Below are 72,089 nucleotides of genomic sequence, written 5' to 3'. Positions count from 1 at the left end.
CTGGGATGTGGCATCTTACTTGCAGGTAAGGTAACCTCACTTACTGCCACATATATATGCGTCTAAGTGCTTTCATCCATATGAGACTCTATTGTTATTATTGACATTCTGTGTTTCTTTCTCCATTAATCCTACATAGATGACAACAGAGTACAGGTTGTTCATAGTCATGATGGGCAACATGTTCAGATGAGTAGATAAAATATATTCTGCATAGTGAAACGTGTGTTGAGTCCATTGTGAAATTTTTTTTGTTAAAGAATCTGCTATAAACACATCGCAGCCACATTCTCCTGCAGCGTGTATACATCATGGACTAAAAGTATCATTCCAAATTTCAATGGTTTAGGCCATCAATTCCTATATATCTGTGTGCAAGGATAGAATTGGACAATGTGCATTATTTTTAGTTTGTTTAGTTGAGCTTTAGTTTTATATATTTAGATTATACTTACAGCTGAAGTGTTGCTGAATCACATAATAATCGTCCGTTTCTGCAAGAAGCTCCTATATGTCAGGAGACAGAACATTTCTTTTTTTTAAAAAAAAGTAGTAATAAAAATGATATTAATAAAAAAGAACATAGAAAATATTTAGCATAATATATAAATCATATCCAGCCAGGGTACCACTGACACAGGCGGGATGGATACCATCTACATGTCGGAGCAGAAATCGACATTCGGCAGATCAGGCAATGTTTTTCCAGTCTTCAAATGTCCAGTTTTGGTGAGCCTGTGCTGCTGTAGTCCATAGTTTCCTGCCCTTATAATGAGGTTCCCATTAAACAACGTAAATGAAAATCTTAAAACACAAAAAGGTGTCACATGTAAAATAGACAGTCCCAACATCTCCTGACTTTATGATTTATTTAAGGCTAAAACGAGTAATATTTTAGAGAGATAACGAAAGTTATATCTAATAAAAGGGATATTTGTAAAGTGTTAGGAGTAGGGATGTGACAGTACACTTTTGCACGGCGCTCGCCCTTCTAGTTTGCGGAGGTGTCTTCAAAGACCGTAAAACAGACATGCAAATTGCACTTTGTAGAGCACTGAACAGGCCATATAATCGGACAAGTGCAAAACCAAAGTGGTATTTGGTGTGCTCCGGCACACAATGTGACTGAGGTCCAGTGTGTGTAAGAGATGGGTACACTGTGGAATATGAGTTTCTATTAGATGGCATGAAATGAATGTAACTAATTAGGAGCGTCTGCATAGCAGAACAGCAATCAGTACAGACTTCATGTATATTGGTGTCATTTATCTGCAACTGCTGATAATCTGATTATCCTTTAATCCATACTTGCCAACTCTCCCAAATGTCCGGGAGACTCTCAAAATTTGGGTCGGTCTCACGGACTACCGGGAGAGCAAGTCTCCTGCATCCCGCAACTGCCTAGCATAAATGGCGCGTTTTGCTGTGATCCGCGTCATTTTAACCCCAGCATTTCCGTCGCAGGGGCGGGGCCAAAATGACGTGTTTGGCCCCCTCCCGTCCTCTAGTCACACCCCTCTCCCGGACTACACTTGCTGAAAGTAGGCAAGTATGCTGTAATCTGTGATGTAAGTGCATTACAACATTGATGTTTTGTTAAACTGCATTATTACAGGTGTAATACGCAGCTTACTGTGTTTTCCCCTCTAAGATCCACATTATTTTCTGGGTAGAAAATATACTGAAAAGTTAATGTCCTCTGAATATTTTTATAAATACTCCCATCCTCTCGCTGGTCAATTTCTTGCCCATTTGTTTTCCAATTCTTGGTCCCTGTCCTGATATAATGACATTTATTAAAGATTGGGGGGTACATAGGGGGAGGCAAACTGGGGCAGCTGTCACAGGCAGCAATATTTAGGGGGGAATAGAACAAAAATTATTATTATTTTCAAAATGCCAACTTTCTTGGTGCAGATATAAAATATAAATGGTATTTACTTTAGTAGCTCTAATAATCTAATAATGCTTAAAATGAAAATATTTGTCTTTTATAATGTACACAAATCATATATAAATGTTTATGGTAGATGTCTTTCTTAACATTAATGAATTAATTTAACACAGGGAACCGCAGTTGGGGGCAGACTATTCTGTAGCAGGTGAAATGGGTGTCGGATGGTTTGTGAAAATGTGAGTTAGATAAATATACTATATTTTAGTTTCCAGCCATCACCTCTTGATTTACAATGGGCAAATTGGAGGTTCGGTGGCACAAATGCAGCTCTGGAACCACAGTGGTTTTTGCAGCCGCAGTCTCAATTAATGTTATAGGTTTGCAGGGCAGAACGGTCACATTTATAGAGGAAATGACATCTGCACACAACGGGGAGGCGTTTGGTGGAGTCAGGGCACAAGAACAACTTTACTGTATATTGCCTACGTGTGCTCGCCCATTCCCCACCCTGTTCACTCCCCTAAATCGGTGGCTGTAGTAAGTGTCTTTGCACTCAGAGGTGACTTGGACGTGGCTGCGTTCTATTGCGTACCGTCCGGATCTGGGCAAGCACAGGGTATTTTCTGCTGACGATAGCACCCATGACTCAAACCTAAGGTGTGCATTGAATGAGGCTCCTGATTGGACCTGAATCACAGCTATCAATTTAGATGCTTCATTTTTATCCACATTACTGACCATAGGAGATGGAATACCCTGGACAACTGCATTCCTCTGTACTGAAAACAGTCTTCCTTCCCAAGCTTCACTTCCAGAACCCAAGTCCCCTGGAATCTGCCATAATCCACAGACTAGACTAGCTTTAGAGAGTCGCAGACATATGCTCACATTGAAACAGTGTAATAGTCACAAACAGTCTGGGGTATCTGCAGTATGCATGACCAGTATCCTTGAAGAAGAGGGGCAAGTGTGGCATTTGGAGGAGGGATTTGAAATGTAAATGGTGTCGTAAAATGATCACAAGGGAAAACACATGATTTTCATTTTTCCTATTTTGCCATCTCTTTTTGGCTATTAAAAGTATTTACCACTTTGAAATTTTTACACATTTTACTTTCTAACATCATAGAATCATAATGGATTTATCCCAGAATCCCTCCCACTGATAAAAACATAACAGTCCACAATGCCGAAACAAAATAGCTAAACATTTTTCTTAAGTAATTACAAATATAAAACAGACAACGATTGCTTGTTCATTTTGCCCAAGTAAACCCTGCTGTAATTAGTTGTCTTCAGAGGTCAGATAAGTAATTGGATCCCACCTGTGTACAATTAGTGTTTCACATAATCTGAAAATAAACACACGTGTCTGTGAGAGGTCCTACAGTTGGTCAAAGCTTCATCATGAAGTTCAAAGAAAATTCAAATATAACATGTTAATGATCAGCACTCGTCAGAAGAAGGTTATAATGAGATTTCCAAACTGTTTACCATCCCCCAGAGCACTATCACATCCATCATAAAGAAATTAAGATAATGTGGCACAACTGTGAATTTGTCTAGAACAAAACTGAATATCCCTCCGAGAAGGGTACTTGTCAGGGTACCCACCAAGAGGAGCCTGGCAGCTCTGTCAGTTTAGCTTTCCATTGCAGAGATGATAGAAACTATCCATAGGACAACAGTAGCCTGGCTACATGAAATCTTACCTAGAATTTGTCTGAAAGCATGGGGAAGATCTTTATACCAAGTGGAGAAAGATTATCTGTCCTGATGAGACCAAGATTGAACGTTTGGCTTCAATGCTAGGCAGAAATCTAACGCAGCACGTGATTCCAAAAGAATGATCTCTACATTGAATCATGCTGGTGGTATAATGTTATGGAATTTTTCCTCTGCATCAAGAACTGGAAAACTTGATAAAATCGAGGGCAAAATGAGTGGACTAAGATGTAGCCAAATCTTGCAGGAAAACCTGCTGCAGTCAACAGCAGGTCAGTGAGCCGAAGCGTACAGCAAATGCCACATTGGAGTGGCTTAAATACCGAGCAAATCATTGTTCCAGAGTATCCCGGTCAAAGCTAAGTCACATTCCCAATCTGTGGAATGGTTTGAAAATTTCCCACCAAGGGTCCTCTTGTAACCGAAAATGGCAAAGCAGAATTGGCGAAAATTGCAGTTTCTTGGTGTGCAAAGCAGGTAGAAGATTGCCCAAATATACTCACGGCTTTAATTCCTGCTAAATGAGTTTCTACCAAGTATAAAAATAAGGGTGTGAATATATATGTAACCAGTCATTTTTTTGCAATTATTTAAACTAAAGCTTTAGAGACGTATTTTATATTTGTCAAATGTCTTTAGATCGGTGTTAAGAATTACCATATAAATTAATTTAGATTATATAATATAAGAGAAGAAAATAAAATGAAATGGGAAGAGTGGGGGAGGGGGTGAACACTTTTATATAACACTGTATATAACAGACACACATGGATGGTATATATGGATCCTGATTAGTATAATTTACAAACAACATTATAAAATAAATATACAATTTTCACTCTGCATCTTTTGAACAATGTTTCATGATTTGGGGGGATTTCGATCATCTGTAATAACTCCCCAATGAAGAGCAATTACCGGCACAGACTTGCTAAAGCTCCTAGCAATAAAACGAGTTCGAAATGTTCTTGTTCCACCTCAACTCTCATAGCGCATTGATTTCTGGCCGCAGGAAACGTATAAATGATGTGACAGTAAAAGCTACTTAAATAGAGAAGGTTGGTTCTCCCAGGTTTTGTAAGTTACTCAGTATTGTTTAATCGGAAACATATGAAAAAGGGTCGACGCTTGATGTTCCCCTTTGGAAAGTAGCATGGATGAAAGAAAACACCTCTTGTCTGGTCAACCACGTTATTAAGTACAGTCTATCGTTATACAGCGATCTACATTACAATGAAAGCATTGGCTAAACATACACTAGGAGGTCTTGATGAAGTTTGATTTCACATGATTGCCCTTTTGTGCATATAATTTACATATAAAACTGTTCTCTCTGTACTGTTAGCCATTATGATATCATGGGAAAAATGGGGAAGGGATGACAGGAAAAACCACTCCGCACAAGTTAGTACCCTACCTCACTAATGAGTATATATTGTTATGTGAGGGGGTGCTAAGGTCATATATATGAACATATAATCCAAAAAGAAAGGGAAAAAAAGGGTGATGACCTAAACAAGCACTCCAGGTACATACAAATAATCAATTAATACATATTGTTTTTATTGGTATGCATTAAAAATGGTACATATAGATACACCACACAGATAAAAAAGCGAAATATAAAAAGAATGTAGTGTTGAAAAGTATAGAATTAAAAATGAATGGACCCTGGGATGGAGCCGATCAGAATCCGTATAACATTCCCAAAGGGAAAGTCACTGATATAGGATCTCTTGTGGGAGTATACACAACACAAATAGAGTGGTAAACGATGTGCACATTCTGCATGGTAACAGTGTGTCACTTGTATAGCACTTGATATTTTGTGTTGTGTTTAGTGTGAGCTATAGATGGCAGTATTGCCTAATTTGTTCCTCAATTGATCCAATAATGAGTTATCCTTCAGAGTGCCGTGCACCTTAATACATACTAGAGATTCTTTAAACACGAGCCCTGTGTAGTATAGGAATTGGCAAGTATATAGTAGCTTGTGTTCTCAGACATATGCGCCTACTTAGGCTATGACTCTAGATGTTACTCAGTGACTCGTGTATAACGGATGATCTCTATAGTACTGGTCTTCTAAAGGGCCACTTTAGTGTATTTATTCCTGTATTGACATAGGTTGCTGTCACCAAATTCATACATCAAGAGTCATCTAGATATTTGTTAGAAACTGACATAATGGTTGAGGTAAGTATAGTAGAATTACATAAAATGAAAAAAACCAAAATAAATATAAACTAGTGAGTAGCATGATTGAATGTCACAATCATATGTGTATATTCATTTCTATCAAAATTATATCCACTGTGAAAAAATGTGAGTATCGATTATGGAAAAAAATGTTAAAACAAACTACGTGTTAGTTGTTATTTTATATTTATTTCCTATATTATATATCTTTCTTAAATTATTTATTTGTATTTTTTAATTTTTTAAAATTTTTATACTTTTTTATATATATCTTTTCTCTCATCTCCTATATTTTTTGCTTTTTGGAATTGTTATTCATTTATTTATTTCTCACTTCTTATTTTTTTTTATTTTTTTTTTATATTGTTTATTTTCTGTTGTTTATCATTTATTATTTTTCATATTTTATTTTCTGTTTTTTATTTTTTTATTATATTATTTTTTTAGTATTATTTTATATTTTTGTATTTTTTTTATATTTTTCCATTTATTTATTTATTTTCTTACTTTTTTATATTCTTTATTCTTTTAGATTTTTATAGATTTTTATTCTCCATTTATTTTCCCATATATTATTTTTATGTTACTAATTTATGATTATTAGTGTATTTGATATATCCATCTAATAGAATTAATCAAATGTAAAGTGTGAATATAGATATCTCAGATGTGCATGTGAACCTGAATATCTAATAATTATGTATAAAGCCTTGTGTGTAATATAATAAGGCAAATGTGCAAAAAAATGGGAAACAGTTATATTAGATACTATGACCCACTAAAGTGTATAAATATATCCAAGTTGATTAAGGACCAATACTATTGGTCAGGTGAAAAAAAGGGAACAAATAAATACAAAAACAAATATAAAGAGTGAGAATATATATATATATATATATATATATATATATATATATATGTATATTAGGGTCTGTGCTAGAGTAAGTAGGTTTCTATGATGGAATTAGTCGTCAAATTCAAGTGACCATGGGTACATTACCAATGTACTATCGCAAATTGCCCTCAGGTGATTCATATATATCACAAAGAGTCCAATAGTGAGTATATGGCAGAGATATTCAATATGGGATATATAAAGAAGAATAATAATAAACAAATGAAAAAGCAAACAGAAAAACAAAAATAACAAAATTATTAGTATTAGAACGAATATAAACCGGACCTAAATTGTGATAGATCGTTGATACAACAAATATCATGAACTTGAAATAGGCCATTAGGATATTATGACTTGTTCTCATTATTCGGTAAGTATGTTATTGTTATTGTAATCAAAAAGTATGTTCTCAAGATGAAATTCAGTATCCATTATGAAATGAATATGTTACCTCATAAGATTCAGATGCATTAGTAGTGGCATTGCTTGCTCCTACAGAAAACTAGCATAACTAGTATTCTCATTTAGGCCAAATGGCATTATAGAATTCAATAGGAAAATCCATCGGCTTTCCCTCTGTAGGAGCTGTTTGATAACATCACCCCCTCTGATACCCATCTTAATTTGTTCGATCCCAAAAGCTTTCGTGTCATGGGGATTTTCTCCATGTTTATGGAGGAAGTGGCGTGCCACTGATGTCAGTTGTTTAAATGTATCTTTATCTGTGGGTGCATTCCTGATTGAACCAATGTGTTCTAATAGTCTGTTTTTTAACATTCTGCTAGTCGTGCCTACGTAGATCAAATTACAAGGACATGTAAGAACGTATATCATACATTTGGTAGTGCAGTTAATAAACTGTTCAATTTGATGTTTATTCCCATATCTGTCAGAAATGTCTCTGGTTCTTTCCATATAAGAGCATGCCTTACACTGACCACATTTATGGGATCCTTTAACTGATAGAATTAGGGTACCTATCAAAAAGTGACTTCTCACCAATTTGTCACCTAGATTAGGTGATCTACGCCAGCTAAAATCAGGTCTTGGCCCCAAATTTTTAGACAAATCCATATCTGATAGGAGAATAGGCCAATGTTATGGTACAATGTTTTGTATCTCCTTCCATTCATGGCAAAAGTTGCCTACAATTCTAATTTTCTTGTCATTCTTGGGTTTGATCTTACCATACATCAATTTACTCCTATCTTTAATATTAGCCTGATTAAAGGCTCTTTTAATGAGTCTCTTACTGTAGCTTCGTTGCACAAGTCTCATACTTAATTCTACAGATCTTTGCTTAAAATCAGAGGGGTTGGAGCAATTGCGTTTTAGTCTCAAAAATTCTCCCTTGGGTATGTTGTTTATTACAGGTGGGAAATGGGAACTTTCACTATGTAATATACTGTTGGTCGCTGTTTTCTTGCGGAATAGGTCGGTAACAATTCTACCATCTGGCATTTTCCTGATAGTCAGGTCTAAGAAATTGACATGCTTCTGGTGCATTTCATATGTTAGATGTAAGTTGTTTGGGTTGTTGTTAAGAGTTTCTACGAACTCTACAAACATTTCTTGCTTGCCATTCCACATAATAAGTATGTCGTCGATATAGCGCATCCAAACAGTTATATTATCAGTATATCTGTTCAGTTGGTCACAGAAAACTGTCTCCCTCTCCCACCTGCCCAAGTAGAGATTGGCAAAAGTGGGGGCACAAGCCGCCCCCATTGCCGTCCCTTGTACCTGTAGGTAAAATCTGTTGTCAAAAACAAAAAAGTTTCTCTTCAGTATAAATTCAAGGAGTTCGATCAAAAAGAGGCTAAATGTGGGGTTGTCATTGGCCTGTAAGAAGAACTTGACAGCATCAATACCCACTTAATGTTGGATGCTGGTATAAAGTGACTCTACATCAATTGTGATGAGCCAAACATCTTGTTCCAAGGTGATACCATCTAAAAGCTTAAGGATGTCTGTAGTGTCTCTTACGTAAGAGGGTAAGGAAGTGACATAATCACGCAAATGTAACTCAATGAAAATGCTTGCTTGTTTGGTCAAGCCTCCTATACCCGAAAGAATTGGTCTTCCGGGTGGTTTAATGCCATTTTTATGAATTTTAGGCAATAAGTATATTGTTGGTATTTTAGGATTGTCAATGCTTAAAAATTCAAATTCTGATTTCAAAATCACTCCACTTACAAAAGCTCTTTTGATCATTCGATCATATATAGATTTGAAATCATTCAGAGGATTAGAAAAGAGTAATTTGTAGCATTGTTTATCTCCTAGTTGTTTCTGCATTTCTTCCTTATACAAAGTAATAGGCCAAATCACTACATTCCCACCCTTATCAGATGGTTTGATAACAACATCTTGCCAAGATTGAATCTCTTGAATGGCTCGTCTTTCATCTCTTCTCAAATTGTCCCATTTTCTATTTCTATTCTTCATGGATTTGAGTTTTAAGGTATCTAGATCGCGTGATACCATATTCTCAAAAACTTTTATTTGTGGACTAATATTGTCATGGGGACAAAAAGTGGATCTTTTTTTACATGTAGGTCTAAAGGTTTGGCTAGATGTAATTTCCCTGCCAGTTTGTTCCTCTAAGAGATATTCTAAAGCAGACAAAGCTGTGTTATCTTCCTCCTCCAGATTCACATCCCTTGTTGGTATTACCGGATTTATACTAGTATCCACTTCTTCTGAAATAGATATTGGGATACTGAAAAATCTATCAGTATCTTCTCTGGTACCCACGGAGGCATTTGCACTGGTTTCTTGCAAATTAATAGGCTCATTTTTACTAAAGAATTTATTCAAACGTAGTTTCCTTGTGAAGAGGTGGAGGTCTTTTTCCCATCTAAAGCGATCAAAATTGTTCACTGGTGAGAACGTTAGACCATAACTTAATAATCTTATATAATCCCCAATTGTAAAGCGCTACGGAATATGTTGGCGCTATATAAATAACTGATGATGATGATGATGATGATGATGTGACTCATTTAAAATTCTATCTGACAAGTTGATTATCCGTAGGGAATCATTTATTTGCCCCTGTATTTTCTGTTGTATTGATAATTGTCCTTCCAGGGAGTTCGTGAGCGGTCGCTTAGATTTCTTGTGTCCCCTCCTAATACGTTTGTTCCACCGGTTTCCTCCCCTAGAGGTCTCTGAGTTTCCCCTAAAAAAGTATTCTTGTTGGTATTTCTCCTGGTTCTAGATTGAGTTCTCCTCCTATTGAAAGGGTTATCATTATCATTATCTGAAGATTCTAATTCTGATGATTCAGGACTAATGGATATATTTCGTCCTGTTTTGGCAGTGGGATAATGTTTCCATTTAAAGATGCGACCATTCGCATAATTTCTTTGATCGCGATTAAATTTGGATTTTTTTCCTTTCAATAAGGTTATCCTCAAGTCGATTCAAATCCTGTTTGTATCTTTCATATGTCTTCTGAAATAAGTCTGTTGTTTCATATTCTTTCAATTTAAGACTAAGTTGTTCAATATCTCGTGAATATGATTCTAATAGAAGATTGTCATGCTTTAAAATAATTTGCATTAATTCCTTAGAGCATTTAAGAAGAGCCATTTCCCATTCTGACTTTAATTCCTTAGTGGCTAACTCATATGTCGGGAATATCTTAGGTCTCAAGCCACGTGGAGTGATCATTTCTTTTATATAATTTTCAGTGGTGGTTATATTCCACCATGTTTTACTTTGTTTATGCATTAGTGTTTTTAATTGGTTTAGATCTTCCAACCAGGGATCGTTATTAGAGCTGGTGTTAGCTATATCTTGATCAGAGAAAATGGATCCCAAATTGTCTTTCCACTTATCACACCTTTTGCTGAGATCTGCTCTTAAGTTAAACATTGCTATTATTAAGTTATACAGGTAAAGGTGGATTACTCGTAACTTGAGAACAAGAATTGGGAAGATACTTTAAAGAGGTGGATCACCTGTTAGGTAGGGGTATAACAACAGATGAAGCAGTAGGTTAAAGCCTAATTCGTATATCAACCCAAAAGTTGGTCAGTGGCTATTTGCTGTCTTTATAGGTGATCAGTGTTGTCAGATAGAGAGTGAGGTATCTTATATCGTATGAGGATTGGTCGCCCAAAGTATTACAGTATACCCATGTATAGGTTTCTTGTATAATAATACAAGTGGTATATCAAAAAATTATTAGTCAAGGATTAAGTATAACAGACTAAGGGCTAGATTTACTAAGCTGCGGGTTTGAAAAAGTGGGGATGTTGCCTATAGCAACCAATCAGATTCTAGCTGTCATTTTGTAGAAAGTACTAAATAAATGAAAGCTAGAATCTGATTGGTTGCTATAGGCAACATCCCCACTTTTTCAAACCCGCAGCTTAGTAAATCTAGCCCTAAGTCTTTATTCACTATATAAGTTATCACATCTGAGCAGGAGCTAGAGTCTGAGTATAGACACTCAGTAGAACATATGATATCATGGGAAAAATGGGAAGGGATGACAGGAAAAACCGCTCCGCACAAGATAGTACCCTACCTCACTAATGAGTATATATTGTTATGTGAGTGCCTGTTAGCCATTATGCAATGTGTTATTTTGTTATTATAATTATAACCGGGCTTGTTCATCAAAGGGTTTTCAGCTGACAGGAGTTGAACCCAGTGCGGTTTTCTGCTGCTGCAGCCCATGCATTTCCAGGCTCTACGCGCTTTGCAGTCAGACATGCCCCTCTGCCTACCACCGCTATAACACATTGGTTATTTGAGTTACTGACGCCTCCCTGTCAGCTTGAACCATTGCGCACCGTTCTCTGTAAACTCCAGAGGGGATCAGCACTTTCTGAGATGATCAAACCACCCGGTCTGGCATCAACAATCATTCCACGATCAAATTCACTTGGATCACTTTTCTTCCCCATTTTGGTGTTTGGTCTGAACAACAACTGAACCTTTTCAGCCTGTCTGCATGCTTTTATGATTGTGTTGCTGCCACATGATTGGCTGATTAGATATTTGCATTAACGAGCAGGTACACAGGTGCTTCTTGGCCTTTTGGCTAAGAGTAGGTGTACATGCCCATGGATGCAGTGGGGCTTAAAGACACCCCCTGTAGGCGATGGGCCGTCACCTGGTCCTCTGGCCAAGAGGCCGGCTGCCTGGAGCCCGAGTTGCTACATGCCCAAAAATGCATTGTGGAGAGAGAGGCACCTGTGCACAGAGTAAGGCCCTCTGCACCTTTAATTTTCAGGCAGCACCATTTTTTTTGCCCTAGCCTGTTGGCCGAGTGCAAGCATCATTTTTATATTTCCGTCCAAAAGGCTGGGGCCTTATGGCACTTATTTATTTATTTATTTATTACACTTGGTACCAAGCACTCTTTTGATTATGTGTCTTTGTTTTTGCCACATTTGGTAGGGGTTTGGGTATAGGATCTTATGGGCGACCCTCTTTCCCCAAGTCATCTGAGGCTCCCTCCTTTTGGAGGGAGCCTTTTATGTCGGTGATATAAAGGAGCTTCAGCAAAGGAGGGACTGAAGATCTCCCTTTTTTTCCCTCTCTGGGGCCTTTTGTGATTCTGAGTCATGTACCTCGGAAATAAAAAAAAATAATAATTAAAAAAAGAGTAGGGTGGTATTGGTTCACATTATGAGAAGGGGTCTCCATGCTCATTGCCCCCCCCCCCCCATTTGCTCTAGTGGGAGCCTGCTTCTAGCTGTAGCGCTGGTTAATGATTGGGGAGAGGAACTTCTTTAAAGGAATGTATATCTATATATTTAATTAGACATTGTAACAATAAATGACAGTATGAAAGAAACAGTACTAGACTCTGGTTCAAAAGGTTTAATGCAAACTCCTGAAGATGGTATGGATCTTCTGTGCGAGCTCCTGCAGATGGTATGGATCTTCTGTGTGAGCTCCTGCAGATGGTATGGATCTCCTGTGTGAGCTCCTGCAGATGGTATGGATCTCCTGTGCGAGCTCCTGCAGATGGTATGGATCTCCTGTGCGAGCTCCTGCAGATGGTATGGATCTCCTGTGCGAGCTCCTGCAGATGGTATGGATCTCCTGTGTGAGCTCCTGCATATGGTATGGATCTCCTGTGTGAGCTCCTGCAGATGGTATGGATCTCCTGTGCGAGCTCCTGCAGATGGTATGGATCTCCTGTGCGAGCTCCTGCAGATGGTATGGATCTCCTGTGCGAGCTCCTGCAGATGGTATGGATCTCCTGTGCGAGCTCCTGCAGATGGTATGGATCTCCTGTGCGAGCTTCTGCAGATGGTATGGATCTCCTGTGCGAGCTCCTGCAGATGGTATGGATCTCCTATGCTGGTGCAGATGTTTTAGAGGGAGGTGCAGAAAGTATAGGGTGCTGGGTCTTCTACCTGGTTGGTCTGACTCACAGGTCCAGTTCTTACCTTAGTCATCTGATACGGTGTAGATGTCCTGCTGCACGGAAGCAGTGACCAACAGGAGAGGTCGTCACTCTCTGTAGAGATCCATACGTCCCAGCTGGAGCTGGAACGAATGGGTCTCTACAGAGAGCGACAACCTTTCCTGTTGGTCACTGCCTCCTTGCAGCAGGACATCTACACCGTATGGACTGGGGGACAAGGAGTAGACCAACCAGGTAGAGGAGCCTGCACCCTTTCTGCTGATGGGACAAGCTATTATATGGGAACTGGGCCCTCAACCTTGATAGCAAGGTAGGGCCTCAGGATAAGCTCCATAGTCTCCATCATCCCTCTTGTGCAGCTCCTGCAGTTGGTGGTAACGGGCGCGTATGTCTGCAGGAGCACATAGAAGAGCAGGAGCAGAATGCCAGACAGGAGCAGCAGCTTGCAGGACCAGCGCATGAGATTGCATATGATGTTAAATAGCAATCTGAAAGAGAAACTATGTTATAGCGATGAACAGTTGCAATCATTTTGAAATAATAATAGGAGAATAATTTACCTCAGTCCTGCAATGCTGCTCCTTTTCTGCTCTTTACGTTTTACAACACTTTTCATCTGCAGTTGCCGCTCCTAAAGGAAAATCAGTGGTGGGATTATGAGGAGTACGACACAAGATCAGCCACTGAAGTTAGGGAAGTCAGAGTTGGCCGGCCATGCTACGATATTGACCATTTGGTCCCATATTGCAGCAAGTTGCCCCAAAATGAACAGCACATTATTTGCTAATAATCCAATTGAAATCAACTAGTTAAATATCCTGCATGGTTAGGTGTGTCTGGTCATCACCCAACTGTACTAACAGACCCTAGTGTAAGCCAGAGGTAAACTGGCTGCTTGGCCAGAGTGCCTGGATCTTGGCCACAATTTTGTTGATGGTGGTCTTGCTGCAATGTACGCCCAGCTTAGAGAGCTTACAGCCTGTAGGGAAAAGAAAGAGAAGTCCTTCCTTATGGTAATGACTGTAACCACCAGGTATCATGCTAATCACTGCCATTGCTGGCCTCCTGCTCCACATCAATGCACTATACTAGTGAGAGCTCTGGTGTGGTGCAGGAGACCTGGTGAGGTAGGGTCAGAGCACGTATGTTATTAGCACACTGAGCGTCTTAGCTATCTGTCCCTCTCCTGGGATGGGAACCTTTCTTTCTGATAGAAGATGTTTAGTAGTAACAAAAGATGACCTGTGACAGAGGTGGCAGGTACAAATGTCTTACTGCTGACAGTAAATATGATCTTACTTTATATAACATAGAGGAAGGGGCTGATGACATGGACTCACCAGTTCAGCCTTCACAATCTCTGCAGGATCTTCCGCAGCCTCCTCCACAGGTTTCACCCTGAAGAGCCAGAAAATATTATTATTTAAACTTATGTCTTCTATTCACAAGAGTTACTGACACAGTCCATGGTCATAGTTCCTATCTGGAGGTTTCTCTTATACGATTTTTTTAATGTAGGATGAGCAACAATTTAACAGTATATAATAGATATTTCTGGAGTTATTAGAAAATTACAGACAGAGCCTGAATGCAATTAATAGAACAGTATGGACAGAGCCTGTCTGGAGTCACCAGTACAGGACTTAAAGACTTCCTGATATTTCTATTGCAGTATGGACAGCACTGATTATATACACAAATGTTCCTCTTTAGAACCGTATAGAATGTATGTGTACATGGAATAAACCATATAGATACTAACAGAGAAGGTGCTTCTGGCTGCGGCTGCCACTCCCGCAGGTTTCTGTTGATAATCTAGGGAAAGAGACACAGAGTGAAATAAATTATACACAACAAATCTTTAGGACAAGTTCCATGGGACTCGGATAAGCCGACCACAGTCTGTCCCCGCAGGTTTTTACCAGGTTACTATACATTTTATAGCAGAATGAGAGAAAATAATTTAATGGAAAAATTAACAAATTGGTCTTAATAAAAAAAAAAATATTTTGATTTGGTCTAGAAATTTGTCTTGAAGAGTTCATTTAGCAGCAACTTATATAGAACATGAAACAAGAACCCACTCTGATATTATGCAGGATTACAACCATAGAAATATCACTCTGGTCAGACATCCAGTATGATCTCTATATCTGACATATCAGATACTGGAACGTGGACCTATTGTGGGACAACCAATCCAGACTATGAAAAACGTTTCGCCGCTGATTACACAAAAACTTTAAGCGACAAGTCCCTGTCTGTGCTGTGACGCCCCGTCCTCCTTTATGCTTTATAATTTTTGCTGGTTTTCAGCAACTTGTTGTCACTGACTAATCCTAGTTTCCCCATTGGCCAAACTTAACTAAACGTATCCCGTGTTTTAGGTGGGTAATCACTGTCACCACCAAGCTCCATCACCAGCCTACCAGGAGCCGCTTACACTTCTCTGGGGGGTGTAGCTGCTGCAGCACCTCTTTGCTGGTTGCTAAAACCTTCTGACCATTTACTTTGGATTGGTACTGCCGGGAAGATGAACGCAGGTAGACAGGAGATGGAATAAATGGTAAGTTGTTGGTCCCAGGACACAGCTGGATTTTATAGATGGAGCAGAATATCTCTCACCCAGACTGACATTATTTTGTCCCTGATGTCTAGCACCATCTACACTGGGCCCCCCAGATCTCTACTGGACCACTGGGTGAGTGGAATCCATAAGTGTTATACACAGAGGTGGATGTGGGGGTGTATATGGTGGTATCGCCATATCGCCACTTCTCCTACTGTTTATACATAAATACATTACACATTTACATGTCTGTACACTTTACACTGGGCACACATGTAATAAACACAATAAAATATTTCCGGCAGCAAAGCACCTGCTCCTCAATCCCGCCCGGCTATCAGTTACTACATACATGAGTCCATGTTATTTACTAGTCACACAGCTGTGTCATGTTCTCTCTGCGCCTATGAACTGAGTGCCGTGTAAAATGTACCCTCAGCTCTGAAGTGACGGCACCACGGGTACTGTAAGCAAAGCCACCACCTGAGCGCCACCTCTTTATAGTAACTGTTATACTGTACCTCCTGCTCGGTGGCCAGCAGCCGCAGCCTGGTGAGCCTACTCTTCAGGAGATCATTTACCCTCATGTAGCTGCTGAGCTGCAATAGAGAGAGAATTACATTTAGATCTCAGTATATGAATACGTAGTGCACACCATATTGTATATTTGTGTAACACATTGTGTAGTGCCGTCTCCTCGCACAAAGGGGCTTATTTGCAGGGTACGGTTATGTTACTGCGCCGCTGTGTCCAAGTTTCTAGGAATCTTTCATTTGTAGATCTTATCTTACATTACAGTAATAAAGTGTGTGGACAAAGCTTCAGTTTTGGTCTTATGGGACACTTGCGAGGAGAGAGTGCACCACGGCTGTGACTATCATCACATTGGAATATTAAGTGATATAATGATGGACTGACCAGGCTTGATAGCAGCTCCTCCCGTGCCTCCAGTATATCACATTTTCTTTCCTGTTCAGGGGATAATGCAGGTATAAGGTCAGTTTTAGAGTGAGAGAGAGAAATAAGAGAGAGAGAGTGACAGAGGGTGAGAGAGAGAGAGAGAGACAGAGAGGGAGAGAGAGACAGATAAATGTATGTCACACTTTCTGTACTTTTATTTTTCAGTACAGACAGTGGGCATCACATTATTAATCCCGTCTATAATGTGAATAGTAGGAAACTGAATCTGTACCGTGAGTCAGTTTCCAGCCATTCGCATGGTGAGGGATATTAACCTTTTAGTGTCCCACTGCCACGCGGATGTCGGAGCAGGAACTGATGTGAACGTACACATGAAGATATAGCGTGGGATCATGCACAATGACATGTCACACACATGGTTCATAGTATCACAATGGCCATATTCCAATCATACCTCCCAGATGTCCTGATTTCGGCGGGACAGTCACGAATTGACGCCACTGTGCCGCCATTCCACCAGTCGGCACGTTTATCCCCAGACAAGTTGGGAGGTACGCAGCAATTTTAGGAGTTTGTTAGAGGAGGGGAATTGGAGACAGCCTAATGCTTCAGAAGCGCTTAGCACGGCCCCAGAGACCGTCACACGCCCCTCAGCCTGGCATGACCACTCCGTGTTGTGATTACCGCTGTACGTTTATGTTTGTATGTATACAAATGGTTATAGATAGTTGTCATACCAACTGCTGCTTGATCCACAGTTCTTCTGCCTCCACTTGCTTGCTCTCCCTCAGTTGTTTCCACAGGGTCTCAAGCTCATCATTATTCGACCTGGATAGACAAGTAGAGAATACATTCTTATTTACCTGCTTATTTAATGTACACCAATGCCAGACAAACAGCCAGGCATACTCCGATCTGTGAGCAACAGGAAAAGGGATCCGTGGCTACAAATAACTATCAGTTACAGGTTGTGAGTGTGACAACTACGGGGGGAGGGCCCTTGACAATACCACTAGAACTTTGGAAAAAAAAATCCCACCCCGACCATAATAAGGGATTTCCTGTTTCAGCCGTTACAGGCATCACAGGACGCACCAGATTGGGTGAGTGCAGGTACGTTTCATTTTTTTCTTTTATTATAATATAATATTAGCTTTTTGTGGCGTTATCCTTTAATGTCTGCTGATAATACAAATGTTTCCCCTTTGCGATAAGATGATAGCAGGGTTCAGAAACAGCACGTAATAGAAATCATCTCTGTAAAGAGCGAATGATGGAATATTTACATTTAAATAGTCACATTCAATGCATTTTAAAATGTGCAACATAAAATAAAACAAATATTTAAAATTACATACAGGAAAGGAGAATCTACACTGGGCAGTGGGCTATATATTATTATCGGGGAGAGGACAGGTCACTGCCTCCTACAACTTCCACAAAATCATCTCATGAAATACTCTGTGCTGCTGGGGCACCTGCTCATTCCACTATATAACTCTCAGTCTGTGGCTTCCTGCTGCCTCCATTCCCATCTACACATCATGTCACTGCCCTTGTCACATGCAGCCCTGTCCCAGAGCCGTAACTAGGGTGGTGCGGGCAGTGCCGTCGCCCCGGGCGCAAGCCCAAGAGGGCGCAGCAGCCGCCCGCTACCTTCCCCTCCCCGCCGGCATAGTAAAAAAAAAAAATTTGCGGCAGTGTTAATAAAGAAAAAAAAAAAAAAAAGAAAAAAAAAAGGGTCACCTGATCTCGCGGCGGCTCCCTTTCTTTAGTACTTTAAAATCTGTAATCCCCATGATGTCCCTTACCCAGTGGCATGACTTGGCAGACACATACACTATTAACAGTCACCCGTCTGCCTTAACGGCCATCATCTGACACAGTACTTTGTCAGAAGAAATGATAATAAAATATTGGTGTGGCATCAGAACAGCTGATTTAATTCCTCCTCACAACAGGACTTGTAAGTTATCTGTGCCCAGTGCTGCATACCTCAGATTCCTCCGGCACAGCTCTTATCTATCAGACAGTAGCTGAGAGCAAGGGGGAGCTCGGGAGCACGTAACGAGGAAGGCAGCGGAGTGTCTGACCTCCTAAAGGTAGGGACCTTTCACCTCAGAGCTTACTTCCCATGTCCAGATGCTGGTATCTTTCTGCATTGCGTCCTAGTCTCTTTTTAATGCATTATATCATTTGACACATTATAGTTTTGAAGTGAAACAAAGTCTAAAATATAATATTGATTTGTTAGAATAATTGCCAATTGTATTGTCTTGCATTCTTTGTATCTCAGAATAGCAGTTTAAACTGCCAGTAAAATGTATTATGTTTGCCTTATTGCCTTACTTTTGTTCATATTTTAGTTTGTCTTTTACAAATAGTCCAGGCTAGCATTTCCATTATCTTATACATTTCTGCACAATCAGTGTTTTTACATGTATGAATACATGCCTCTAACTTGGGGGTTAATTCCTCTATCACACACATTAGCAAATTTCCAGTACCAAGGAGAAAACAGTCTTTAGAACTTTTAAAACACATCAGCAAATTTCCAACACCAAGGTGAGAATAGCAATAACAAGTACTGACAAATATACACATGTAAGGTTGAACGCAAGAGTTGTCAAACCTTGTATACAACTTCTCCAGACCTCTATATATGTGTCCAAATATTCTATAACCCATAGCAACCAGTGTTTTCCTTTCACTTTGTGAACTTTCCTAGACAGTTATATAATCTGATTTATATGGATTACAGCACATATACTCAATTTTCTTTAATAATGCCTGATTGCAAATACATACGAGACTGTCATAACCACTGCCTGTAGTTGGAGCAAGAGATACGGCAGAAAAACAAGTAATTTTGAGATGCACAGAGCTTGATTTAGATGTGGATGGGTGCACTTGAGTTTTACACCCCTTCCCCACCCCTTCTACAGGCTTTTACTTACCCGCAGTGGAACGTATCTTCCACTGACAGGAAGTTCGGCATTTGGAACGCAAACTTGCGTTCCAAATGCCGAACTTCCTGTTGGTGAAACGCACATGCGTTCCACTGCGGGTAAGTGAATGAAAGATCTCTCTCTTTCTCTCTCTCTCTTTATCTCTTTATCTCTCTCTCTCTCTCTCTCTTTTTTCTTTAAGGTACTTTAAATGCCACATGCTGCAACCCCTAAAAGAAACTGTCTATTAAGTCACTCAGGCAACAACAGTTACAAAGTACTTTTGTTGTACTACATAAATGCCAGGCATTACAAAGAGTGAACACATAAAAAAAAAAAGTGGATGCGTTACCCATAGCAACAAGATTATAGCTATTTTCTAACACGTACTAAATAAATGATAGTTATAATCTGAGGGGAGGTGTTTCTCTCTCTCCCGTAAATTAATGACACTTAATGGAACAAACACCTTCTTTAGGAATATTTATTAAATGCTAGTTATTTAAATTAGATTTTATTGTTCTCTATTGCCCAAAGCACCTTTTTACATATCTCAGTGTTTTGAGGGGCAAGGAAGACAAACGGTTGTTAAGTTATTTGAATCTCACCACTGTATGTGTGTGTGTGTGTGTGTGTGTATATATATATATATATATATATATATATATATATATATACACACACATCATGCATTTGCAAATATGTGTAACAGAATTATTTCAGTAAAGTGCTAGCCACACCCCCCACTTTAAGTTGGCCACACCCATGTGGCAAATGCCACTCCCACTTAGATGGGGGGCGCCGGTGCCCTGTCTCGCCCAGGGCACTAAAATGTCTAGTTACGGCACTGCCCTGTCCTCACTAACACATCACTCATCTCCTGATATACTCTGTGCTGCTGGGGCACCTGCTCATTCCACTATACAACTCTCAGTCTGTGGCTTCCTGCTGCCTCCATTACCCATCCACACATCATGTCACTGCCCCTGTCACATGCAGCCGTCCTCACTAACACATCACTCATCTCCTGATATACTCTGTGCTGTGCTCTAAACATTAACAGGTTCTCTCATACTTGTCACATGCACCTTCACAATTATACCTCACCTCATAACTCCTGTAAACAGCGTCCAAATGACAGACCTATCAAAAACACTGCTATGTGTTTGACTTCCTCGCTCTCTCTGAGCTGCCTCTCTGCACTGTCCCTGGGCAGTGTGGTCACTCACTATGATGTCAAGTGCGTGATGTCACAGTGCGTGATGTCACCAGGGCATGTTGAAAGAGGCAGACCTGATAAAATAAGGACACTGCTGTGGCAGATTATAATGGGGGGTGTTTAGGAGCTGCCCATCCAAGCTCAGTTGTGTAAGAAGGACCTTGGAGTGTGGAGCTCAGCCCATGTTCCAATAAACATGGGGATATGTTCTTAATGTGGGCAGCACGGTGGCTTAGTGGTTAGCACTTCTGCCTCACAGTTCTGGGGTCCAATGGGGCAGGGACTGATGTGAATGAGTTCTCTGTACATTGCTGCGGAATCAGTGGCGCTATATAAATAAATGGTGATGATGATGATGAATGTTCATTGTTGAATATATGGAATATATATCATAGGTGAAGGGGTTGCTGTATTTCCTGATGACAATGAAGGTTCAGGAAGGGCCCACAGTACATATGAAATTCAGAGTGAGACACATGGAGTGGGGTGACGTTATCTCCACCCAGAGCCCACAGGGTTTAATCCACCACATTAGAGAACTCTATATGGGCCCATCTCCATAGGGAAAGGACAACTATGGCCTTACCCAATGCAGTTCCTGGTTATGTAGGACAGTCCCCACCAGAGTCATGGCTGGGTAGATAGGGTGGGTCAGTAAGTTTTATGATGAGGAAAGCAGAAGGAATGATTATCAATGATTGGGGAGCGGGGATGTCTGACAATAAACATCATTTACAAACTGCAGACTATGTGGGGTGTAATACATTTCCATTTGTCCCCCTTCACATAAGAACACTCCTACACTACGCCATTTATTCCGGGTTTTGGAACTGCCCCAATAAAGGCACTTTTTCAGGTATACAGATTCACCTGTGTATGGTGGAGAGAGAAACATCCAAACTTGTAACACTTTACTACATCCCCCCTTATTAATTTCCACTACTTTTACATCCTTCTAATATCCTGCTCTGTTATCCTTCTATATAATGTCAGACATTGCTGATTTTTCTACCTCGCTTCTAGCAGACCCGGGGGCAGCTTGATGCTGGATTTCATTCCTTCTGGCAGAGGCAGCTTACTGGGGAAAACAGATGCTTATTAATGATAATAATCATGAAAACGTGTTCTCACCATTAATGTAAATGGCCCTGGTTGGGAACTGAACTCATGAGCCCAGTGCTGACCCACCGCGCTGACCCGCTATCAGCCATCTCTTAAAGTATCGGATACACTACGGACATTTATTTACCAGAACACATCAGTAATGGGATGGAAATGCTGTACTCCGCCTAGTTTACATTTTTATGAATGTCACATTCACATGCAGATAAGAGTATCTCATAGGTGTTTGGGGGATGTACTGTGTATTAAACTGCATACCATTGATTTAACTTAACAGCTAAAACCTTATCTATAATATAATCACACTGACAACAACTTGATTTTGGTAAAAAAACAGGTCCCAGTTTTTTAAATAATAAAAGTATGGTGGCGGCGGGAGCAATCAGCCCGGGCTTACAAGGACGTGCCCCCATAAAGCAGGACGAGGGGTCCCCCACACAAAGGGACCAAGAGCCAGGGTGATTTGAAGGGGTAGTGACATGCGGCCAATCAGCGATACCATCGTGTGAATTAGCCGCTGATTCATCATCATCATCATCATCATCATCTATTTATATAGCGCCATTGATTTCGCAGCGCTGTACAGAGAACTCATTCACATCAGTCCCTGCCCCATTGGAGCTTACAGTCTAAATTTCTTAAGACACACACAGAGACTAGGGACAATTTTGATAGCAGCCAATTAACCTACTAGTATCTTTTTGGAGTATGGGAGGAAACCGGAGCACCCGGAGGAAACCCACGCAAACATGGGGAGAACATACAAACTTCTCACAGATAAGGCCATGGTCAGGAATTGAACTCATGACCCCAGCGCTGTGAGGCAGAAGTGCTAACCACTGAGCCACCGTGCTGCCCACAACTGATTGTAACATCTCCACATTACTTCAGTCTTAGAAGACAATACATTACATTGTCAATTAATTAGGTTTTCTTCTGTTACCAGGTGACCAAACAAACTCCGGTAGCAGCCCCATCACGGTAGTCCCATTTTCTCTTTGGACCTCTGTCTCTCAAGCTGACCGCGTTAGCCTGCATAGCTGTCCAGGAAGATGAGGGGGTCGGGCGAGTGGAGAGTGTCGCAGGCCCCCCTGCAAAACCACAACAAACAGAATCAGGTAATTACCCTTATTGTGTACAATATAGAATATAACACCACTAGACTTGTGTATATTCCTGTACCATTGTTAACTCTCTACCCTTGTTTTCTTTTCCAGGATTAAATGGATAACTCCAAATCAATTTGGTTTAAGATATTTTATTCACTTTTTCTTAGATGCGGAGCCACCACCCAGTGTGAGTGACCAGTCAGAGGAGCAGGAGGAGGAGCTGTGAGAGATCCCGCCCTCCTCACCGCCTGCTGGTCCTGCACATTGTCCATCTGTGCGGTCACTGGAAGCCATAGATAAATGGGACCAGATCACCAAAGAGCTCCTAATAACCATCAATCGCAGCCTTCGGTAGACGAAGCACCAGGAAGGAGTGCCAATTAACACGGAGAAGAAGGGCCTGATGGAGAGCATTTTGAACGCTATAAATGGGGTTGGCCAATCCCTGCAGCCATACTGAATCGGCTGCTCGCCGTGGTTCCCCACATGTGACCCCAGTGAGCCTGAGCCTAAGGAAGCAGAGGACTCAGGACCTGGCTCTGCTCCTACAGCCCCCAGAGCTTGGGAGGCACCGAGACAGGTGCGGGGTCCCTGAGGGGATAAGGCACAGATAGCTGAAATAACAGCAACATATTGCAAAAAATATATAAAAAATTATAAACTGCAAAACCTGGATGTGTTTCACTCTCTTAACCATAACCTCCTAATGACATATACAAGCTTACTTAACTTATCTAATAATATAGACACTGAGACATATGAAAGTGGCTAAAGAAGGTCCCAGTTTATTAATTTTTAAATAAATGGTGGTGAAAGTGAACTGTGAGGCAGCTAAATCAAACTGATATTTGGAACCAAGCGTGGATGGCTGACGGCCTACTCCACGTAACCGGGACACATCCTAAACTGCCTGGCCAACGCTAATTCTGACGCAAGAGTGACTAAACCCAATATCGACTACGCAATGGGCGCCCTCAGATGTGGACCAAGGGATCCTCATCAAAAAGGACCGCGTCACGTTCCTCGATGGGGGTAGCAACTGTGGTCAAACAGCAATAATGTGGTGGTCGAGTACTGATGGGAATCCTTCCCTTACCTTGTCCTCCAGACACGAGTCAGGTTCTTTTCTGTTCGGATATCTGGTGGTCAGGAGATAAATACTTCAATGAAAGGGACAAGGATTGGTCAAACAACTTGGGTTTATTGAGAATGCAGTAAGGATAGTTTCGGTAAGACACCGCGCCAATGACCCCTTCAGCTCAATAGTAATGACAAAATAATGCGTCTGATCAGCATAGAGCACAATAGCATTTAACATATAACATACACCTGGTGAGTATAAGGCAGAATAACGATAACATCTTCAAAGCACATTGTCTAATAAGGCACACTGGTAATCACAGTTACTACATTCACGTTAACAATATCTGACTGGTGATGATGCAAAATCTATCAATAATAACCCATCAAGACTCTTACGGTCACTAGAGGGCTATTTATTATTCAGGTGTTTGGGGTACCGTGCTATTCCCTATGGGTCAGGCGCCCCACTTTTAGCATCTACTGCTGAGTTAACTTGAATTGCAGCGGTACCACTAACACTGAATATCACACCTTCAATATTAATAAATCAATTCTTAGGTAAATCACATAACATTAACATCATCTAAAACATTTGGTACACCAATATTATCCCCGGTAACGTTACCATATTTTCCACTGAGTCCTGGGCTGACCTGTACACACAAATTTGGTAGTGTTCCAATGTCCTGCAGAGGTTTCCATCAAGGGTTAAGTATTATAGTAGAAAGCAGGGCTGTTGCTCATTTCAGCCACAAGATGGCGCTGTTCTCTCAACAGTCAATGAATCTCTATCAGCACATGTGCTCTGCAACAGGGCAGGTGTCTAGATATCAGCACACACACAGGATATAGCTGAAACGACCGTCTTAATTGTTCCCTGCAGCCTGTGTAAAGGTATGATCTGGGGGAAAAGCTCTCACAATCCTTCCTTGTACAAGAATGCAATGTCAGTTTTGGATAGATTCTCTCATCACTCTTCCCTCTGACACTGGGATGTGTGCAGTACACTGCAGGCTAGGGTTTTAACTTGAGACGGTTCTGCAGTTAGTGGAGACTGTCTTTGGCACCCCGCTGCGTGTCCCCAGCTGTTCTCCTTCCGCTTTGCTGGCAATGTCACAGTTCTGGCAGCAGCTCACTCTTGTCTCTGCTCGGCTGCACGTCCTCGCCCTTGTTCCTTCTACCATGCTGCTCTCTTCTTCTCCTCCTTCCTGCACATCCTCTTCCTGTTACTCCCTCAGCCAATCAGGGCCTTCATCCTCCTCCTGTAATTTGGGGCACAAGTTTTCAGGAGCACAATTAACCCCTTGTATCCCTGCATTTTAAAAGCGTTTATGCACTCCTCTGTGCTGTTCAACAGGGCTTTGGGGTACCACAATAACACTGTAACGATCAGCCACTGCCCACAGTGACTTCCTACCAAATGTGCCTGCTCTGTGGCGTGGGGAAGAACCAGATTAAAACTCATACGCCACGGAAGCAGGGAGGTCTATAAAGGGCATGGCTGGGTGGGATCTTGAGCAGTGAATGAGAAAGGGCATGTGACATGCTAGGACTTATATAGACAGATCTCCAGGTACTCCCCTTCCTTCCTCATTGGTCGGCCTGGGATGTGGCATCTTACTTGCAGGTAAGGTAACCTCACTTACTGCCACATATATATGCGTCTAAGTGCTTTCATCCATATGAGACTCTATTGTTATTATTGACATTCTGTGTTTCTTTCTCCATTAATCCTACATAGATGACAACAGAGTACAGGTTGTTCATAGTCATGATGGGCAACATGTTCAGATGAGTAGATAAAATATATTCTGCATAGTGAAACGTGTGTTGAGTCCATTGTGAAATTTTTTTTGTTAAAGAATCTGCTATAAACACATCGCAGCCACATTCTCCTGCAGCGTGTATACATCATGGACTAAAAGTATCATTCCAAATTTCAATGGTTTAGGCCATCAATTCCTATATATCTGTGTGCAAGGATAGAATTGGACAATGTGCATTATTTTTAGTTTGTTTAGTTGAGCTTTAGTTTTATATATTTAGATTATACTTACAGCTGAAGTGTTGCTGAATCACATAATAATTGTCCGTTTCTGCAAGAAGCTCCTATATGTCAGGAGACAGAACATTTCTTTTTTTTAAAAAAAAGTAGTAATAAAAATGATATTAATAAAAAAGAACATAGAAAATATTTAGCATAATATATAAATCATATCCAGCCAGGGTACCACTGACACAGGCGGGATGGATACCATCTACATGTCGGAGCAGAAATCGACATTCGGCAGATCAGGCAATGTTTTTCCAGTCTTCAAATGTCCAGTTTTGGTGAGCCTGTGCTGCTGTAGTCCATAGTTTCCTGCCCTTATAATGAGGTTCCCATTAAACAACGTAAATGAAAATCTTAAAACACAAAAAGGTGTCACATGTAAAATAGACAGTCCCAACATCTCCTGACTTTATGATTACACTGTGGAATATGAGTTTCTATTAGATGGCATGAAATGAATGTAACTAATTAGGAGCGTCTGCATAGCAGAACAGCAATCAGTACAGACTTCATGTATATTGGTGTCATTTATCTGCAACTGCTGATAATCTGATTATCCTTTAATCCATACTTGCCAACTCTCCCAAATGTCCGGGAGACTCTCAAAATTTGGGTCGGTCTCACGGACTACCGGGAGAGCAAGTCTCCTGCATCCCGCAACTGCCTAGCATAAATGGCGCGTTTTGCTGTGAATCGCGTCATTTTAACCCCAGCATTTCAGTCGCAGGGGCGGGGCCAAAATGACGTGTTTGGCCCCCTCCCGTCCTCTAGTCACACCCCTCTCCCGGACTACACTTGCTGAAAGTAGGCAAGTATGCTGTAATCTGTGATGTAAGTGCATTACAACATTGATGTTTTGTTAAACTGCATTATTACAGGTGTAATACGCAGCTTACTGTGTTTTCCCCTCTAAGATCCACATTATTTTCTGGGTAGAAAATATACTGAAAAGTTAATGTCCTCTGAATATTTTTATAAATACTCCCATCCTCTCGCTGGTCAATTTCTTGCCCATTTGTTTTCCAATTCTTGGTCCCTGTCCTGATATAATGACATTTATTAAAGATTGGGGGGTACATAGGGGGAGGCAAACTGGGGCAGCTGTCACAGGCAGCAATATTTAGGGGGCAATAGAACAAAAATTATTATTATTTTCAAAATGCCAACTTTCTTGGTGCAGATATAAAATATAAATGGTATTTACTTTAGTAGCTCTAATAATCTAATAATGCTTAAAATGAAAATATTTGTCTTTTATAATGTACACAAATCATATATAAATGTTTATGGTAGATGTCTTTCTTAACATTAATGAATTAATTTAACACAGGGAACCGCAGTTGGGGGCAGACTATTCTGTAGCAGGTGAAATGGGTGTCGGATGGTTTGTGAAAATGTGAGTTAGATAAATATACTATATTTTAGTTTCCAGCCATCACCTCTTGATTTACAATGGGCAAATTGGAGGTTCGGTGGCACAAATGCAGCTCTGGAACCACAGTGGTTTTTGCAGCCGCAGTCTCAATTAATGTTATAGGTTTGCAGGGCAGAACGGTCACATTTATAGAGGAAATGACATCTGCACACAACGGGGAGGCGTTTGGTGGAGTCAGGGCACAAGAACAACTTTACTGTATATTGCCTACGTGTGCTCGCCCATTCCCCACCCTGTTCACTCCCCTAAATCGGTGGCTGTAGTAAGTGTCTTTGCACTCAGAGGTGACTTGGACGTGGCTGCGTTCTATTGCGTACCGTCCGGATCTGGGCAAGCACAGGGTATTTTCTGCTGACGATAGCACCCATGACTCAAACCTAAGGTGTGCATTGAATGAGGCTCCTGATTGGACCTGAATCACAGCTATCAATTTAGATGCTTCATTTTTATCCACATTACTGACCATAGGAGATGGAATACCCTGGACAACTGCATTCCTCTGTACTGAAAACAGTCTTCCTTCCCAAGCTTCACTTCCAGAACCCAAGTCCCCTGGAATCTGCCATAATCCACAGACTAGACTAGCTTTAGAGAGTCGCTGACATATGCTCACATTGAAACAGTGTAATAGTCACAAACAGTCTGGGGTATCTGCAGTATGCATGACCAGTATCCTTGAAGAAGAGGGGCAAGTGTGGCATTTGGAGGAGGGATTTGAAATGTAAATGGTGTCGTAAAATGATCACAAGGGAAAACACATGATTTTCATTTTTCCTATTTTGCCATCTCTTTTTGGCTATTAAAAGTATTTACCACTTTGAGATTTTTACACATTTTACTTTCTAACATCATAGAATCATAATGGATTTATCCCAGAATCCCTCCCACTGATAAAAACATAACAGTCCACAATGCCGAAACAAAATAGCTAAACATTTTTCTTAAGTAATTACAAATATAAAACAGACAACGATTGCTTGTTCATTTTGCCCAAGTAAACCCTGCTGTAATTAGTTGTCTTCAGAGGTCACATAAGTAATTGGATCCCACCTGTGTACAATTAGTGTTTCACATAATCTGAAAATAAACACACGTGTCTGTGAGAGGTCCTACAGTTGGTCAAAGCTTCATCATGAAGTTCAAAGAAAATTCAAATATAACATGTTAATGATCAGCACTCGTCAGAAGAAGGTTATAATGAGATTTCCAAACTGTTTACCATCCCCCAGAGTACTATCACATCCATCATAAAGAAATTAAGATAATGTGGCACAACTGTGAATTTGTCTAGAACAAAACTGAATATCCCTCCGAGAAGGGTACTTGTCAGGGTACCCACCAAGAGGAGCCTGGCAGCTCTGTCAGTTTAGCTTTCCATTGCAGAGATGATAGAAACTATCCATAGGACAACAGTAGCCTGGCTACATGAAATCTTGCCTAGAATTTGTCTGAAAGCATGGGGAAGATCTTTATACCAAGTGGAGAAAGATTATCTGTCCTGATGAGACCAAGATTGAACGTTTGGCTTCAATGCTAGGCAGAAATCTAACGCAGCACGTGATTCCAAAAGAATGATCCCTACATTGAATCATGCTGGTGGTATAATGTTATGGAATTTTTCCTCTGCATCAAGAACTGGAAAACTTGATAAAATCGAGGGCAAAATGAGTGGACTAAGATGTAGCCAAATCTTGCAGGAAAACCTGCTGCAGTCAACAGCAGGTCAGTGAGCCGAAGCGTACAGCAAATGCCACATTGGAGTGGCTTAAATACCGAGCAAATCATTGTTCCAGAGTATCCCGGTCAAAGCTAAGTAACATTCCCAATCTGTGGAATGGTTTGAAAATTTCCCACCAAGGGTCCTCTTGTAACCGAAAATGGCAAAGCAGAATTGGCGAAAATTGCAGTTTCTTGGTGTGCAAAGCAGGTAGAAGATTGCCCAAATATACTCACGGCTTTAATTCCTGCTAAATGAGTTTCTACCAAGTATAAAAATAAGGGTGTGAATATATATGTAACCAGTCATTTTTTTGCAATTATTTAAACTAAAGCTTTAGAGATGTATTTTATATTTGTCAAATGTCTTTAGATCGGTGTTAAGAATTACCATATAAATTAATTTAGATTATATAATATAAGAGAATAAAATAAAATAAAATGGGAAGAGTGGGGGAGGGGGTGAACACTTTTATATAACACTGTATATAACAGACACACATGGATGGTATATATGGATCCTGATTAGTATAATTTACAAACAACATTATAAAATAAATATACAATTTTCACTCTGCATCTTTTGAACAATGTTTCATGATTTGGGGGGATTTCGATCATCTGTAATAACTCCCCAATGAAGAGCAATTACCGGCACAGACTTGCTAAAGCTCCTAGCAATAAAACGAGTTCGAAATGTTCTTGTTCCACCTCAACTCTCATAGTGCATCGATTTCTGGCCGCAGGAAACGTATAAATGATGTGACAGTAAAAGCTACTTAAATAGAGAAGGTTGGTTCTCCCAGGTTTTGTAAGTTACTCAGTATTGTTTAATCGGAAACATATGAAAAAGGGTCGACGCTTGATGTTCCCCTTTGGAAAGTAGCATGGATGAAAGAAAACACCTCTTGTCTGGTCAACCATGTTATTAAGTACAGTCTATCGTTATACAGCGATCTACATTACAATGAAAGCACTGGCTAAACATACACTAGGAGGTCTTGATGAAGTTTGATTTCACTTGATTGCCCTTTTGTGCATATAATTTACATATAAAACTATTCTCTCTGTACTGTTAGCCATTATGATATCATGGGAAAAATGGGGAAGGGATGACAGGAAAAACCGCTCCGCACAAGATAGTACCCTACCTCACTAATGAGTATATATTGTTATGTGAGGGGGTGCTAAGGTCATATATATGAACATATAATCCAAAAAGAAAGGGAAAAAAAGGGTGATGACCTAAACAAGCACTCCAGGTACATACAAATAATCAATTAATACATATTGTTTTTATTGGTATGCATTAAAAATGGTACATATAGATACACCACACAGATAAAAAAGCGAAATATAAAAAGAATGTAGTGTTGAAAAGTATAGAATTAAAAATGAATGGACCCTGGGATGGAGCCGATCAGAATCCGTATAACATTCCCAAAGGGAAAGTCACTGATATAGGATCTCTTGTGGGAGTATACACAACACAAATAGAGTGGTAAACGATGTGCACATTCTGCATGGTAACAGTGTGTCACTTGTATAGCACTTGATATTTTGTGTTGTGTTTAGTGTGAACTATAGATGGCAGTATTGCCTAATTTGTTCCTCAATTGATCCAATAATGAGTTATCCTTCAGAGTGCCGTGCACCTTAATACATACTAGAGATTCTTAAAACACGAGCCCTATGTAGTATATCAAGGAATTGGCAAGTATATAGTAGCTTGTGTTCTCATACATATGCGCCTACTTAGGCTATGACTCTAGATGTTACTCAGTGACTCGTGTATAACGGATGATCTCTATAGTACTGGTCTTCTCACAAAAGCGCTAGATCGCTAATAATATTTCCCCATATAGTCTTTCAATAGTATGTTATAGTGGGATAACGAATATCTTGGCGAATATCTAGACGCTAACATGTGTTATTTGAAGGAGTCTCATTATCAGTTTGTAGGTTTACACTAGCGGCAGAACGGTGCGGTCGGCTCCGCCCACTTCCGGGTCTGACGTCACTCTACGTGACGTTACCCCGACGTACGTTTCGCTATTGCTTAATCATGGAATTACTGTGCTACTGACTATGGATTGCTTTTATACTACTGAGAGCCAATCAATTGCGTTTCTGGATTACATCACGTCCCAAAGCAAGTCTATTGTAATGATACCTAATGGTATGTATTGGAATTCTATTCAAGACAGTTAGATCAGTTTGAGGCGTCCTTGTATCTGATTATGAATTATGTACAGCTTATATGTGGTGGTTTATATTATGATTAAATTAGGTTGTGCTTTAATTATTTCACAATAAAGGGCCACTTTTGTGTATTTATTCCTGTATTGACATAGGTTGCTGTCACCCAATTCATATATCAAGAGTCATCTAGATATTTGTTAGAAACTGACATAATGGTTGAGGTAAGTATAGTAGAATTACATAAAATGAAAAAACCCAAAATAAATATAAACTAGTGAGTAGCATGATTGAATGTCACAATCATATGTGTATATTCATTTCTATCAAAATTATATCCACTGTGAAAAAATGTGAGTATCGATTATGGAAAAAAATGTTAAAACAAACTACGTGTTAGTTGTTATTTTATATTTATTTCCTATATTATATATCTTTCTTAAATTATTTATTTGTATTTTTTAATTTTTTTAAATTTTTATACTTTTTTATATATATCTTTTCTCTCATCTCCTATATTTTTTGCTTTTTGGAATTGTTATTCATTTATTTATTTCTCACTTCTTATTTTTTTTTTTTATATTGTTTATTTTCTGTTGTTTATCATTTATTATTTTTCATATTTTATTTTCTGTTTTTTATTTTTTTATCATATTTTTTTATTATTATTTTATATTTTTGTATTTTTTTATATTTTTCCATTTATTTATTTTCTTACTTTTTTATATTCTTTATTCTTTTAGATTTTTATAGATTTTTATAGATTTTTATTCTCCATTTTTTTTCCATATATTATTTTTATGTTACTAATTTGTGATTATTAGTGTATTTGATATATCCATCTAATAGAATTAATCAAATGTAAAGTGTGAATATAGATTTCTCAGATGTGCATTTGAACCGGAATATCTAATAATTATGTATAAAGCCTTGTGTGTAATATAATAAGGCAAATGTGCAAAAAATGGGAAACAGTTATATTAGATACTATGACCCACTAAAGTGTATAAATATATCCAAGTTGATTAAGGACCAATACTATTGGTCAGGTGAAAAAAAGGGAACAAATAAATTCAAAAACAAATATAAAGAGTGAGAATATATATATATATGTATATTAGGGTCTGTGCTAGAGTAAGTAGGTTTCTATGATGGAATTAGTCGTCAAATTCAATTGACCATGGGTACATTACCAATGTACAATCGCAAATTGCCCTCAGGTGATTCGTATATATCACAAAGAGTCCAATAGTGAGTATATGGCAGAGATATTCAATATGGGATATATAAAGAATAATAATAAACAAATGAAAAAGCAAACAGAAAAACAAAAATTACAAAATTATTAGTATCAGAACGAATATAAACCGGACCTAAATTGTGATAGATCGTTGATACAACAAATATCATGAACTTGAAATAGGCCATTAGGATATTATGACTTGTTCTCATTATTCGGTAAGTATGTTATTGTTATTATAATCAAAAAGTATGTTCTCAAGATGAAATTCAGTATCCATTATGAAATGAATATGTTACCTCATAAGATACAGATGCATTAGTAGTGGCATTGCTTGCTCCTACAGAAAACTAGCATAACTAGTATTCTCATTTAGGCCAAATGGCATTATAGAATTCAATAAGAAAATCCATCGGCTTTCCCTCTGTAGGAGCTGTTTGATAACATCACCCCCTCTGATACCCATCTTAATTTGTTCGATCCCAAAAGCTTTCATGTCATGGGGATTTCCTCCATGTTTATGGAGGAAGTGGCGTGCCACTGATGTCAGTTGTTTAAATGTATCTTTATCTGTGGGTGCATTCCTGATTGAACCAATGTGTTCTATTAGTCTGTTTTTTAACATTCTGCTAGTCATGCCTACGTAGATCAAATTACAAGGACATGTAAGAACGTATATCACACATTTGGTAGTGCAGTTAATAAACTGTTTAATTTGATGTTTATTCCCATATCTGTCAGAAATGTCTCTGGTTCTTTCCATATAAGAGCATGCCTTACAATGACCACATTTATGGGATCCTTTAACTGATGGAATTAGGGTACCCATCGAAAAGTGACTTCTCACCAATTTGTCACCTAGATTAGATGATCTACGCCAGCTAAAATCAGGTCTTGGCCCCAAATTTTTAGAAAAATCCATATCTGATAGGAGAATAGGACAATGTTGTTGTACAATGTTTTGTATCTCCTTCCATTCATGGCAAAAGTTGCCTACAATTCTAATTTTCTTGTCATTCTTGGATTTGATCTTACCATACATCAATTTACTCCTATCTTTAATATTAGCCTGATTAAAGGCTCTTTTAATGAGTCTCTTACTGTAGCTTCGTTGCACAAGTCTCATACTTAATTCTACAGATCTTTGCTTAAAATCAGAGGGGTTGGAGCAATTGCATTTTAGTCTCAAAAATTCTCCCTTGGGTATGTTGTTTATTACAGGTGGGAAATGGGAACTTTCGCTATGTAATATACTGTTGGTCGCTGTTTTCTTGCGGAATAGGTCGGTAACAATTCTACCATCTGGCATTTTCCTGATAGTCAGGTCTAAGAAATTGACATGCTTCTGGTGCATTTCATATGTTAGATGTAAGTTGTTTGGGTTGTTGTTAAGAGTTTCTACGAACTCTACAAACATTTCTTGCTTGCCATTCCACATAATAAGTATGTCGCCGATATAGCGCATCCAAACAGTTATATTATCAGTATATCTGTTCAGTTGGTCACAGAAAACTGTCTCCCTCTCCCACCTGCCCAAGTAGAGATTGGCAAAAGTGGGGGCACAAGCCGCCCCCATTGCCGTCCCTTGTACCTGTAGGTAAAATCTGTTGTCAAAAACGAAAAAGTTTCTCTTCAGTATAAATTCAAGGAGTTCAATCAAAAAGAGGCTAAATGTGGGGTTGTCATTGGCCTGTAAGAAGAACTTGACAGCATCAATACCCACTTAATGTTGGATGCTGGTATAAAGTGACTCTACATCCATTGTGATGAGCCAAACATCTTGTTCCAACGTGATACCATCTAAAAGCTTAAGGATGTCTGTAGTGTCTCTTACGTAAGAGGGTAAGGAAGTGACATAATCACGCAAATGTAAATCAATGAAAATGCTTGCTTGTTCGGTCAAGCCTCCTATACCCGAAAGAATTGGTCTTCCGGGTGGTTTAATGCTATTTTTATGAATTTTAGGCAATAAGTATATTGTTGGTATTTTAGTATTGTCAATGCTTAAAAATTCAAATTCTGATTTCAAAATCACTCCACTTACAAAAGCTCTTTTGATCATTCGATCATATATAGATTTGAAATCATTCAGAGGATTAGAAAAGAGTAATTTGTAGCATTGTTTATCTCCTAGTTGTTTCTGCATTTCTTCCTTATACAAAGTAATAGGCCAAATCACTACATTCCCACCCTTATCAGATGGTTTGATAACAACATCTTGCCAAGATTCAATCTCTTAAATGGCTCGTCTTTCATCTCTTCTCAAATTGTCCCATTTTCTATTTCTATTCTTCATGGATTTGAGTTTTAAGGTATCTAGATCGCGTGATACCATATTCTCAAAAACTTTTATTTGTGGACTAATATTGTCATGGGGACAAAAAGTGGATCTTTTTTTACATGTAGGTCTAGAGGTTTGGCTAGATGTAATTTCCCTGCCAGTTTGTTCCTCTAAGAGATATTCTAAAGCAGACAAAGCTGTGTTATCTTCCTCCTCCAGATTCACATCCCTTGTTGGTATTACCGGATTTATACTAGTATCCACTTCTTCTGAAATAGATATTGGGATACTGAAAAATCTATCAGTATCTTCTCTGGTACCCACGGAGGCATTTGCACTGGTTTCTTGCAAATTAATAGGCTCATTTTTACTAAAGAATTTATTCAAACGTAGTTTCCCTGTGAAGAGGTGGAGGTCTTTTTCCCATCTAAAGCGATCAAAATTGTTCACTGGTGAGAACGTTAGACCATAACTTAATAATCTTATATGTGACTCATTTAAAATTCTATCTGACAAGTTGATTATCCGTAGGGAATCATTTATTTGCCCCTGTATTTTCTGTTGTATTGATAATTGCCCTTCCAGGGAGTTCGTGAGCGGTCGCGTAGATTTCTTGTGTCCCCTCCTAATACATTTGTTCCACCGGTGTCCTCCCCTAGAGGTCTCTGAGTTTCCCCTAAAAAAGTATTCTTGTTGGTATTTCTCCTGGTTCTAGATTGAGTTCTACTCCTATTGAAAGGGTTATCATTATCATTATCTGAAGATTCTAATTCTGATGATTCAGGACTAATGGATATATTTCGTCCTGTTTTGGCAGTGGGATAATATTTCCATTTAAAGATGCGACCATTCGCATAATCTCTTTGATCGCGATTAAATTTGGATTTTTTTCCTTTCAATAAGGTTATCCTCAAGTCGATCCAAATCCTGTTTGTATCTTTCATACGTCTTCTGAAATAAGTCTGTTGTTTCATATTCTTTCAATTTGAGACTAAGTTGTTCAATATCTCGTGAATATGATTCTAATAGAAGATTGTCATGCTTTAAAATAATTTGCATTAATTCCTTAGAGCATTTAAGAAGAGCCATTTCCCATTCTGACTTTAATTCCTTAGTGGCTAACTCATATGTCGGGAATATCTTCGGTCTCAAGCCACGTGGAGTGATCATTTCTTTTATATAATTTTCAGTGGTGGTTATATTCCACCATGTTTTACTTTGTTTATGCATTAGTGTTTTTATTTGGTTTAGATCTTCCAACCAGGGATCGTTATTAGAGCTGGTGTTAGCTATATCTTGATCAGAGAAAATGGATCCCAAATTGTCTTTCCACTTATCACACCTTTTGCTGAGATCTGCTCTTAAGTTAAACATTGCCATTATTAAGTTATACAGGTAAAGGTGGATTACTCGTAACTTGAGAACAAGAATTGGGAAGATACTTTAAAGAGGTGGATCACCTGTTAGGTAGGGGTATAACAACAGATGAAGCAATAGGTTAAAGCCTAATTCGTATATCAACCCAAAAGTTGGTCAGTGGCTATTTGCTGTCTTTATAGGTGATCAGTGTTGTCAGATAGAGAGTGAGGTATCTTATATCGTATGAGGATTGGTCGCCCAAAGTATTACAGTATACCCATGTATAGGTTTCTTGTATAATAATACAAGTGGTATATCAAAAAATTATTAGTCAAGGATTAAGTATAACAGACTAAGGGCTAGATTTACTAAGCTGCGGGTTTGAAAAAGTGGGGATGTTGCCTATAGCAACCAATCAGATTCTAGCTGTCATTTTGTAGAAAGTACTAAATAAATGAAAGCTAGAATCTGATTGGTTGCTATAGGCAACATCCCCACTTTTTCAAACCCGCAGCTTAGTAAATCTAGCCCTAAGTCTTTATTCACTATATAAGTTATCACATCTGTGCAGGAGCTAGAGTCTGAGTATAGACACTCAGTAGAACATATGATATCATGGGAAAAATGGGAAGGGATGACAGGAAAAACCGCTCCGCACAAGATAGTACCCTACCTCACTAATGAGTATATATTGTTATGTGAGTGCCTGTTAGCCATTATGCAATGTGTTATTTTGTTATTATAATTATAACCGGGCTTGTTCATCAAAGGGTTTTCAGCTGACAGGAGTTGAACCCAACGCGGTTTTCTGCTGCTGCAGCCCATGCATTTCCAGGCTCTACGCGCTGTGCAGTCAGACATGCCCCTCTGCCTACCACCGCTATAACACATTGGTTATTTGAGTTACTGACGCCTCCCTGTCAGCTTGAACCATTGCGTACCGTTCTCTGTAAACTCCAGAGGGGATCAGCACTTTCTGAGATGATCAAACCACCCGATCTGGCATCAACAATCATTCCACGATCAAATTCACTTGGATCACTTTTCTTCCCCATTTTGGTGTTTGGTCTGAACAACAACTGAACCTTTTCAGCCTGTCTGCATGCTTTTATGATTGTGTTGCTGCCACATGATTGGCTGATTAGATATTTGCATTAACGAGCAGGTACACAGGTGCTTCTTGGCCTTTTGGCTAAGAGTAGGTGTACATGCCCATGGATGCAGTGGGGCTTAAAGACACCCCCTGTAGGCGATGGGCCGTCACCTGGTCCTCTGGCCAAGAGGCCGGCTGCCTGGAGCCCGAGTTGCTACATGCCCAAAAATGCATTGTGGAGAGAGAGGCACCTGTGCACAGAGTAAGGCCCTCTGCACCTTTAATTTTCAGGCAGCACCATTTTTTTCTCCCTAGCCTGTTGGCCGAGTGCAAGCATCATTTTTATATTTCCGTCCAAAAGGCTGGGGCCTTATGGCACTTATTTATTTATTTATTTATTACACTTGGTACCAAGCACTTTTTTGATTATGTGTCTTTGTTTTTGCCACATTTGGTAGGGGTTTGGGTATAGGATCTTATGGGCGACCCTCTTTCCCCAAGTCATCTGAGGCTCCCTCCTTTTGGAGGGAGCCTTTTATGTCGGTGATATAAAGGAGCTTCAGCAAATTAGGGACTGAAGATCTCCCTTTTTTTCCCCTCTCAGGGGCCTTTTGTGATTCTGAGTCATGTACCTCGGAAATAAAAAAAAATAATAATTAAAAAACAGTAGGGTGGTATTGGTTCACATTATGAGAAGGGGTCTCCATGCTCATTGCCCCCCCCCATTTGCTCTAGTGGGAGCCTGCTTCTAGCTGTAGCGCTGGTTAATGATTGGGGAGAGGAACTTCTTTAAAGGAATGTATATCTATATATTTAATTAGACATTGTAACAATAAATGACAGTATGAAAGAAACAGTACTAGACTCTGGTTCAAAAGGTTTAATGCAAACTCCTGAAGATGGTATGGATCTTCTGTGCGAGCTCCTGCAGATGGTATGGATCTCCTGTGTGAGCTCCTGCAGATGGTATGGATCTCCTGTGCGAGCTCCTGCAGATGGTATGGATCTCCTGTGCGAGCTCCTGCAGATGGTATGAATCTCCTGTGCGAGCTCCTGCAGATGGTATGGATCTCCTGTGCGAGCTCCTGCAGATGGTATGGATCTCCTGTGCGAGCTCCTGAAGATGGTATGGATCTCCTGTGCGAGCTTCTGCAGATGGTATGGATCTCCTGTGCGAGCTCCTGCAGATGGTATGGATCTCCTATGCTGGTGCAGATGTTTTAGAGGGAGGTGCAGAAAGTATAGGGTGCTGGGTCTTCTACCTGGTTGGTCTGACTCACAGGTCCAGTTCTTACCTTAGTCATCTGATACGGTGTAGATGTCCTGCTGCACGGAAGCAGTGACCAACAGGAGAGGTCGTCACTCTCTGTAGAGATCCATACGTCCCAGCTAGAGCTGGAACGAATGGGTCTCTACAGAGAGCGACAACCTTTCCTGTTGGTCACTGCCTCCTTGCAGCAGGACATCTACACCGTATGGACTGGGGGACAAGGAGTAGACCAACCAGGTAGAGGAGCCTGCACCCTTTCTGCTGATGGGACAAGCTATTATATGGGAACTGGGCCCTCAACCTTGATAGCAAGGTAGGGCCTCAGGATAAGCTCCATAGTCTCCATCATCCCTCTTGTGCAGCTCCTGCAGTTGGTGGTAACGGGCGTGTATGTCTGCAGGAGCACATAGAAGAGCAGGAGCAGAATGCCAGACAGGAGCAGCAGCTTGCAGGACCAGCGCATGAGATTGCATATGATGTTAAATAGCAATCTGAAAGAGAAACTATGTTATAGCGATGAACAGTTGCAATCATTTTGAAATAATAATAGGAGAATAATTTACCTCAGTCCTGCAATGCTGCTCCTTTTCTGCTCTTTACGTTTTACAACACTTTTCATCTGCAGTTGCCGCTCCTAAAGGAAAATCAGTGGTGGGATTATGAGGAGTACGACACAAGATCAGCCACTGAAGTTAGGGAAGTCAGAGTTGGCCGGCCATGCTACGATATTGACCATTTGGTCCCATATTGCAGCAAGTTGCCCCAAAATGAACAGCACATTATTTGCTAATAATCCAATTGAAATCAACTAGTTAAATATCCTGCATGGTTAGGTGTGTCTGGTCATCACCCAACTGTACTAACAGACCCTAGTGTAAGCCAGAGGTAAACTGGCTGCTTGGCCAGAGTGCCTGGATCTTGGCCACAATTTTGTTGATGGTGGTCTTGCTGCAATGTACGCCCAGCTTAGAGAGCTTACAGCCTGTAGGGAAAAGAAAGAGAAGTCTTCCTCATGGTAATGACTGTAACCACCAGGTATCATGCTAATCACTGCCATTGCTGGCCTCCTGCTCCACGTCAATGCACTATACTAGTGAGAGCTCTGGTGTGGTGCAGGAGACCTGGTGAGGTAGGGTCAGAGCACGTATGTTATTAGCACACTGAGCGTCTTAGCTATCTGTCCCTCTCCTGGGATGGGAACCTTTCTTTCTGATAGAAGATGTTTAGTAGTAACAAAAGATGACCTGTGACAGAGGTGGCAGGTACAAATGTCTTACTGCTGACAGTAAATATGATCTTACTTTATATAACATAGAGGAAGGGGCTGATGACATGGACTCACCAGTTCAGCCTTCACAATCTCTGCAGGATCTTCCGCAGCCTCATCCACAGGTTTCATCCTGAAGAACCAGAAAATATTATTATTTAAACTTATGTCTTCTATTCACAAGAGTTACTGATACAGTCCATGGTCATAGTTCCTATCTGGAGGTTTCTCTTATACGATTTTTTTAATGTAGGATGAGCAACAATTTAACAGTATATAATAGATATTTCTGGAGTTATTAGAAAATTACAGACAGAGCCTGAATGCAATTAATAGAACAGTATGGACAGAGCCTGTCTGGAGTCACCAGTACAGGACTTAAAGACTTCCTGATATTTCTATTGCAGTATGGACAGCACTGATTATATACACAAATGTTCCTCTTTAGAACCGTATAGAATGTATGTGTACATGGAATAAACCATATAGATACTAACAGAGAAGGTGCTTCTGGCTGCGGCTGCCACTCCCGCAGGTTCCTGTTGATAATCTAGGGAAAGAGACACAGAGTGAAATAAATTATACACAACAAATCTTTAGGACAAGTTCCATGGGACTCGGATAAGCCGGCCACAGTCTGTCCCCGCAGGTTTTTACCAGGTTACTATACATTTTACAGCAGAATGAGAGAAAATAATTTAATGGAAAAATTAACAAATTGGTCTTAATAAAAAAAAATATATTTTGATTTGGTCTAGAAATTTGTCTTGAAGAGTTCATTTAGCAGCAACTTATATAGAACATGAAACAAGAACCCACTCTGATATTATGCAGGATTACAACCATATAAATATCACTCAGGTCAGACATCCAGTATGATCTCTATATCTGATATATCAGATACTGGAACGTGGACCTATTGTGGGACAACCAATCCAGACTATGAAAAACGTTTCGCCGCTGATTACACAAAAACTTTAAGCGACAAGTCCCTGTCTGTGCTGTGACGCCCCGTCCTCCTTTACGCTTTATAATTTTTGCTGGTTTTCAGCAACTTGTTGTCACTGACTAATCCTAGTTTCCCCATTGGCCAAACTAAACTAAACGTATCCCGTGTTTTAGGTGGGTAATCACTGTCACCACCAAGCTCCATCACCAGCCTACCAGGAGCCGCTTACACTTCTCTGTGGGGGTGTAGCTGCTGCAGCACCTCTTTGCTGGTTGCTAAAACCTTCTGACCGTTTACATTGGATTGGTACTGCCGGGTAGCTGAACGCAGGTAGACAGGAGATGGAATAAATGGTAAGTTGCTGGTCCCAGGACACAGCTGGATTTTATAGATGGAGCAGAATATCTCTCACCCAGACTGACATTATTTTGTCCCTGATGTCTAGCACCATCTACACTGGGCCCCCCAGATCTCTACTGGACCACTGGGTGAGTGGAATCCATAAGTGTTATACACAGAGGTGGATGTGGGGGTGTATATGGGGGTATCGCCATATCGCCACTTCTCCCACTGTTTATACATAAATACATTACACATTTACATGTCTGTACACTTTACACTGGGCACACATGTAATAAACACAATAAAATATTTCCAGCAGCAAAGCACCTGCTCCTCCATCCCGCCCGGCTATCAGTTACTACATACATGAGTCCATGTTATTTACTGGTCACACAGCTGTGTCATGTTCTCTCTGCACCTATGAACTGAGTGCCGTGTAAAATGTACCCTCAGCTCTGAAGTGACGGCACCACGGGTAATGTAAGCAAAGCAATCACCTGAGCGCCACCTCTTTATAGTAACTGTTATACTGTACCTCCTGCTCTGTGGCCAGCAGCCGCAGCCTGGTGAGCCTATTCTTCAGGAGATCATTCTCCCGCATATAGCTGCTGAGCTGCAATATAGAGAGAATTACATTTAGATCTGAGTATATGAATACGTAGCGCACACCATATTGTATATTTGTGTAACACATTGTGTAGTGCCCTCTCCTCGCACAAAGGGGCTTATTTGCAGGGTACGGTTATGTTGCTGCGCCGCTGTGTCCAAGTTTGTAGGAGGCTTTAATGTGTAGATCTTATCTTACCATAAATCAGACTATAAATGAACAGAATAAGTGCGGATCGTTCCCTGTCACTGTATTACATTATTTGGCAAACAGAAGACTACGTAGGGGATTTTTTGGACGGAGTAAACGTAAGACCACCTGGATGTCCGCTATTTTATTAAACAAATGACAGAATTTGACCAATTTTACTGTAACACTGTTTTACTGTAGAATTTTACTGTACAACTATTATTATATCTGGAGTTCTGTAGCATATTCTGATGTGATATTATATAACTATCTACTTATATATCACCACAGCCATTTATTCCAGAAATTATGACTTTTTTATGCTAGTAAGGCCCAGTGTGGGCATTAGATGGAGGAGACAGATTCAGCCGACTGTCTTGTAGGATAACGAGAACGATGGGCCCTGATACAATAGCAGTTAGGACACTGGGGCAATAATCCAGAGGACAGAGCGTCTCCATTAGAACTGCTGTGGAAAACCTTGAAAAGAGATAAATAAAGCTCTGGGATGAGAGCATAGTTAGTTGTCTACTCTCCCGAAATTTCCGGGAGGCTCCCGAATTTCGGGGAGTCCTCCCAAGCTCTCGGAAGAGTAGGCAAACCTCCCGGACCCTGTAAAATGTTGAAATTCACGGCATTGAATAGCGGGGGCAGGGCTTAATCGTGTCATTAAGTCCCGCTATTCAATGCCTTGAATTTCTGTATTTTATAGTAGGGGCGGAGCTATAGTGACGTAGCGACGTCGCAACGCCTCCTCCTACCCTCAGTCACATGATCTGTACTCTGGATCTCCTGGATTACAGATTTCAAAAGTAGGCAAGTATGGTTGAGAGTGTTTATGTTCTATGAAATTGGGAGATATTACTACTTGATGTGTTTATATGAATACACCCGGGGTGATTGCTGGGTATATAATACACCCGGGGTGATTGCTGGGTATATAATACACCCGGGGTGATTGCTGGGTATATAATACACCCGGGGTGATTGCTGGGTATATAATACACCCGGGGTGATTGCTGGGTATATAATACACCCGGGGTGATTGCTGGGTATATAATACACCCGGGGTGATTGCTGGGTATATAATACACCCAGGGTGATTGCTGGGTATATAATACACCCGGGGTGATTGCTGGGTATATATTACACCCGGGGTGATTGCTGGGTATATAATACACCCGGGGTGATTGCTGGGTATATAATACACCCGGGGTGATTGCTGGGTATATAATACACCCGGGGTGATTGCTGGGTATATAATACACCCAGGGTGATTGCTGGGTATATAATACACCCGGGGTGATTGCTGGGTATATAATACGCCCGGGGTGATTGCTGGGTATATAATACACCCGGGGTGATTGCTGGGTATATAATACACCCGGGGTGATTGCTGGGTATATAATACACCCGGGGTAATTACTGGGTATATAATACACCCGGGGTGATTGCTGGGTATATATTACACCCGGGGTGATTGCTGGGTATATAATACACCCGGGGTGATTGCTGGGTATATAATACACCCGGGGTGATTGCTGGGTATATAATACACCCGGGGTGATTGCTGGGTATATAATACACCCAGGGTGATTGCTGGGTATATAATACACCCGGGGTGATTGCTGGGTATATAATACGCCCGGGGTGATTGCTGGGTATATAATACACCCGGGGTGATTGCTGGGTATATAATACACCCGGGGTGATTGCTGGGTATATAATACACCCGGGGTAATTACTGGGTATATAATACACCCGGGGTGATTGCTGTATATACTACAGTAATAAAGTGTGTGGACAAAGCTTCAGTTTTGGTCTTATGGGACACTTGCGAGGAGAGAGTGCACCACGGCTGTGACTATCATCACATTGGAATATTAAGTGATATAATGATGGACTGACCAGGCTTGATAGCAGCTCCTCTCTTCCTTCAAGGATGTCGCATTTTCTTTCCTGTCCAGGGAATAATACAGATATAAGGTCAGTTTTAGAGTGTGAGAGAGAAATAAGAGAGAAAGAGAGACAGAGAGAGAGCGAGAGAGAGTGACAGAGGGCTAAAGAGAGAGAGAGAGAGACAGAGGGTGAGAGAGAGAGAGACAGAGGGCGAGAGAGAGAGAGAGAGACAGAGGGTGAGAGAGAGACAGAGGGTGATAGAGAGACAGAGGGTGATAGAGAGAGAGACAGAGATGGAGAAAGAGAGAGAGTGACAGACAGTGAGAGAGAGACAGATAAATGTATGTCACACTTTCTGTACTTTTATTTTTCAGTACAGACAGTGGGCATCACATTATTAATCCCGTCTATAATGTGAATAGTAGGAAACTGAATCTGTACCGTGAGTCAGTTTCCAGCCGTTCGCATGGTGAGGGATAATAACCTTGTGTCCCACTGCCACGCGGATGTCGGAGTAGGAACTGATGTGAACGTACACATGAATATTGCGTGGGATCATGCACAATGACATGTCACACACATGGTTCATAGAATCACAATGGCCATATTCCAATCATACCTCCCAGATGTCCTGATTTAGGTGGGACAGTCACGAATTGATGCCACTGTGCCGCCATTCCACCAGTCGGCACGTTTGTCCCCAGACAAGTTGGGAGGTACGCAGCAATTTTAGAGGTTTGTTAGAGAAGGGGAATTGGAGGCAGCCTAATGCTTCAGAAGTGCTTAGCACGGCCCCAGAGACCGTCACACGCCCCTCAGCCTGGCATGACCACTCCGTGTTGTGATTACCGCTGTACGTGTATGTTTGTATGTATAGAAATGGTTATAGATAATTGTCATACCAACTGCTGCTTGATCCACAGTTCTTCTGCCTCCACTTGCTGGCTCTCCCACAGTTGTTTCCATAGGGTCTCAAGCTCATCATTATTCGACCTGGATAGACAAGTAGAGAATACATTCTTATTTACCTGCTTATTTAATATACACCAGTGCCAGACAAACAGCCAGGCATACTCCGATCTGTGAGCAACAGGAAACGGGATCCATGGTACAAATAACTATCAGTTACAGGTTGTGAGTGTGACAACTACGGGGGGGAGGGCCCTTGACAAATCCACTAGAACTTTGAAAAAAAAATCCCACCCCGACCATAATAAGGGATTTCCTGTTTCAGCCATTACAGGCATCACAGGACGCACCAGTTTGGGTGAGTGCAGGTACGTTTCATTTTTTTCTTTTATTATAATATAATTTTAGCTTTTTGTGGCGTTTTCACTTTAATGTCTGCTGATAATACAAATGTTTCCCCTTTGCGATAAGATGATAGCAGGGTTCAGAAACAGCACGTAATAGAAATAATCTCTGTAAAGAGCGAATGATGGAATATTTACATTTAATTATTCACATTCAATGCAGTTTAAAAACTGCAACATAAAATAAAACAAATATTTAAATTTACATACAGGAAATCTACACTGGGCAGTGGGCTATATATTATTATCAGGGAGAGGACAGGTCACTGCCTCCCACAACTTCCACAAAATCATCTCATTTAATACTCTGTGCTGCTGGGGCACCTGCTCCTTCTACTATATAATTCTCAGTCTGTGGCTTCCTGCTGCCTCCATTCCCATCCACACATCATGTCACTGCCCCTGTCACATGCAGTCCTGTCCTCACTGACACATCACTCATCTCCTGATATACTCTGTGCTGTGCTCTAAACATTAACAGGTTCTCTCATACTTATCACATGCACCTTCACAATTAGACCTCACCTCATAACTCCTGTAAACAGCTTTCAATAGAGAGACTTATGAAAAACACAGCTATGTGTTTGACTTCTTCGCTCTCTCTGAGGTTGCCTCTCTGCACTGTCCCTGGGCAGTGTGGTCACTCACTATGATGTCAAGTGTGTGATGTCACAGTGCGTGATGTCACCAGGGCCTGTTGAAAGAGGCAGACCTGATAAAATAGGGACACTGCTGTGGCAAATTATAATGGGGGGTGTTTAGGAGCTGCCCATCCAAGCTCAGTTGTGTAAGAATGACCTTGGAGTGTGGAGCTCAGCTTGTGTTCCAATGAACATGGGGATATGTTCTTAATGTGGGCAGCACGGTGGCTTAGTGGTTAGTACTTCTGCCTCACAGTTCTGGGGCCTAATGGGGCAGGGACTGATGTGAGTGAGTTCTCTGTACATTGCTGTGGAATCAGTGGCGCTATATAAATAAATGGTGATGATGATGAATGTTCATTGTTGAATATATGGAATATATATCATAGGTGAAGGGGTTGCTGTATTTCCTGATGACAATTAAGGTCCAGGAAGGGCCCACAGTACATATTATGGAATTCAGAGTGAGACACATGGAGTGGGGTGACGTTATCTCCACCCAGAGTCCACAGGGTTTAATCAGGCCCGGCGCTCCCATTAGGCAAGGTTAGGCAATTGCCTAGGGCGCCGGGCTCTGCAGGGCGCCTCGAAATTAAAAAAAAAATGACTATGGTCATTTAAAACGGAAATCCACGGGGAGGAGAGGAGGGAAGGGGCTATGAATCTTACCTGCATGAAGCTGCTCCTCTCTGCTCTGTCTCCTCCCCTCACTGACAGTGACAGGCCGTGATGATGTCTTCATCACGGCCCGACAGTGTCTGTGAGGGGAGGGGAGAAGACAGAGCAGAGAGGAGCAGCTTCATGCAGGTAAGTTAAAGAAAGACATGGGGAGCTGAGGGGAGGGAAGCGCAGCGCCAATTTTGACAGGGGGGCGCCGATTTTTAAAGGAGGGGGCGCCGATTTTCACACTGTGCCTAGGGCGCCAAGGACCCTAGCATCGGCGCTGGGTTTAATCCACCACATTAGAGAACTCTATATGGGCCCATTTCCAAAGGGGAAGGACAACTATGGCCTTACCCATATGCCCCGGCAGTCCCTGGTTATGTAGGACAGTCCCCACCAGAGTCATGGCTGGGTAGATAGGGGGCGCAGTTAGTTTTATCACGAGGAAAGCAGAAGGAATGATTATCAATTATTGGGGAGCGGGGATGTCTGACAACAAACATTGTTTACAAACTGCAGACTATGTGGGGTGTAATACATTTCCATTTGTCCCCCTTCACATAAGAACACTCCTACACTGCGCCATTTATTCTGGGTTTTGGAACTGCCCCTATAAAAGCACTGTTTTCAGGTATACAGATTCACCTGTGTAAGGTGGAGAGAGAAACATCCAAACTTGTAACACATAACTAACCCCCCTCCCCTCCGTCCTATTCATTAATTTCCACTACTTTTGCATCCTTCACCGAATATACTGTACAGTGGCTCAGTGGTTAGCACTTCTGCCTCACAGCACTGTGGTCATGAGTTCAATTCCCGACCATGACCTTATCTGTGAGGAGTTTGTATGTTCTCCCCGTGTTTGCGTGGGTTTCCTCCAGGTGCTCCGGTTTCCTCCCACACTCCAAAATTATATTGGTAGGTTAATTGGCTGCTAACAAATTATTGACCCTAGTCTGCCTGTGTGTTACGGATTTAGACTGTAAGCTCCAATGGGGCAGGGACTGATGTGAGTGAGTTCTCTGTACAGCGCTGCGGAATTAGTGGCGCTGTATAAATAAATGGTGATGATGATGATATACTGCTCTGTTTAGACTTCTATATAATGTCAGACATTCCTGCTTTTTCTACCTCGCTTCTGGCAGACCCAGGGGGCAGCTTGATGCTGGATTTCATTCCCTCTAGCAGAGGCAGCTTACTGGGGAAAACAGGTGCTTATTAATGATAATAATCATAAAAACGTGTTCTCACCATTAATGTAAATGTGCTAAACATGGACTTCTGAGTCCTTCTCGATGGTCATACCTGGAAACCGGAGCACCCAGAGGGTAGAACATACAAACTTCACACAGATAAGGCCCTGGATGGGAATTGAACTCATGAGCCCAGCGCTGATCATCATCATCAACATTTATTTATATAGCGCCAGCAAATTCCGTAGCGCTTTACAATTGGGAACAAACATTAATAAGACAATACTGGGTAATACATACAGACAGAGAGGTAAGAGAACTCTGCTCGAAAGCTTACAATCTATAGGACAATGGGAGTTAGAATCACAAGGGCATGTGCTACATCATATTGCACAATGGACCAGCCAGACTGCAAAGGTAAAAGTACTGAGTGGGCTATGTGTGTTGCAATGTTGGTCAGAAGGTTGTTGTCTTGCGTTAGCAGTATAGAGGATGGTAATAGGGTAATCTAGGGAAATTAAGATGATGGTTGAGGAATATCATAACCTTGTCTGAAGAGGTGGGTTTTCAGTGAACGCTTGAAGGTTTGAAGACTAGAGGAAGTCTTACTGTGCGTGGGAGGGAATTCCACAAAGTGGGTGCAGCCCGGAAAAAATCCTGTAACCGAGAATGGGAGGATGTGATGAGAGTGGAGGAGAGACGTAGATCTTGTGCAGAACGGAGGTGTCGAGTAGGGAGATCTTTCGAGACAAGTGAGGAAATGTATGTCGGTGCAATTTTGTTGATGGCCTTGTATGTTAGTAGAAGAATTTTATATTGGATTCGTTGAAATACAGGCGCCAATGTAGAGACTGACAGAGTGGCTCAGCTGAGGAATAATGGTTTGTAAGGAAAATCAATCTAGCCGCTGCGTGCAAAATAGATTGTAGGGGTTCAAGTCTGACTTTGAGAAGACCAGTAAGGAGGGAATTGCAATAGTCGATGCGGGAGATGATGAGTGCATGAATTAATGTTTTGCGGTGTCTTGCATCAGATATGTGCGTATTCTGGAAATGTTCTTTAGGTGTATGTAACATGATTTAGATATAGAGTTGATGTGGAGAATAAACAACAGTTGTGAATCAAGGATTACACCTAGGCAACGAGCTTGCGGGGTGGGATTTATGGTCATGTTATCAACAGAAATAGAAATGTCAGGCAGGAAGCTTCTGTTTTTGGGTGGGAATATTATTAATTCAGTTTTTGAAAGATTGAGTTTGAGTTGGCGAGAAGACATCCAAGATGAAATGGCAGAAAGACAGTCAGTAACGCGAGACAACACAGATGGTGAAAGATCAGGAGAGGATAGATAAATTTGTGTATCATCCGCATAGAGATGATACTGAAATCCAAAGGAGCTTATTAGTTTTCCAAGAGAAGTGGTGTAGATAGAGAATAGCAGAGGACCTAGGACTGAGCCTTGTGGAACTCCAACTGATAAAGGAAGCGGAGCAGAGGTGGATCCAAAGAAATTAACACTGAAAGAGCGATTAGATAGGTAGGATGAGAACCAGGATAGGACAGTGCCTTCAAGACCTAGGGATTGTACCGTTTTTATGAGGAGAGAGTGGTCAACAGTGTCAAATGCAGCAGAGAGATCCAGGAGAATTAGAAGAAAGTATTGGTTATTATTTTTTGCTGTGATCAAATCATGGACAACTTTGGTCAGCGCAGTGTCTGTGGAGTGTTGAGAGCGAAAGCCTGACTGAAGAGGATCCAATAGGTTGTTTGCTGTAAGAAAGTGTGTGAGGCGGGTGTAGGCAATTCTCTCGAGAAGCTTGGAGGGGCATGGGAGCTGGGAGATGGGGCAGTAATTTATAAGAGAGTTAGGGTCAGAATTCTGTTTTTTTAAAATGGGAGTAATCACTGCATGCTTGAAAAGTGATGGAAAAATACCAGTAGAAAGAGATAGATTACAGATTTTAGTTAGAGGAGGAATGAGCACAGGAGACAGGGACATACCAATTTGAGAGGGAATGGGATCAAGAGGACAGGAGGTAGAGTAGGAAGATGAGAAGAGAGTAGAAACTTCCTCTTCATTTGTGGGATCAAATGAAGAGAGAGTGTCAGAGGGTGCTACAAAGGAATTGAGCAGATTGCTTGTCAAGGGAGATACCATTTCAAGCCTGATCTTATCAATTTTGTCCTTGAAATAGGAAGCAAGATCCTGTGCACTGATGTTAGTTGGAGGATTTGGGGCAGGAGGATTCAGAAGAGAGTTAAATGTGTTAAAGAGGCGTTTGGGGTTAGAAGCCTGAGCATAGATGAGAGATTGGTAGTATGCTTGTTTAGCAGTGTCCAGAGCATTTCTGTAGGAGTGGTAGATATCAGTATATGTTATGAAATCATTAGAGGCACAAGATGTACGCCAGTGATGTTCTGCTTTACAAGAAAGTTTTTATAGAGTTTGTGTTACTGTAGTGTTCCACGGTTGGCAACGAATTCTACGGGAAATATGTAGTGTCGCTGGGGCCACTTGATCCAGGGCAATTGTTAGGGTTTGATGAAAATGGGGTACTGCCCAATCAGGGGAGGAGAATGTAGAAATTGGGGAGAGAAGGTGTTGGAGAGAGGTGGAAAACTGTTGAAAATCAATAGAGTTGATATTCCTGCGGGTACGAGGAGGCTTGGAAGAGTTTGACACTAGGGAGGGTAAAGAACTGGGGGTGAGCAAGTATCTAATAAGGTGATGATCCGAGAGGGGGAAAGGAGTGTTAAGGAAATCAGAAACTGAGCATAGTCTAGAGAAAACAAGATCAAGACAGTGGCCATCCTGATGAGTAGCGGATTCAATCCACTGGGAGAGGTCAAGTGTGGAGGTTAGAGAGAGTAGTTTGGAAGCAGCATTGGAACGTGGATTAGAAATAGGGATGTTGAAATCACCCATGATGATGGTGGGGATATCAGTAGATAAGAAGTGAGGGAGCCATGCAGAGAAGTGTTCAAGAAATTGTTGGTGTGGACCAGGGGGGCGATAGATGACAGCAACACGCATAGAGAATGGGTTAAAAAACCTAACAGCATGTACTTCAAAATATGTGAATGTGAGTAATGGGACACTTGGTATAACTGTGAATGTGCACTGTGGGGAGAGAAGTAGTCCAACCACCCCTCCTTGTCTGCCTCCTGGTCTGTGGGTGTGGGTGAGATGGAGGCCACCATGTGAAAGGGCTGCAGGTGGGGCAGTGTCTGAATGCGTGAGACATGTTTCTGTTATTGCCAGAAGGTTTAGGGTTGTTTAAGAGGAAGAGATCATGTACGGAGGTAAGTTTGTTACAAACAGAGCGTGCATTCCAAAGGGCACATTTAAAGGACTTTGGAAGAGAGGGGAGACAGGTTATGTGTTTGAGGTTTGCCAGGTTTCTGTAGTGTTCAGATATATGTGTGTGGGAGAAGTGAGGGGGACCTGGATTAGGTGATATATCACCAGCTAATAGAAGCAGGAAGGAAGAAAGGTAGGAAAGATGATTGTAAGATGTGTGTCCTTTTAGTTTCTGGCGGCAGGGTGAGGCTGTTAAAGTTATTGAATTTAAATAGGAAAAGAGTTCATGAGTGTTCACTAGAGGTGAGTGAAGTAATGAAGGGGCAATGTGGACAGAGGTGTGTGTTGCAGGATGGGTGAGGGATGATATAGTCCTAAAGATAATGCCATGAAAAGAGATAAAGAAAAATATTTTGGCAAGCATTGGGACTATTAGTCAAATTGCAAAAATGAGGAATTAAATGAATTGCCTAATTGCAATGTCCAGTGTAATCAGATAAGTAGTGCAGAGCTAGGATGCAGCAAATGTAATGTATTCCTGGATGTCTGGATAGTATACGTAATGATGTGGGGAGCCATGTGGGGGAGTGGGTGGAAGTGTTGAATGGAGAGTAATAAAGAGCAGGTAATTGAATAGCTGAGATTTTGCAGAGTCATGGGAGAGGAGAGTGGTTGAAAGACAGTATAATTTCTTCCTACTTGTGATGGGAGACAAAGCTTAAATAAAATTGAAGTACAGTGCTGAGATAGGGGACTGCAATAACTGTAGCATGGGTAGGGAGTGGTTGAGCAAGTAGTACAACAGTCTGATTAAACAGAGTGGATTTTGCATTGAAAGCAGACTGATAAATAAAACAAACTTTCATGAGATGAGAGGAAAATGAGATCAGAGTCCAAAGCAGTCCTCATGTTGCATGTAGCTTGTAGCCAGGGAGAGTTGAAAACATCAGAGGTGGAATATGGAGTTTCAGGTGAATACTGACAGTTGTCCTTGTGAAGCATTGTTAATAGGCAGAAAGTTCTTCTCCTGTTTCCTCCTGTTCAACTCCGGTATAACCCCGAATTATGCTGTTTAAATTTTTTGTTCCACACTTGTATCTATACACACTTAGAACTATACACACTAACTATACAGCTATCACTGGCTTTGCAGCATTCTACTTTGAATATATCTGAGCCACAGTGAGCACCCGCTATCAGCCATCTCTTAAAGTATCGGATACACTACGGACATTTATTTACCAGAACACATCAGTAATGGGATGGAAATGCTGTACTCCGCCTAGTTTACATTTTTATGAATGTCACATTCACATGCAGATAAGAGTATCCGATAGGTGTTTGGGGGATGTATCTCTGTACTGTGTATTAAACTGCATACCATTGATTTACCTCTTTATTGCACCAAACCTCTTTACTTGTTAACTTTACACCTAAAACCTTATCTATAATATAATCACACTGACAACAACTTGATTTTGGTAAAAAAACAGGTCCCAGTTTTTTAAATAATAAAAGTATGGTGGCGGCGGGAGCAATCAGCCCGGGCTTACAAGGACGTGCCCCCATAAAGCAGGACGAGGGGTCCCCCACACAAAGGGACCAAGAGCCAGGGTGCTTCGAAGGGGTAGTGACATGCGGCCAATCAGCGATACCATCGTGTGAATTAGCCGCTGATTGAAACATCTCCACATTACTTCAGTCTTAGAAGACAATACATTGAATCTACTTAAACAAGATCTAATAGGGCGCTTCACTCAGGTGTGCAGCTGTGTAAATACCACGGAGTTTCCACAACAACTCCACAATAAAATACACTGTAATACACAAAATGGTACGTACACTGGCGCTCCCGTTCTTGAAACACAGAGAACTTCTAAATCAGAGAGATACTCTCCCTCAATCCTCTCATCTTGTGAGGTACATAATAAAAAAGAAAGAAAACCAACATAGCATAATAACGTAAAACATCAAGTATAGTCCAACACCACTATGGGCATGTATGGAGTGTTCAAAACTTGGTGATGATAATAAGTTTTAATACAGCACCCGTGATCCTTCTTCTAATTTCCTCCCCCTCAGGGTATGAGCTTACATTCAGGAAGTCAAATATAGGCCTGTAGAATAATTCTCTGTATCCTTACAGACGTCTCAGCACGTGTGTTGTCACACTCTACTCCAAACATATAGAAATATACAAAAGAAGGAAACAAAGCAACCGCACTGGTGCATTATCTCACAAATACATTTATTCCTGATAAAACAGTGTAGCTAGTAAAATCAATGAATATGATCAGAATCAATAAAAATGGCCCCGTACCAAATGTCCAAGATAAAAGTGCCTGTATACAATAAAACACTGCTGCAGTTCAGGTCCAAAGTACACGATAATGTCACCTGGGCATTTGATCATCGGGTCCTCAGCCAACGCGTTTCAACCCGATATCCTAGGTCTTTATCAAGGCATGTCTCTTCACATTGAAGTGCAGGTTTAAACATTACATTGTCAATTAATTACATTTTCTTCTGTTACCAGGTGACAAAACAAACTCCGGTAGCAGCCCCATCACGGTAGTCCCATTGTCTCTTTGGACCTCTGTCTCTCAAGCTGACCGCGTTAGCCTGCATAGCTGTCCAGGAAGATGAGGGGATCGGGGGTGAGTGGAGAGTGTCGCAGGCCCCCCTGCAAAACCACAACAAACAGAATCAGGTAATTACCCTTATTGTGTACAATATAGAATATAACACCACTAGACTTGTGTATATTCCTGTACCATTGTTCACTCTCTACCCTTGTTTTCTTTTCCAGGATTAAATGGATAACTCCAAATCAATTTGGTTTAAGATATTTTATTCACTTTTTCTTAGATGCGGAGCCACCACCCAGTGTGAGTGACCAGTCAGAGGAGCAGGAGGAGGAGCTGTGAGAGACCCCGCCCTCTTCACCTCCTGCTGGTCCTGCGCAGAGTCCATCTGTGCGGTCACTGGAAGCCATAGATAAATGGGACCAGATCACCAAAGAGCTCCTAATAACCATCAACCGCAGCCTTCGGTAGACGAAGCACCAGGAAGGAGAGCCAAATAACACGGAGAAGAAGGGCCTGATGGAGAGCATTTTGAACGCTATAAATGGGTTTGGCCAATCCCTGCAGCCATACTGAATCGGCTGCTCGCCGTGGCTCCCCACATGTGACCCCAGTGAGCCTGAGCCTAAGGAAGCAGAGGACTCAGGACCTGGCTCTGCTCCTACAGCCCCCAGAGCTCAGGAGGCACCGAGACAGGTGCGGGGTCCCTGAGGGGATAAGGCACAGATAGCAGAAATAACAGCAACATATTGCAAAAAATATATAAAAATTATAAACTGCATAACCTGGATGTGTTTCACTCTCTTAACCATAACCTCCTAATGACATATACAAGCTTACTTAACTTATCTAACAATAAAGACACTGAGACTTATGAAAGTGGCTAAAGAAGGTCACAGTTTATTAATTATTAAATAAATGGCAGGTGAAAGTGAACCGTGAGACAGCTAAATCAAACTGATATTTGGAACCAAGCGTGGATGGCTGACTCCACGTACCCGGGACACATCCTTAACTGCCTGGCCAACGCTAATTCTGACATCAGAGTGACTAAGCCCCCTCCCGACTACGCATGGGCCACCCTCAGATGCGGGCCAAGGGATCCTCATCAAAAAGGACCTCGTCACGTTCCTGGATGGGGATAGCACCTGTGGTCAAACAGCGATAACGCTGTAACGATCAGCCACTGCCCACAGTGACTTCCTACCAACTGTGCCTGCTCTGTGGCGTGGGGAAGAACCAGGTTAAAACTCATATGCCACGGAAGCAGGGTGGTCTATAAAGGGCATGGCTGGGTGGGATCTCGAGCAGTGAATGAGAAAGGACATGTGACATGCTAGGACTTATATAGACAGATCTCCAGGCACTCCCCTTCCTTCCTCATTGGTCGGCCTGGGATGTGGCATCTTACTTGCAGGTAAGGTAACCTCACTTACTGCCACATATATATGCGTCTAAGTGCTTTCGTCCATATGAGAGTACAGGTTGTTCATAGTCATGATGGGCAACATGTTCAGATGAGTAGATAAAATATATTCTGCATAGTGAAACGTGTGTTGAGTCCATTGTGAATTTTTTTTGCTAAAGAATCTGCTATAAACACATCGCAGCCACATTCTCCTGCAGCGTTTATACATCATGGACTAAAAGTATCATTCCAAATTTCAATGGTTTAGGCCATCAATTACTATATATCTGTGGGCAAGGATAGAATTAGACTATGTGCATTATTTTTAGTTTGTTTAGTTGAGCTTTAGTTTTATATATTTAGATTATACTTACAGCTGAAGTGTTGCTGAATCACATCATAATCGTCCGTTTCTGCAAGAAGCTCCTATATGTCAGGAGACAGAACATTTCTTTTTTTTAAAAAAGTAGTAATAAAAATGATATTAATTAAAAAGAACATAGAAAATATTTAGCATAATATATAAATCATATCCAGCCAGGGTACCACTGACACGGCGGGATGGATACCATCTACATGTAGGAGCAGAAATCGACATTCGGCAGATCAGGCAATGTTTTTCCAGTCTTCAAATATCCAGTTTTGGTGAGCCTGTGCCGCTGTAGTCCATAGTTTCCTGCCCTTATAATGAGGTTCCCAATAAAAAACGTAAATGAAAATCACAAAGGTGTCACATGTAAAATAGACAGTCCCAACATCTCCTGACTTTATGATTTATTTAAGGCTAAAACGAGTAATATTTTAGAGAGATAACGAAAGTTATATCTAATAAAAGGGATATTTGTAAAGTGTTAGGAGTAGGGACGTGACAGTACACTTTTGCACGGCGCTCGCCCTTCTAGTTTGCGGAGGTGTCTTCAAAGACCGTAAAACAGACATGCAAATTGCACTTTGTAGAGCACTGAACAGGCCATATAATCGGACAAGTGCAAAACCAAAGTGGTATTTGGTGTGCTCCGGCACACAATGTGACTGAGGTCCAGTGTGTGTAAGAGATGGGTACATTGTGGAATATGAGTTTCTATTAGATGGCATGAAATGAATGTAACTAATTAGGAGCGCCTGCATAGCAGAACAGCAATCAGTACAGACTTCATGTATATTGGTGTCATTTATCTGCAACTGCTGATAATCTGATTATCCTTCAATCCATACTTGCCAACTCTCCCGGAATGTCCGGGAGACTCTCAAAATTTTCGATTCGCGGTAAATCGCGTCATTTTAACCCCGGCATTTCCGTCGCAGGGGCGGGGCCAAAATGACGTGTTTGGTCCCATCCAGCCCTCTAGTCACACCCCTCTCCCGGACTACACTTGCCGAAAGTAAGCAAGTATGCTGTAATCTGTGATGTAATTGCATTACAACATTAATGTTTTGCTAAACTGCATTATTACAGGTGTAATACGCAGCTTACTGTGTTTTCTCCTCCAAGATCCACATTATTTTCTGGGTAGAAAATATACTGAAAAGTTAATGTCCTCTGAATATTTTTATAAATACTCCCATCCTCTCGCTGGTCAATTTCTTGCCCATTTGTTTTCCAATTCTTGGTCCCTGTCCTGATATAATGACATTTATTAAAGATTGGGGGGTACATAGGGGGAGGCAAACTGGGGCAGCTGTCACAGGCAGCAATATTTAGGGGGGAATAGAATAAAAAATTATTATTATTTTCAAAATGCCAACTTTCTTGGTGCAGATATAAAATATAAATGGTATTTACTTTAGTAGCTCTAATAATCTAATAATGCTTAAAATGAAAATATTTGTCTTTTATAATGTACACAAATCATATACAAATGTTTATGGTAGATGTCTTTCTTAACATTAATGAATTAATTTAACACAGGGAACCGCAGTTGGGGGCAGACTATTCTGTAGCAGGTGAAATGGGTGTCGGATGGTTTGTGAAAATGTGAGTTAGATAAATATACTATATTTTAGTTTCCAGCCATCACCTCTTGATTTACAATGGGCAAATTGAAGTTTCGGCGGCAGAAATGCAGCTCTGGAACCGCAGTGGTTTTTGCAGCTGCAGTCTCAGTTAATGTTATAGGTTTGCAGGGCAGAATGGTCACAGTTATAGAGGAAATGACATCTGCACACAACGGGGAGGCGTTTGGTGGAGTCAGGGCGTTCGGTTCCTGGCGCGTCACAGAGTAGGTACAACGATGCATCTCATTTTGCAGAGCAGCGCATGAACGAGATTTGAAATGATTGTAATGAGGTGCGTCCCTTGCCAGGTGCGGCCTTTCCCACTCTGTAAAATAATTTTAATTTTACACCAGCTCAGAACTGGGAGTACTCAGCCGTCCGCATCAGTATTCGGAACTTAAACTAGCCCCCTAGTTGGAGCAAGAAATACATCAGTAAACCAGCGTTCTTCTGTGTGCACCTGAGTTTGTCTTGGACATGACTGTACGAGAACACCCTTACTGTATATTGCCTACGTGTGCTCGCCCATTCCCCACCCTGTTCACTCTCCTAAATCAGTGGCTGTAGTAAGTGTCTTTGCACTCAGAGGTGACTTGGACGTGGCTGCGTTCTATTGCGTACCGTCCGGGTCTGGGCAAGCACAGGGTATTTTCTGCTGACGATAGCACCCATTTGCGGGATACGTTCCTTAATGACTCAAACCTAAGGTGTGCATTGAATGAGGCACCTGATTGGACCTGAATCACAGCTATCAATTTAGATGCTTCATTTTTATCCACATTACTGACCATAGGAGATGGAATACCCTGGACAACTGCATTCCTCTGTACTGAAAACAGTCTTCCTTCCCAAGCTTCACTTCCAGAACCCAAGTCCCCTGGAATCTGCCATAATCCACAGACTAGACTAGCTTTAGAGAGTCGCAGACATATGCTCACATTGAAACAGTGTAATAGTCACAAACAGTATGGGGTATCTGCAGTATGCATGACCAGTATCCTTGAAGAAGAGGGGCAAGTGTAGCATTTGGAGGGGGGATTTGAAATGTAAATGGTGTCGTAAAATGATCACAAGGGAAAACACATGATTTTCATTTTTCCTATTTTGCCATCTCTTTTTGGCTATTAAAAGTATTTACCACTTTGAGATTTTTACACATTTTACTTTCTAACATCATAGAATTATAATGGATTTATCCCAGAATCCCTACCACTGATAAAAACATAACAGTCCACAATGCCAAAACAAAATAGCTAAACATTTTTCTTAAGTAATTTCAAATATAAAACAGACAACGATTGCTTGTTCATTTTCCCCAAGTAAACCCTGCTGTAATTAGTTGTCTTCAGAGGTCACATAAGTAATTGGATCCCTCCTGTGTACAATTAGTGTTTCACATAATCTGAAAATAAACACACGTGTCTGTGAGAGGTCCTACAGTTGGTCAAAGCTTCATCATGAAGTTCAAAGAAAATTCAAATAGAACATGTTAATGATCAGCACTGGTCAGAAGAAGGTTATAATGAGATTTCCAAACTGTTTACCATCCCGCAGAGCACTATCACATCCATCATAAAGAAATTAAGATAATGTGGCACAACTGTGAATTTGTCTAGAACAAAACTGAATATCCCTCCGAGAAGGGTACTTGTCAGGGTACCCACCAAGAGGAGCCTGGCAGCTCTGTCAGTTTAGCTTTCCATTGCAGAGTTGATAGAAACTATCCATAGGACAACAGTAGCCTGGCTACATGAAATCTTACCTAGAATTTGTCTGAAAGCATGGGGAAGATCTTTATACCAAGTGGAGAAAGATTATCTGTCCTGATGAGACCAAGATTGAACGTTTGGCTTCAATGCTAGGCAGAAATCTAACGCAGCACGTGATTCCAAAAGAACGATCCCTACATTGAATCATGCTGGTGGTATAATGTTATGGGATTTTTCCTCTGCATCAAGGACTGGAAAACTTGATAAAATCTAGGGCAAAATGAGTGGACTAAGATGTAGCCAAATCTTGCAGGAAAACCTGCTGCAGTCAACAGCAGGTCAGTGAGCCGAAGCGTACAGCAAATGCAACATTGGAGTGGCTTAAATACCGAGCAAATCATTGTTCCAGAGTATCCCGGTCAAAGCTAAGTCACATTCCCAATCTGTGGAATGGTTTTGTCACAAATCGGGATCTTAGCCGCACTTACCTCATCCGCCGCTGTCATATCACGGCTACCTGGGTCCCTTCTGGCCGTCTGCAGAATTCCCATCCTCCACACCTCTGTTTGTAAACAAACACATACTGTTTGTTCTGCTGCATGGGCGCGGCCATCTTGGATGCAGTCAGGTGATCATTTCAGACCAACCAGATTCTGCAGCTGTGATCACATGAACTGATCAGCCAATAGTTGTTTGGGACACCCTATTTAAACCTGCTGCTGTGATCTGTTCATTGCCAGAACAACACACTTCACTCCAGAGGATAGTGCTTGGCTCCAGTGTTCCTGACTACATTACAAGTGCAGTAATCCTGTCTGCACTCCTAAGTGCAGTGTTCCTGACTGCATTACAAGTGCAGTGTTCCTGACTGCATTACAAGCGCAGTGTTCCTGTCTACATTTCCAGACTGCTAAATCCCCTGCTATATTCTACAATCAGCAAGAACATGAGCAAGAAGTTCATCCAGGCTGCTAAGTTCTGTTTCACTCCTGCTCCAGCTAGTCCCAAGGGTCCCGAATCGGATCAAGAAATTCAGACGACCATGACAGGTTTGAAAATTTCCCACCAAGGGTCCTCTTGTAACCGAAAATGGCAAAGCAGAATTGGCGAAAAATGCAGTTTCTTGGTGTGCAAAGCAGGTAGAAGATTGCCCAAATATACTCACGGCTTTAATTCCTGCTAAATGAGTTAATACCAAGTATAAAAATAAGGGTGTGAATATATATGCAACCAGTCATTTTTTTGCAATTATTTAAACTAAAGCTTTAGAGATGTATTTTATATTTGTCAAATGTATTTAGATCGGTGTTAAGAATTACCATATAAATTCATTTTGATTACATAATATAAGAGAAGAAAATAAAATAAAATGGGAAGAGTGGGGGAGGGGTGAACACTTTTATATAACACTGTATATAACAGACACACATGGATGGTATATATGGATCCTGATTAGTATAATTTACAAACAACATTATAAAATAAATATACAATTTTCACTCTGCATCTTTTGAACAATGTTTCATGATGTGGGGGGATTCCGATCATCTGTAATAACTCCCCAATGAAGAGCAATTACCGGCACAGACTTGCTAAAGCTCCTAGCAATAAAACGAATTCGAAATGTTCTTGTTCCACCTCAACTCTCATAGTGCATCGATTTCTGGCCGCAGGAAATATATAAATGATGTGACAGTAAAAGCTACTTAAATAGAGAAGGTTGGTTCTCCCAGGTTTTGTAAGTTACTCAGTATTGTTTAATCGGAAACATATGAAAAAGGGTCGACGCTTGATGTTCCCCTTTGGAAAGTAGCATGGATGAAAGAAAACACCTCTTGTCTGGTCAACCACGTCATTAAGTACAGTCCATCGTTATACAGCGATCTACATTACAATGAAAGCACTGGCTAAACATACACTAGGATGAAGTTTGATTTCACATGATTGCCCTTTTGTGCATATAATTTACATATAAAACTGTTCTCTCTGTACTGTTAGCCATTATGACATCATGGGAAAAATGGGGAAGGGATGACAGGAAAAACCGCTCCGCACAAGATAGTACCCTACCTCACTAATGAGTATATATTGTTATGTGAGGGGGTGCTAAGGTCATATATATGAACATATAATCCAAAGAGAAAGGGAAAAAAAGGGTAATGACCTAAACAAGCACTCCAGGTACATACAAATAATCAATTAATACATATTGTTTTTATTGGTATGCATTAAAAATGGTACATATAGATACACCACACAGATAAAAAAGCGAAATATAAAAAGAATGTAGTGTTGAAAAGTATAGAATTAAAAATGAATGGACCCTGGGATGGAGCCGATCAGAATCCGTATAACATTCCCAAAGGGAAAGTCACTGATATAGGATCTCTTGTGGGAGTATACACAACACAAATAGAGTGGTAAACGATGTGCACATTCTGCATGGTAACAGTGTGTCACTTGTATAGCACTTGATATTTTGTGTTGTGTTTAGTGTGAACTATAGATGGCAGTATTGCCTAATTTGTTCCTCAATTGATCCAATAATGAGTTATCCTTCAGAGTGCCGTGCACCTTAATACATACTAGAGATTCTTAAAACACGAGCCCTATGTAGTATATCAAGGAATTGGCAAGTATATAGTAGCTTGTGTTCTCAGACATATGCGCCTACTTAGGCTATGACTCTAGATGTTACTCAGTGACTCGTGTATAACGGATGATCTCTATAGTACTGGTCTTCTCACAAAAGCGCTAGATCGCTAATAATATTTCCCCATATAGTCTTTCAATAGTATGTTATAGTGGGATAACGAATATCTTGGCGAATATCTAGACGCTAACATGTGTTATTTGAAGGAGTCTCATTATCAGTTTGTAGGTTTACACTAGCGGCAGAACGCTGCGGTCGGCTCCGCCCACTTCCGGGTCTGACGTCACTCTACGTGACGTTACCCCGACGTACGTTTCGCTATTGCTTAATCATGGAATTACTGTGCTACTGACTATGGATTGCTTTTATACTACTGAGAGCCAATCAATTGCGTTTCTGGATTACATCACGTCCCAAAGCAAGTCTATTGTAATGATACCTAATGGTATGTATTGGAATTCTATTCAAGACAGTTAGATCAGTTTGAGGCGTCCTTGTATCTGATTATGAATTATGTACAGCTTATATGTGGTGGTTTATATTATGATTAAATTAGGTTGTGCTTTAATTATTTCACAATAAAGGGCCACTTTTGTGTATTTATTCCTGTATTGACATAGGTTGCTGTCACCCAATTCATATATCAAGAGTCATCTAGATATTTGTTAGAAACTGACATAATGGTTGAGGTAAGTATAGTAGAATTACATAAAATGATCTCTACTACTAACCTAACTAACCTACTCTCCCTCTCTCTCCTGCGTCTCTCTGTCTGTCCACCCCTCCCCTTAGATTGTACGCTCCTCTGAGCAGGGCCATCTCTCCTCCTGTTTCCACCACTTCTAACTCTGCTCTCCAGCTACTTAGCCCTCCTCCTCAAAGGTCCTCCACCCCACATCCACTTTCGCTCCCTCCTCCCCCCTGGGGGTCTCCCTGTCTTCCACGCCCCCCTTCTTGGGCCCCGTCATTTTCGGATCCTCCCTCCCCCTTCCCCGCCCTCTCTAGCTGTGCATTGAGCGTACTGAGTTGCTGTGTTTACTGTACTGTGCTGTCTCCCATTGTATTGTGATTTTGTTTGTCTCTGTACGGCGCTGCGGATGCCTTGTAGCGCCTTATAAATAAATATTAATAATAATAATAATAAAATAAAAAAAACCAAAATAAATATAAACTAGTGAGTAGCATGATTGAATGTCACAATCATATGTGTATATTCATTTCTATCAAAATTATATCCACTGTGAAAAAATGTGAGTATCGATTATGGAAACAAATGTTAAAACAAACTACGTGTTAGTTGTTATTTTATATTTATTTCCTATATTATATATCTTTCTTAAATTATTTATTTGTATTTTTTAATTTTTTAAAATTTTTATACTTTTTTATATATATCTTTTCTCTCATCTCCTATATTTTTTGCTTTTTGGAATTGTTATTCATTTATTTATTTCTTACTTCTTATTTTTTATTTTTATTTTATTTTAATTTTTTTATTTTATATTGTTTATTTTCTGTTGTTTATCATTTATTATTTTTCATATTTTATTTTCTGTTTTTTATTTTTTTATTATATTATTTTTTTTATTATTATTTTATATTTTTGTATTTTTTTATATTTTTCCATTTATTTATTTTCTTACTTTTTTATATTCTTTATTCTTTTAGATTTTTATAGATTTTTATAGATTTTTATTCTCCATTTTTTTTTCCATATATTATTTTTATGTTACTAATCTGTGATTATTAGTGTATTTGATATATCCATCTAATAGAATTAATCAAATGTAAAGTGTGAATATAGATATCTCAGATGTGCATGTGAACCTGAATATCTAATAATTATGTATAAAGCCTTGTGTGTAATATAATAAGGCAAATGTGCAAAAAATGGGAAACAGTTATATTAGATACTATGACCCACTAAAGTGTATAAATATATCCAAGTTGATTAAGGACCAATACTATTGGTCAGGTGAAAAAAAGGGAATAAATAAATTCAAAAACAAATATAAAGAGTGAGAATATATATATATATGTATATTAGGGTCTGTGCTAGAGTAAGTAGGTTTCTATGATGGAATTAGTCGTCAAATTCAGTTGACCATGGGTACATTACCAATGTACAATCGCAAATTGCCCTCAGGTGATTCGTATATATCACAAAAAGTCCAATAGTGAGTATATGGCAGAGATATTCAATATGGGATATATAAAGAATAATAATAAACAAATGAAAAAGCAAACAGAAAAACAAAAATTACAAAATTATTAGTATCAGAACGAATATAAACCGGACCTAAATTGTGATAGATCGTTGATACAACAAATATCATGAACTTGAAATAGGCCATTAGGATATTATGACTTGTTCTCATTATTCGGTAAGTATGTTATTGTTATTATAATCAAAAAGTATGTTCTCAAGATGAAATTCAGTATCCATTATGAAATGAATATGTTACCTCATAAGATACAGATGCATTAGTAGTGGCATTGCTTGCTCCTACAGAAAACTAGCATAACTAGTATTCTCATTTAGGCCAAATGGCATTATAGAATTCAATAAGAAAATCCATCGGCTCTCCCTCTGTAGGAGCTGTTTGATAACATCACCCCCTCTGATACCCATCTTAATTTGTTCGATCCCAAAAGCTTTCATGTCATGGGGATTTCCTCCATGTTTATGGAGGAATTGGCGTGCCACTGATGTCAGTTGTTTAAATGTATCTTTATCTGTGGGTGCATTCCTGATTGAACCAATGTGTTCTAATAGTCTGTTTTTTAACATTCTGCTAGTCGTGCCTACGTAGATCAAATTACAAGGACATGTAAGAACGTATATCACACATTTGGTAGTGCAGTTAATAAACTGTTAATTTGATGTTTATTCCCATATCTGTCAGAAATGTCTCTGGTTCTTTCCATATAAGAGCATGTCTTACAATGACCACATTTATGGGATCCTTTAACTGATAGAATTAGGGTACCCATCGAAAAGTGACTTCTCACCAATTTGTCACCTAGATTAGGTGATCTACGCCAGCTAAAATCAGGTCTTGGCCCCAAATTTTTAGAAAAATCCATATCTGATAGGAGAATAGGACAATGTTGTTGTACAATGTTTTATATCTCCTTCCATTCATGGCAAAAGTTGCCTACAATTCTAATTTTCTTGTCATTCTTGGATTTGATCTTACCATACATCAATTTACTCCTATCTTTAATATTAACCTGATTAAAGGCTCTTTTAATGAGTCTCTTACTTTAGCTTCGTTGCACAAGTCTCATACTTAATTCTACAGATTTTTGCTTAAAATCAGAGGGTTTGGAGCAATTGCGTTTTAGTTTTTAATTCTCCCTTGGGTATGTTGTTTATTACAGGTGGGAAATGGGAACTTTCGCTATGTAATATACTGTTGGTCGCTGTTTTCTTGCGGAATAGGTCGGTAACAATTCTACCATCTGGCATTTTCCAGATAGTCGGGTCTAAGAAATTGACATGCTTCTGGTGCATTTCATATGTTAGATGTAAGTTGTTTAGGTTGTTGTTAAGAGTTTCTACGAACTCTACAAACATTTCTTGCTTGCCATTACACATAATAAGTATGTCGCCGATATAGCGCATCCAAACAGTTATATTATCAGTATATCTGTTCAGTTGGTCACAGAAAACTGTCTCCCTCTCCCACCTGCCCAAGTAGAGATTGGCAAAAGTGGGGGCACAAGCCGCCCCCATTGCCGTCCCTTGTACCTGTAGGTAAAATCTGTTGTGAAAAACGAAAAAGTTTCTCTTCAGTATAAATTCAAGGAGTTCGATCAAAAAGAGGCTGAATGTGGGGTTGTCATTGGCCTGTAAGAAGAATTTGACAGCATCAATACCCACTTCATGTTGGATGCTGGTATAAAGTGACTCTACATCCATTGTGATGAGCCAAACATCTTGTTTCAAGGTGATACCATCTAAAAGCTTAAGGATGTCTGTAGTGTCTCTTACGTAAGAGGGTAAGGAAGTGACATAATCACGCAAATGTAAATCAATGAAAATGCTTGCTTGTTTGGTCAAGCCTCCTATACCCGAAAGAATTGGTCTTCCGGGTGGTTTAATGGCATTTTTATGAATTTTAGGCAATAAGTATATTGTTGGTATTTTAGGATTGTCAATGCTTAAAAATTCAAATTCTGATTTCAAAATCACTCCACTTACAAAAGCTCTTTTGATCATTCGATCATATATAGATTTGAAATCATTCAGAGGATTAGAAAAGAGTATTTTGTAGCATTGTTTATCTCCTAGTTGTTTCTGCATTTCTTCCTTATACAAAGTAATAGGCCAAATCACTACATTCCCACCCTTATCAGATGGTTTGATAACAACATTTTGCCAAGATTGAATCTCTTGAATGGCTCGTCTTTCATCTCTTCTCAAATTGTCCCATTTTCTATTTCTATTCTTCATGGATTTGAGTTTTAAGGTATCTAGATCGCGTGATACCATATTCTCAAAAACTTTTATTTGTGGACTAATATTGTCATGGGGACAAAAAGTGGATCTTTTTTTACATGTAGGTCTAGAGGTTTGGCTAGATGTAATTTCCCTGCCAGTTTGTTCCTCTAAGAGATATTCTAAAGCAGACAAAGCTGTGTTATCTTCCTCCTCCAGATTCACATCCCTTGTTGGTATTACCGGATTTATACTAGTATCCACTTCTTCTGAAATAGATATTGGGATACTGAAAAATCTATCAGTATCTTCTCTGGTACCCACGGAGGCATTTGCACTGGTTTCTTGCAAATTAATAGGCTCATTTTTACTAAAGAATTTATTCAAACGTAGTTTCCTTTTGAAGAGGTGGAGGTCTTTTTCCCATCTAAACAAAGCGATCAAAATTGTTCACTGGTGAGAACGTTAGACCATAACTTAATAATCTTATATGTGACTCATTTAAAATTCTATCTGACAAGTTGATTATCCGTTGGGAATCATTTATTTGCCCCTGTATTTTCTGTTGTATTGATAATTGCCCTTCCAGGGAGTTCGTGAGCGGTCGCGTAGATTTCTTGTGTCCCCTCCTAATACATTTGTTCCACCGGTGTCCTCCCCTAGAGGTCTCTGAGTTTCCCCTAAAAAAGTATTCTTGTTGGTATTTCTCCTGGTTCTAGATTGAGTTCTACTCCTATTGAAAGGGTTATCATTATCATTATCTGAAGATTCTAATTCTGATGATTCAGGACTAATGGATATATTTCGTCCTGTTTTGGCAGTGGGATAATATTTCCATTTAAAGATGCGACCATTCGCATAATCTCTTTGATCGCGATTAAATTTGGATTTTTTCCTTTCAATAAGGTTATTTTCAAGTCGATCCAAATCCTGTTTCTATCTTTCATACGTCTTCTGAAAAAAGTCTGTTGTTTCATATTCTTTCAATTTGAGACTAAGTTGTTCAATATCTCGTGAATATGATTCTAATAGAAGATTGTCATGCTTTAAAATAATTTGCATTAATTCCTTAGAGCATTTAAGAAGAGCCATTTCCCATTCTGACTTTAATTCCTTAGTGGCTAACTCATATGTCGGGAATATCTTAGGTCTCAAGCCACGTGGAGTGATCATTTCTTTTATATAATTTTCAGTGGTGGTTATATTCCACCATGTTTTACTTTGTTTATGCATTAGTGTTTTTAATTGGTTTAGATCTTCCAACCAGGGATCGTTATTAGAGCTGGTGTTAGCTATATCTTGATCAGAGAAAATGGATCCCAAATTGTCTTTCCACTTATCACACCTTTTGCTGAGATCTGCTCTTAAGTTAAACATTGCTATTATTAAGTTATACAGGTAAAGGTGGATTACTCGTAACTTGAGAACAAGAATTGGGAAGATACTTTAAAGAGGTGGATCACCTGTAAGGTAGGGGTATAACAACAGATGAAGCAGTAGGTTAAAGCCTAATTCGTATATCAACCCAAAAGTTGGTCAGTGGCTATTTGCTGTCTTTATAGGTGATCAGTGTTGTCAGATAGAGAGTGAGGTATCTTATATCGTATGAGGATTGGTCGCCCAAAGTATTACAGTATACCCATGTATAGGTTTCTTGTATAATAATACAAGTGGTATATCAAAAAATTATTAGTCAAGGATTAAGTATAACAGACTAAGGGCTAGATTTACTAAGCTGCGGGTTTGAAAAAGTGGGGATGTTGCCTATAGCAACCAATCAGATTCTAGCTGTCATTTTGTAGAAAGTACTAAATAAATGAAAGCTAGAATCTGATTGGTTGCTATAGGCAACATCCCCACTTTTTCAAACCCGCAGCTTAGTAAATCTAGCCCTAAGTCTTTATTCACTATATAAGTTATCACATCTGTGCAGGAGCTAGAGTCTGAGTATAGACACTCAGTAGAACATATGATATCATGGGAAAAATGGGAAGGGATGACAGGAAAAACCGCTCCGCACAAGATAGTACCCTACCTCACTAATGAGTATATATTGTTATGTGAGTGCCTGTTAGCCATTATGCAATGTGTTATTTTGTTATTATAATTATAACCGGGCTTGTTCATCAAAGGGTTTTCAGCTGACAGGAGTTGAACCCAGTGCGGTTTTCTGCTGCTGCAGCCCATGCATTTCCAGGCTCTACGTGCTTTGCAGTCAGACATGCCCCTCTGCCTACCACCGCTATAACACATTGGTTATTTGAGTTACTGACGCCTCCCTGTCAGCTTGAACCATTGCGCACCGTTCTCTGTAAACTCCAGAGGGGATCAGCACTTTCTGAGATGATCAAACCACCCGGTCTGGCATCAACAATCATTCCACGATCAAATTCACTTGGATCACTTTTCTTCCCCATTTTGGTGTTTGGTCTGAACAACAACTGAACCTTTTCAGCCTGTCTGCATGCTTTTATGATTGTGTTGCTGCCACATGATTGGCTGATTAGATATTTGCATTAACGAGCAGGTACACAGGTGCTTCTTGGCCTTTTGGCTAAGAGTAGGTGTACATGCCCATGGATGCAGTGGGGCTTAAAGACACCCCCTGTAGGCGATGGGCCGTCACCTGGTCCTCTGGCCAAGAGGCCGGCTGCCTGGAGCCCGAGTTGCTACATGCCCAAAAATGCATTGTGGAGAGAGAGGCACCTGTGCACAGAGTAAGGCCCTCTGCACCTTTAATTTTCAGGCAGCACCATTTTTTTTGCCCTAGCCTGTTGGCCGAGTGCAAGCATCATTTTTATATTTCCGTCCAAAAGGCTGGGGCCTTATGGCACTTATTTATTTATTTATTTATTTATTTATTACACTTGGTACCAAGCACTTTTTTGATTATGTGTCTTTGTTTTTGCCACATTTGGTAGGGGTTTGGGTATAGGATCTTATGGGCGACCCTCTTTCCCCAAGTCATCTGAGGCTCCCTCCTTTTGGAGGGAGCCTTTTATGTCGGTGATATAAAGGAGCTTCAGCAAAGGAGGGACTGAAGATCTCCCTTTTTTTCCCTCTCTGGGGCCTTTTGTGATTCTGAGTCATGTACCTCGGAAATAAAAAAAAATAATAATTAAAAAAAGAGTAGGGTGGTATTGGTTCACATTATGAGAAGGGGTCTCCATGCTCATTGCCCCCCCCTCCCCCCATTTGCTCTAGTGGGAGCCTGCTTCTAGCTGTAGCGCTGGTTAATGATTGGGGAGAGGAACTTCTTTAAAGGAATGTATATCTATATATTTAATTAGACATTGTAACAATAAATGACAGTATGAAAGAAACAGTACTAGACTCTGGTTCAAAAGGTTTAATGCAAACTCCTGAAGATGGTATGGATCTTCTGTGCGAGCTCCTGAAGATGGTATGGATCTTCTGTGTTAGCTCCTGCAGATGGTATGGATCTCCTGTGCGAGCTCCTGCAGATGGTATGGATCTCCTGTGCGAGCTCCTGCAGATGGTATGGATCTCCTGTGCGAGCTCCTGCAGATGGTATGGATCTCCTGTGCGAGCTCCTGCAGATGGTATGGATCTCCTGTGCGAGCTCCTGCAGATGGTATGGATCTCCTGTGCGAGCTCCTGCAGATGGTATGGATCTCCTGTGCGAGCTCCTGCAGATGGTATGGATCTCCTGTGCGAGCTCCTGCAGATGGTATGGATCTCCTGTGCGAGCTCCTGCAGATGGTATGGATCTCCTGTGCGAGCTTCTGCAGATGGTATGGATCTCCTGTGCGAGCTCCTGCAGATGGTATGGATCTCCTATGCTGGTGCAGATGTTTTAGAGGGAGGTGCAGAAAGTATAGGGTGCTGGGTCTTCTACCTGGTTGGTCTGACTCACAGGTCCAGTTCTTACCTTAGTCATCTGATACGGTGTAGATGTCCTGCTGCACGGAAGCAGTGACCAACAGGAGAGGTCGTCACTCTCTGTAGAGATCCATACGTCCCAGCTGGAGCTGGAACGAATGGGTCTCTACAGAGAGCGACAACCTTTCCTGTTGGTCACTGCCTCCTTGCAGCAGGACATCTACACCGTCTGGACTGGGGGACAAGGAGTAGACCAACCAGGTAGAGGAGCCTGCACCCTTTCTGCTGATGGGACAAGCTATTATATGGGAACTGGGCCCTCAACCTTGATAGCAAGGTAGGGCCTCAGGATAAGCTCCATAGTCTCCATCATCCCTCTTGTGCAGCTCCTGCAGTTGGTGGTAACGGGCGCGTATGTCTGCAGGAGCACATAGAAGAGCAGGAGCAGAATGCCAGACAGGAGCAGCAGCTTGCAGGACCAGCGCATGAGATTGCATATGATGTTAAATAGCAATCTGAAAGAGAAACTATGTTATAGCGATGAACAGTTGCAATCATTTTGAAATAATAATAGGAGAATAATTTACCTCAGTCCTGCAATGCTGCTCCTTTTCTGCTCTTTACGTTTTACAACACTTTTCATCTGCAGTTGCCGCTCCTAAAGGAAAATCAGTGGTGGGATTATGAGGAGTACGACACAAGATCAGCCACTGAAGTTAGGGAAGTCAGAGTTGGCCGGCCATGCTACGATATTGACCATTTGGTCCCATATTGCAGCAAGTTGCCCCAAAATGAACAGCACATTATTTGCTAATAATCCAATTGAAATCAACTAGTTCAATATCCTGCATGGTTAGGTGTGTCTGGTCATCACCCAACTGTACTAACAGACCCTAGTGTAAGCCAGAGGTAAACTGGCTGCTTGGCCAGAGTGCCTGGATCTTGGCCACAATTTTGTTGATGGTGGTCTTGCTGCAATGTACGCCCAGCTTAGAGAGCTTACAGCCTGTAGGGAAAAGAAAGAGAAGTCTTCCTCATGGTAATGACTGTAACCACCAGGTATCATGCTAATCACTGCCATTGCTGGCCTCCTGCTCCACGTCAATGCACTATACTAGTGAGAGCTCTGGTGTGGTGCAGGAGACCTGGTGAGGTAGGGTCAGAGCACGTATGTTATTAGCACACTGAGCGTCTTAGCTATCTGTCCCTCTCCTGGGATGGGAACCTTTCTTTCTGATAGAAGATGTTTAGTAGTAACAAAAGATGACCTGTGACAGAGGTGGCAGGTACAAATGTCTTACTGCTGACAGTAAATATGATCTTACTTTATATAACATAGAGGAAGGGGCTGATGACATGGACTCACCAGTTCAGCCTTCACCATCTCTGCGGGATCTTCCGCAGCCTCCTCCACAGGTTTCATCCTGAAGAACCAGAAAATATTATTATTTAAACTTATGTCTTCTATTCACAAGAGTTACTGATACAGTCCATGGTCATAGTTCCTATCTGGAGGTTTCTCTTATACGATTTTTTTAATGTAGGATGAGCAACAATTTAACAGTATATAATAGATATTTCTGGAGTTATTAGAAAATTACAGACAGAGCCTGAATGCAATTAATAGAACAGTATGGACAGAGCCTGTCTGGAGTCACCAGTACAGGACTTAAAGACTTCCTGATATTTCTATTGCAGTATGGACAGCACTGATTATATACACAAATGTTCCTCTTTAGAACCGTATAGAATGTATGTGTACATGGAATAAACCATATAGATACTAACAGAGAAGGTGCTTCTGGCTGCGGCTGCCACTCCCGCAGGTTTCTGTTGATAATCTAGGGAAAGAGACACAGAGTGAAATAAATTATACACAACAAATCTTTAGGACAAGTTCCATGGGACTCGGATAAGTCGGCCACAGTCTGTCCCCGCAGGTTTTTACCAGGTTACTATACATTTTACAGCAGAATGAGAGAAAATAATTTAATGGAAAAATTAACAAATTGGTCTTAATAAAAAAAAATGTATTTTGATTTGGTCTAGAAATTTGTCTTGAAGAGTTCATTTAGCAGCAACTTATATAGAACATGAAACAAGAACCCACTCTGATATTATGCAGGATTACAACCATAGAAATATCACTCTGGTCAGACATCCAGTATGATCTCTATATCTGATATATCAGATACTGGAACGTGGACCTATTGTGGGACAACCAATCCAGACTATGAAAAACGTTTCGCCGCTGATTACACAAAAACTTTAAGCGACAAGTCCCTGTCTGTGCTGTGACGCCCCGTCCTCCTTTATGCTTTATAATTTTTGCTGGTTTTCAGCAACTTGTTGTCA

This window comes from Mixophyes fleayi, chromosome 4 (assembly GCF_038048845.1).
Source record: "Mixophyes fleayi isolate aMixFle1 chromosome 4, aMixFle1.hap1, whole genome shotgun sequence".
Lineage (NCBI taxonomy): Eukaryota > Metazoa > Chordata > Amphibia > Anura > Limnodynastidae > Mixophyes > Mixophyes fleayi.
Note: the sequence above shows the minus strand (reverse complement) of the source record.